This window comes from Phyllobates terribilis, unplaced genomic scaffold (assembly GCF_046119375.1).
Source record: "Phyllobates terribilis strain yellow unplaced genomic scaffold, ASM4611937v1 Scaffold_12__6_contigs__length_324123572, whole genome shotgun sequence".
In the NCBI taxonomy this organism is placed as follows: Eukaryota; Metazoa; Chordata; class Amphibia; order Anura; family Dendrobatidae; genus Phyllobates; species Phyllobates terribilis.
The window spans coordinates 1,825,862-1,897,950 of NW_027362772.1; the positions used below are offsets into that span (position 1 = coordinate 1,825,862).

At 48.2% G+C, this 72,089-nt stretch overlaps 1 protein-coding gene across 4 annotated transcripts; it reads left to right on the forward strand.

The window, feature by feature from the left end:
- Positions 1 to 12,657: 12,657 nt before the first annotated feature.
- Positions 12,658 to 58,616, forward strand: LOC141171861 (basic phospholipase A2 PLA-B-like). Of its 4 annotated transcripts, XR_012252386.1 has the most exons (6): positions 12,658 to 12,798; positions 12,967 to 13,111; positions 15,782 to 15,882; positions 35,329 to 35,461; positions 36,143 to 36,269; positions 57,960 to 58,616. XR_012252386.1 is itself a non-coding variant. In XM_073655489.1 (4 exons), the coding sequence occupies exons 1-4, from the start codon at positions 12,765 to 12,767 to the stop codon at positions 58,172 to 58,174; spliced, it is 495 nt and encodes a 164-aa protein (XP_073511590.1). In that variant the 5' UTR covers positions 12,658 to 12,764; the 3' UTR covers positions 58,175 to 58,616. The 4 variants fall into 4 exon arrangements, 1 of the variants encoding a protein (XP_073511590.1); XR_012252387.1 differs by lacking the exon at positions 36,143 to 36,269; XR_012252388.1 differs by lacking the exons at positions 36,143 to 36,269; positions 57,960 to 58,616 and adding an exon at positions 36,319 to 36,877.
- Positions 58,617 to 72,089: the final 13,473 nt, after the last annotated feature.

Consider the following 72,089-nt stretch of genomic DNA (forward strand, 5'->3'; position numbering starts at 1 on the left):
TTGTTTGTCAGTTAAACTCATTGATGGTGATGTGTGTCAGGGCACTTTATATCACTGTAAGCAATTGCAGACACCTGTGCTAATTAGTTTGGCAGGTGTGTCCAATGAAAGGCAAGACTACTTAAGAAGGCTGTCCCACATTATTAAGCAGCCTACATTTTCTGCCAAAATGGGAAAGAAAAAGGATGTGTCGGCTGCTGAGAAGCACCAAATTGTGGAGTGTTTAGGTCAAGGCATGACTACAATCAACATTGTGCGATGATCAGGATGAAGTGTCTTGGCAATCAAGAAGTATGTAGCTGATTCACAGTACACACGTGTGCGTGCTGATAAGGGCAAATTGAGGACTCTTTCCTACAGGCAATTACATCAGGTTAAAAGAGCAGCGGCAAAAAAGCCTCGTCATAGCAGCAGACAAGTTTTTGAAGCTGCTTGTGCCTCCAACGTCCCCCGAACAACAAGATGCAGGGTCCTTCAGAGGTTTGCAGCTGTGCATACGCCATCCTGTCGACCTCCTCTATCCACTTCACACAAGCAGAAACGGCTCCAGTGGGCCAAACATTACATGAAGACTGATTTCAAAACTGTTTTGTTCACGGATGAGTGCCATGCAACGCTCGATGGTCCAGATGGATGAAGTGGAGGATGGCTGGTTGATGGACACCCCACGCAAACACGGCTACAGCGCCAACAAGGAGGAGGTAGAGTAATGTTTTGGGCTGGAATCATGGGGAGAGAGATTGTCGGCCCCTTTAGGATCCCTGAAGGGGTAAAGATGAACTCCATAATGTATGTGGAGTTTCTCAAACAGCACTTCCTGCCATGGTTCAAGAAGAAGAACCGTGTATTCCACAGTAAGATCATTTTTATGCATGATAATGCACCATCTCATGCTGCACATAACACATCTGCATCTCTGGCTGATATGGGCATAAAAGGGGACAAACTTATGGTGTGACCCCCATGCTCCCCTGATCTCTACCCTATTCAGAACCTCTGGAGCATCATCAAAAGGAGTGTCTATGATGGCGGGAGGCAGTTCACATCTAAGCAACAGCTCTGGGAGGGTATTCTGTCCTCATGCAAAACAATTGAAGCAGAAACCATCCAAAACCAGACAAATTCAATGGACGAGAGAGTTCAGAAGCTCCTTTCGAACGAGGGGTCCTATGTGCAAATGTAACATCACCTAGAATAAAGTTTTGAGTTGAAAACTGTTTGATTTCAGTTTCTAATAACCTGCTAATGCTTATAATTTCAAAAATGACCATTTTTTTGGTCTTTATTAAAATGAAAAGGTTGATCGAAGAGTGTGGGGGATCTAAGAGTGTGGCAACCCAGTAGTCAGGATTACTTCGAATTCTGACAATCTGAGGGTCATGTTGCAGGTAGTGCAGCAATAAGTCACTTATGTGTCTTGCGCATCTCGGAGCCCCAAAACTATTTTCCGGGCTAGATGCAGCTAAAAATTATTATTAATTTTAAATCTGGTGGAGCTTAGTATAGATGGCCTAATAGAATCAGTACTGCACACTGCTACAAGGCCCAAATAATTTTCCAGCCAAGATACAGATAAACATGATTAGTAATTTGAAAGCTTAAAACGGTTGGTGAGGTGATTTTAACCAATCATCAAGCTTTTACTCTCCCCAGGATGACACAGGGGTAGAAAAGTCATTTCGGATCCATGATTTGTTCATCTTTATAAACGTGAGTCTGTCTACATTATCAGTGGAGAGCCGCGTGCGCTTATCTGTCAGCACACCACCAGGAGCGCTGAACACACGATCAGACAGAACGCTGGCTGCGGGGCATGACAAGATCTCCAAGGCGTAAGTGGCTAGCTCCGGCCATTTATCCAGATTGGAAGCCCAAAAAGAGCAAGGGTCCAGTGACACAGTCATGGCTTCAATGTTTACTTGGAGATACTCCTGTACCATCGTCTCTAGGCGTTGACTATGTGTCAGACTTCTTGTCTCCTGTGGCCTTGCAAAGGATGGGCTAAAAAAGTGGTGAAATGATTCCGCAAAATTGATGTTACCAGAAGATACTGTGTTTCTGTTACGGTTTGAGTGCTGAACACTCGACGGTCCCACGGTTGGCAAGTTGGAACTGTGAGATTCACTACTTGCACCACTGTTGTTTTGTGGAAAAGCACATGTAAGATTCTGCAACAGTCTCTGCTGATACTCCTGCATGCGTGCATCCCTTTCTATGGCAGGAATAATTTCTGCAAATTTACTTTTGTACCGGGGATCTAACAGTGTGGCAACCCAGTAGTCAGGATTATTTCGAATTCTCACAATTCGAGGGTCATGTTGCAGGTAGTGCAGCAAGAAGGCACTCATGTGTGTTGCGCATCCAGGAGCACCAAGTCCCTGTTGTGTTGGTGGCGAGGTAGCAATCATGCTTCCTTCCTCTGTCCTCTCCCCCCAACCTCGCACAACAGAAATGTGATCAAGGTCTCCCTCATCTGATGAGTCTTCCATCAGTTCATCCTCCACTTATACCTGGGCTCCTGCACCTTCCTCACTAGTTTGGCTGCTACCATGCGCCCTGGTAAAACCATCTCCCCCACCCTCACATGCCTGCCACCTTGGTGCTGCCGACCGTCTGGACCTTGCAGATGTTAGCCCTTCCGCATACAACTGCTCCTCCTCTACTTGCTCCACCTCCTCTTGTGCCACCACCTGACTCCGAATTCTGTTTAACATGTGCTCCAGCATGTAAATCACCGGAATAGTCATGCTGATAATGGCATCGTCAGCACTAAACATCTTCGTCGCCATTTCAAAACTGTGCAGAAGGGTGCATAGGTCCCTGATCTGAGACCACTCCTCCAGCGTGATTTGCCCCACCTCTGGATTTCGTTGGCCCAGGCTATACGTCAGAACGTATTGCACCAGGGCTTGTCGGTGCTGCCACAGTCGCTGCAACATGTGCAGAGTTGAATTCCACCGGGTAGGCACATCGCATTTTAGCCGGTGAAGTGGCAGGCCCAACGACTTCTGTAGAGATGTAAGTCGCTGAGCTGCGGGATGCGAACGGCGGAAGTGAGCACACAGCGACCGTGCCCTCTGCAGAAGGCCATCTAGTCAGGGATAGTGGGCTAAAAATTGCTGGATAACCAGGTTCAACACTTGAGCCATACAAGGCACGTGTGTGACATTGCCCCGGCGAAGTGCCGCACCCAGGTTTGCAGCATTGTCGCACACGGCCTTCCCTGGTTTCAGGTCCAGTGGAGACAACCATTCATGAAATTGGTTCTCCAGAGCTGACCACAACTCCTCAGCTGTGTGACTCACATTTCCCAGACATTTCAATGTAAAAACCGCCTGATGACGTTGAGACCTACTGCCAGCATAGTAAGGAGGTGTGCAGGATCTCTTCTGCGCAGTTAGAAAGCTTGTGGCATGACCAGACAGGCTTTGGGTGCAGGTGGAGGACCGAGAGGAGGTTGAGGAGGCAGAAGCAGTGGAGGAACTTTGACATAAAGAGGATTGACGCACAACTCGTGGGGACGGCAAGACTTGGACAGCAGCCCCTTGTCCTGCTGTCACCATAGTTACCCAGTGCCCAGTCAGCGACATGTAACGCCCCTGTCCATACCTACTCGTCCAAGTGTCTGTGGTGAAATGCACCCTGTCACACACAGAGTTTCTCAAAGAAGCGGTGATGTTGTGTGCGACATGCTGGTGGAGCGCAGGCACACCTTTCTTTGAGAAGTAGTGCCGACTGGGCATCTGGTACTGGGGCACTGCGACGGACATAAGGTCTCGAAAATCCTCTGTGTCCACCAGGCGGAAAGGCAGCACTTCTGTAGCCAAGAGCTTGCAGATGGTGAAATTCAACCTCTTAGCTTTCTCATGGCTAGGAGGAAATGGTCTTTTACTTGTCCACATCTGAGGGACCGAGGGCTGGCTATTGTGCTTAGACGGGGTTGATAAGGGTGTCCCCGGCAAACTGCCGGTCTGTGAGGAAGATGCAGGCGGACATGTTAGGTTGCCTTGATCCAAAGGTGGTGCTATCGATGTCGGACAGCGCTCAACACCAGCTGGTGTTACCACCTCCAAAGAAAATGATGACCTGCCAATCACGCTGGCTGTTGCGGGTAAAGAGGTGGCAGGTCTGCCCCCCAAAACAGGTGTGACTGCTGTCCCCCCAGTCACAGAGGATGAAGAGGCCGCGGATGCACAAGATATGGCAGACGGTGGTTGGCCCGGCCGGCTAGGACGCATTGTAGCACAGTGAGCTTCCCACTGCACTTATGCTTCATGTCCATGTGCCGGTTCATGCATGAAGTACTCAAACTATGTATTTTTTGGCCTCTACTTAGCTTTTGCTGACAAATGTTACAGATAACACGAGTTAGGTCATCTTTATCGATCTGAAAAAATGCCCAGGCTATGCAAGGCTTAGCACCCATGCGACCTGAAGAGCCACCACGACTTGTGGTCAGAGGCAGAGTTGTCTTTGAGGATGCAGTTGTTGACGTGCTTCCAGTACTACGTCTCTGTCCAGGAAGGCGCAACCTGACCTCGTCGTCACTAGCATCCTCCTCCACCTCCTCTGCTGACATCATCTCTTGGCTGACTGTGGGTTGACAGTAAGTGGGATCTCCAACCTCATCATCATCACCCTGTGCGTTATCACACCCGTCGTCCTCAGAGCCAACCTGTTCCTGCCCTGACAAAAAACTAAAGTTGTCGCTCCAATCAGGTATTTGAGTCTTATCATCGTCTTCCTCATTGTCTCCACCAACAGGAGTTACAGTTTGGGAATGAGGGTCTACATTATGCTCAGAACCTTCTGCGTCTGGTCCTGGATCCGACTCATAAAGATTCTGGGCATCAGTGCAGATCATTTCCTCGTCAGGATTCACAGAAGCGCTGGAGTCGACCTCTGATTCCCAGGCTATAGTATGAGTAAACAGCTCTGCAGACTCAACCATCTGTTCTACCTCATACTCAGACGGGCAGCTGGAGATTTGGGAGCTGTGAGGAAGCAAGTGCGATTGGGGTGACACCTTTGAGGACTGGAGTATTTGTGATGTTGAAGTTGATGTGGAGGAGAGCCCACTTAAAGGAGCACTTGATATCCGTTGAAGCACCTGCTGTTTTTGTGCCTCATCTGGAATTTATAGCGATTGGCGTGGCCGTAAGAAAGGGATCTTATCACATTGTCCGCTAAAAGAAGTAGACATTTTAGTTTGGCTGGAAGATGGTCTTTCTTCTGCAGATGTTACTGTTGCTTTAACACCTACCCCACGGACACAACCTTTTTTCCCCTTCCCAACACGCCTATTCCCCTTTCCACCAGCAGGAGGCCTTTTTCCACTCATTTTGGTGGTTAACTAATTCACAACTCTGGAGTTGTTTGCAAAAAAAAACAATGGATGGGAACCGAGCAGAGCTGAGTGGCCAAACTGTGGTATTAGGCTAAAACTATTGGCTGGGTTAGATGCAGAAAAAAATTATATTCAATTTGCAACCTGATGGAGGTCAGTATAGATGGACTAATAGAGAAAGTCCCACACACTGCTAGAAGGCCAAATATTTTTTCAGAGCTAGATGCAGAAAAAAATTATATTCAGTTTGCAACCTGATGGAGGTCAGTATAGATGGACTAATAGAACAAGTCCCACACACAGCTAGAAGGCCAAATATTTTTTCAGAGGTAGATGCAGAAAAAAATTATTTTTAATTTGCAACCTGATGGAGGTCAGTATAGATGGACTAATAGACCAAGTCCCACACACTGCTAGAAGGCCAAATATTTTTTCAGAGCTAGATGCAGATATAAATTATTTTTAATTTGCAACCTGATGGAGGTCAGTATAGATGGACTAATAGAACAAGTCCCACACACTGCTAGAAGGCCAAATATTTTTTCAGAGCTAGATGCAGATATAAATTATTTTTAATTTGCAGCCTGATGGAGGTCAGTATAGATGGACTAATAGAGAAAGTCCCACACACAGCTAGAAGGCCAAATATTTTTTCAGAGGTAGATGCAGAAAAAAATTATTTTTAATTTGCAACCTGATGGAGGTCAGTATAGATGGACTAATAGAACAAGTCCCACACACAGCTAGAAGCCCAAATATTTTTTCAGAGGTAGATGCAGAAAAAAAATATATTCAGTTTGCAACCTGATGGAGGTCAGTATAGATGGACTAATAGAACAAGTCCCACACACTGCTAGAAGGCCAAATATTTTTTCAGAGGTAGATGCAGACAAAAAAATATTTTTAATTTGCAACCTGATGGAGGTCAGTATAGATGGACTAATAGAGAAAGTCCCACACACTGCTAGAAGGCCAAATATTTTTTCAGAGCTAGATGCAGACAAAAAAATATTTTTAATTTGCAACCTGATGGAGGTCAGTATAGATGGACTAATAGAACAAGTCCCACACACTGCTAGAAGCCCAAATATTTTTTCAGAGCTAGATGCAGAAAAAAATTATATTCAATTTGCAACCTGATGGAGGTCAGTATAGATGGACTAATAGAACAAGTCCCACACACTGCTAGAAGCCGAAATATTTTTTCAGAGGTAGATGCAGATAAAAATTATTTTTAATTTGCAGCCTGATGGAGGTCAGTATAGATGGACTAATAGAGAAAGTCCCACACACTGCTAGAAGGCCAAATATTTTTTCAGAGCTAGATGCAGATATAAATTATTTTTAATTTGCAACCTGATGGAGGTCAGTATAGATGGACTAATAGAGAAAGTCCCACACACTGCTAAAAGGACAAATATTTTTTCAGAGCTAGATGCAGAAAAAAATTATATTCAGTTTGCAACCTGATGGAGGTCAGTATAGATGGACTAATAGAACAAGTCCCACACACTGCTAGAAGCCCAAATATTTTTTCAAAGCTAGATGCAGAAAAAAATTATATTCAATTTGCAACCTGATGGAGGTCAGTATAGATGGACTAATAGAATGATGCTATGCCCAAAAGATTTTACTTCACTAGGTGCAGTAAAAAAATTGGTATTCTATACACAGGTGGTATATCTTGCAACACAGATAGGCTACTCCACTGACTAACACACTCTGCAATAGGCCAAAAAGGATTAGCTTTGCTAGATTCAGCCAAATGCTGTGAAAAAAACTTGCACAGCACTGGCACAGACCTGCCTGGCAAAAACTGATAGGAACTGATGTAACCTAGCCCTGAAAAGGACTGCAATTACAATTAGTCTTTACTCCCACAATCTATCTATTTAAGAGCACAGACCTGCCTGATAAAAGTCGTAGGAAATGATGTAACCTAGTCCTTAAAAGGACTGCAATCACAACTATTCCCTACTCCCAAGCTATCTGTATATTTGTGCGAAAATTGGCTTGAAATTAACAAGGTATAGCGCACACAGCAACAGCGGAGCCGTCTAACACGCAGCTGCAGCAGTGAGAAAATGGTGGCGACGGGGAAAATGGCTTGGTCTTATAGGGCAAGAACGTGTGACATACACTGCCAATGACACATGCCCTTGCTTGTGTGAAAAAAAGCACTTCGCTCCGTGTGTGCGCTGCTGATAGGCTGACAGATTGCACCTCCCCACTGTAAATGCGGGAAAGAGAAAAAAAAATGGAGATCTTCATTATTCCTGCAGAGATCCATCCCCTGCCCCTCCCCCCACCCCGCTGTACACTCAAACTGCGTATTAACATTAATTTTCATCATTACTGAGAAAAAATCCAGTTATGATTTTGGTGCACGAACAGTTATCGAACATAACCTCGAACAGCCGAATTTTTCTCAAATCGTTCGTGTTCGCCGAACGGCTCGAACACCGCCCAAAACAGCTCGAATTTGAGATTGGCGAACAGTTCGAGTCGAACAACGCTCATCTCTAGTGACAGGTAGGAGTTCTTCTATTATTTTGGATTTGACAGTGATCATATCAGGGTGTATAAATATATATTCCATGCATAGAATCTGAGGTGTATATAGCATACACTCACTGTGAGTTCCCAATGACCGGCCTAGTAGTGGAAGCAGCCGCGTAATTGTCTTGATGATCGGAGGCAGCGGAGTTGCGTCTCCCTGACAAACTGGTGGCAGCGGTGGGATCTGCACGACTCCACTGGCTTTTACTCCTGACAAATTGGTGTCAAATCTGTGTGACCCCCCCGGGGTCCCTGCAATTACTTTTGACAACTAGTGGTATTGGGGGGATCTGGGTGACACCCCAACCCCCACAGTCCCTCAGTGTCCCTGCAATTATCTTTGACAATAGTTTCTTAATATTTAACCCCTTTACTACTTTTGACACAAAAAAGTCGTGTCCCTGCCTTTGATGCGGGCTCGCACGCCGAGCCAGCATTTTTCACCAAACATGATGGCTGGTTTAATCTTACTTTCGTGGGCGGAGAGGAGCTCCGCCAATGATTGTTAACCAGTTAAATGCGTCAGTCAATCTCTGACAGAAGCATTTAACACGTGTCGACAGGGACGTTCGTCATTTCACGTTCATATCTGAGTGCCTGCGACGTGATCGCGAAGCGTTGATGGGTTGTCATGAAAGCCGGGGGACTGCTGATGACCCCTATGCCTGCCATTACGATCCACTTGTAAACATCAGCCCCTGGCCGGCGTTCATAGGAGAAAATGATTTTAGCTATACGTGTTGCACAACCGATTGGGTGACCGCAGGTTCAAGTCCCCTAAGGGGGGACTATTAAATACAATAAAAAGTGAAAAAAAGTTCAAATCATCCCCCTTTTGTCCCATTAAAAATAAAAAATAAAAAAAACATGTTTGATATTGCTGCGCTCATAAAAGTCTGACTTATCAAAATATAAAATGAATGAATACAATCTGCAAACATTGTAACAGAAAGAAATCAAAAAGCCAGAATTACATTTTTTTGCGCCTGCAAAATAGCAACAAATTGCAATAAGAGAAGATCAAAACATTGTATCTATCCCAAAATGGTAGAAGTAAAAGCGTCAGCTCGGGGTGGAAAAAATAAGTCCTCACCCAGTCTCATATCCCTCAGGTCTTGGAAAATGGCAACAAAATCAAAATTTGTTTTTTCTTAAAAATTTCAAAATTTTTTTTCACCACTTAAATGAAAAAAAAAAAGAACCTGCAGATGATTACATTGCGTCTGTGTAATTGTCAGTGAAGATGGGAAATAATATAGAGAAGTGAAGATGGGAAATAATATAGAGAAGAGAAGATGGGAAATAATATAGAGAAGAGAAGATGAGAATTAATATAGAGAAGTGAAGATGGGAAATAATATAGAGAAGAGAAGATGGGAAATAATATAGAGAAGAGAAGATGGGAAATAATATAGAGAAGAGAAGATGGGAAATATTATAGAGAAGTGAAGATGGGAAATAATATAGAGAAGCGAAGATGGGAAATAATATAGAGAAGTGAAGATGGGAAATAATATAGAGAAGTGAAGATGGGAAATAATATAGAGAAGAGAAGATGAGAAATAATATAGAGAAGTGAAGATGGGAAATAATATAGAGAAGAGAAGATGGGAAATTATATAGAGAAGTGAAGATGGGAAATAATATAGAGAAGAGAAGATGGGAAATAATATAGAGAAGAGAAGATGGGAAATAATATAGAGAAGTGAAGATGGGAAATAATATAGAGAAGAGAAGATGAGAAATAATATAGAGAAGTGAAGATGGGAAATAATATAGAGAAGAGAAGATGGGAAATAATATAGAGAAGTGAAGATGAGAAATAATATAGAGAAGAGAAGATGAGAAATAATATAGAGAGGAGAAGATGGGAAATAATATAGCAAAGTGAAGATGGGAAATAATATATAGAAGTGAAGATGGGAAATAATATAGAGAAGAGAAGATGAGAAATAATATAGAGAAGAGAAGATGGGAAATTATATAGAGAAGTAAAGATGGGAAATTATATAGAGAAGTAAAGATGGGAAATAATATAGAGAAGAGAAGATGGGAAATATTATAGAGAAGTGAAGATGGGAAATAATATAGAGAAGCGAAGATGGGAAATAATATAGAGAAGTGAAGATGGGAAATAATATAGAGAAGTGAAGATGGGAAATAATATAGAGAAGAGAAGATGAGAAATAATATAGAGAAGTGAAGATGGGAAATAATATAGAGAAGAGAAGATGGGAAATTATATAGAGAAGTGAAGATGGGAAATAATATAGAGAAGAGAAGATGGGAAATAATATAGAGAAGAGAAGATGGGAAATAATATAGAAAAGTGAAGATGGGAAATAATATAGAGAAGTGAAGATGGGAAATTATATAGAGAAGTGAAGATGGGAAATAACAAAGAGAAGAGAAGATGGGAAATAATATAGAGAAGAGAAGATGGGAAATAATATAGAGAAGTGAAGATGGGAAATAATATAGAGAAGTGAAGATGGGAAATAACAATGAGAAGAGAAGATGGGAAATAATATAGAGAAGTGAAGATGAGAAATAATATAGAGAAGTGACGATGGGAAATGATATAGAGAAGTGAAGATGGGAAATAATATAGAGAAGTGAAGATGGGAAATAATATAGAGAAGTGAAGATGGGAAATAATATAGAGAAGTGAAGATGGGAAATAATATAGAGAAGTGAAGATGGGAAATAATATAGAGAAGAGAAGATGGGAAATAATATATAGAAGTGAAGATGGGAATTAATACAGAGAAATGAAGATGGGAAATAATATAGAGAAGAGAAGATGGGAAATAATATAGAGATTAGAAGATGGGAAATAATATAGAGAAGTGAAGATGGGAAATAATATAGGGAAGTGAAGATGGGAAATAATATAGAGAAGAGAAGATGGGAAATAATATAGAGATTAGAAGATGGGAAATAATATAGAGAAGTGAAGATGGGAAATAATATAGAGAAGAGAAGATGAGAAATAATATAGAGAAGTGAAGATGGGAAATAATATAGAGAAGTGAAGATGGGAAATAATATAGAGAAGAGAAGATGGGAAATAATATAGAGAAGTGAAGATGGGAAATAATATAGAGAAGTGAAGATGGGAAATAATATATAGAAGTGAAGATGGGAAATAATATAGAGAAGTGAAGATGGGAAATAATATAGAGAAGTGAAGATGGGAAATAATATAGAGAAGTGAAGATGGGAAATAATATAGAGAAGAGAAGATGGGAAATAATATATAGAAGTGAAGATGGGAAATAATACAGAGAAGTGAAGATGGGAAATAATATAGAGAAGAGAAGATGGGAAATAATATAGAGATTAGAAGATGGGAAATAATATAGTGAAGTGAAGATGAGAAATAATATAGAGAAGAGAAGATTAGAAATAATATAGAGAAGTGAAGATGAGAAATAATATAGAGAATAGAAGATGGAGAATAATATAGAGAAGTGAAGATGAGAAATAATATAGAGAAGAGAAGATGAGAAATAATATAGAGAAGAGAAGATGGGAAATAATATAGAGAAGTGAAGATGGGAAATAATAGAGAGAAGAGAAGATGGGAAATAATATAGAGAAGTGAAGATGCGAAATAATATAGAGAAGAGAAGATTAGAAATAATATAGAGAAGTGAAGATGAGAAATAATATAGAGAATAGAAGATGGAGAATAATATAGAGAAGTGAAGATGAGAAATAATATAGAGAAGAGAACATGAGAAATAATATAGAGAAGAGAAGATGGGAAATAATATAGAGAAGAGAAGATGGGAAATAATATAGAGAAGTGAAGATGAGAAATAATAGAGAGAAGTGAAGATGGGAAATAATATAGAGAAGAGAAGAAGGGAAATAATATAGAGAAGTGAAGATGGGAAATAATATAGAGAAGTGAAGATGGGAAATAATATAGAGAAGAGAAGATGGGAAATAATATAGAGAAGAGAAGATGGGGAATAATATAGAGAAGAGAAGAAGGGAAATAATATAGAGAAGTGAAGATGGGAAATAATATAGAGAAGAGAAGATGGGAAATAATATAGAGAAGAGAAGATGGGGAATAATATAGAGAAGAGAAGAAGGGAAATAATATAGAGAAGTGAAGATGGGAAATAATATAGAGAAGAGAAGATGGGAAATAATATAGAGAAGATAAGATGGGAAATGAAAACAAAACAAAAAACAAAACAATTGTGGAATTGCTTTTTTTTTAGAAATTTCAACTTGGAATTTTTTTCTCGCTTTCTGATGCATCACATGATAAAATAAATGATGTCATTCAAAAATATAACTCATCCTGTAAAAAAACAGGTCCTCGTACAACCATGGGCACAGACAAAAATAAAAAAAGTTATGGCTCTAGGAAGAAGGGGAGGAAAAGACAAAAAGGAAAAAAAAAACAACAACTGAAAATTGCCGGGAATTTAAGTCCTTATATATTAGAATGTAATCTAGTAATTCTTACTTTGGTGAAAATGCCTACTCTCCCCAAAACGTACAGTTCTGCCAATATTTTGTGTTGTTACATTTTCACACCGTGGTCATTATCACACACATTCCCCCATCTATTGATTCTGTGGGAACAATTTTGTTTCCCCAAAATCACACATATTCAACAGGTAAGGGTTAATGTTTTCGTACACGATCACCGGATCATATAATGCTGTTATTAGGTAATAAGCCCCCAGGCAGCCAATAGCAGCTAGCGCTCTGCAGCCCCACCTAGTGGTAGGAATATGTAGTGCAGATATCAGGAGGATATAAAGCATGGTGGTATCTGCTGCTCTTACAGATCGTCTTCTCCTGGATATTCCCTCTCTGTCTCCTCGGCACAATGATAACCTGTCTGCTGCTCCTCCTTAGTCTCGGTAAGTCCTGATATTATCTGGAGCCCCTCAGGTAATGGGAATATAGTAGGGACAGATCTCCAGGCAGCTCCTGATCCAGAAGAGGAATATTCCCTGTAACATCCGTCATTCCTGGTGACTGCTCCGATCAGTGTCACACAACAAGTGATGGCGGCTTTTATCTTCTAGGGTCGGTGGACGGCATCATAATCCATCTCAAAGATTTCAGAGATATGGTGAAGGAAACAACGAGCAAAGAGATATCAGATGCTCTTCCTTATAGATGCTATTGTGCGACAACAACAAGTGATCAATTATTGGATCGTATTCAAAGGTAAGTGAAAATCTATATAAGACGTGACCTGCAGTCCTATGTAACACCACAGATAAAACAAAGAGAGTTATCGCTGTGTTATCTGTGGTGTTACATAGGACTGAAGGTGACATCTACTACATTATATGTACTCAGAGAGTTATCACTGTGTTATCTGTGGTGTTACATAGGACTGCAGGTGACATCTACTACATTTTCTGTACTCAGAGAGTGATCACTGTGTTATCTGTGGTGTTACATAGGACTGCAGGTGACATCTACTACATTATCTGTACTCAGAGAAGTATCACTGTGTTATCTGTGGTGTTACATAGGACTGCAGGTGACATCTACTGCATTATCTGTACTCAGAGAGTTATCACTGTGTTATCTGTGGTTTTACATAGGACTGCAGGTGACATCTACTACATTATCTGTACTCAGAGAAGTATCACTGTGTTATCTGTGGTGTTACATAGGACTGCAGGTGACATCTACTGTATTATCTGTACTCAGAGAGTTATCACTGTGTTATCTGTGGTTTTACATAGGACTGCAGGTGACATCTACTACAGTATCTGTACTCAGAGTGTTATCACTGTTATCTGTGGTGTTACATAGGACTGCAGGTGACATCTACTACATTATCTGTACTCAGAGAGTTATCACTGTGTTATCTGTGGTGTTACATAGGACTGCAGGTGACATCTCCTACATTATCTGTACTCAGAGAGTTATCACTGTGTTATCTTTGGTGTTACATAGGACTGCAGGTGACATCTCCTACATTATCTGTACTCAGAGAGTTATCACTGTGTTATCTGTGGTTTTACATAGGACTGCAGGTGACATCTACTACAGTATCTGTACTCAGAGTGTTATCACTGTTATCTGTGGTGTTACATAGGACTGCAGGTGACATCTACTACATTATCTTTACTCAGAGAGTTATCACTGTGTTATCTGTGGTGTTACATAGGACTGCAGGTGACATCTCCTACATTATCTGTACTCAGAGAGTTATCACTGTGTTATCTGTGGTGTTACATAGGACTGCAGGTGACATCTACTACATTATCTGTACTCAGAGAGTTATCACTGTGTTATCTGTGGTGTTACATGGGACTGCAGGTGACATCTACTACATTACCTGTACTCAGAGAGCTATCTCTGTGTTATCTGTGGTGTTACATAGGACTGCAGGTGACATCTACTACATTATCTGTACTCAGAGAGTTATCACTGTGTTATCTGTGGTGTTACATGGGACTGCAGGTGACATCTACTACATTACCTGTACTCAGAGAGTTATCACTATGTTATCTCTGGTGTTACATAGGACTGCAGGTGACATCTCCTACATTATCTGTACTCAGAGAGTTATCACTGTTATCTGTGGTGTTACACAGGACTGCAGGTGACATCTCCTACATTATCTGTACTCAGAGAGATATCACTGTGTTATCTGTGGTGTTACATAGGACTGCAGGTGACCTCTACTACATTATCTGTACTCAGAGAGATATCACTGTGTTATCTGTGGTGTTACATAGGACTGCAGGTGAGATCTACTACATTATCTGTACTCAGAGAGTTATCACTGTGTTATCTGTGGTGTTACATAGGACTGCAGGTGACCTCTACTACATTATCTGTACTCAGAGAGTTATCACTGCGTTATCTGTGGTGTTACATAGGACTGCAGGTGACATCTACTACATTATCTGTACTCAGAGAGATATCACTGTGTTATCTGTGGTGTTACATAGGACTGTAGGTGACATCTTCTACATTATCTGTACTCAGAGAGATATCACTGTGTTATCTGTGGTGTTACATAGGACTGCAGGTGACATCTACTACATTATCTGTACTCAGAGAGATATCACTGTGTTATCTGTGGTGTTACACAGGACTGCAGGTGATATCTACCACATTATCTGTACTCAGAGAGTTATCACTGTGTTATCTGTGGTGTTACATAGGACTGCAGGTGACATCTACTACATTATCTGTACTCAGAGTGTTATCACTGTGTTATCTGTGGTGTTACATAGGACTGCAGGTGACATCTACTACATTATCTGTACTCAGAGAGTTATCACTGTGTTATCTGTGGTGTTACATAGGACTGCAGGTGACATCTCCTACATTATCTGTACTCAGAGAGATATCACTGTGTTATCTGTGGTGTTACATAGGACTGCAGGTGACATCTACTACATTATCTGTACTCAGAGATATCACTGTGTTATCTGTGGTGTTACATAGGACTGCAGATGACCTCTACTAGATTACTCAGAGTTATCAAACACTATAATAGCCCCCACACTTTGCAAGTGCCCCTAGAGTAGTTCCTATAAAGTATGAGGGCCCTCACACACCATTTCAGGGACCCCCACAATTACCCCCACAGTGTATGAGGGTCCCCCATTGTTTATGATATCCCCACAAGCTTCTATTATATAGAAAACATCAGATATTCACCTAATACAGGATCTAGATGAGTCCCCTGACAAGGTCCGGACAGGCCAACGCGCAGTCATCGTGCTGACGCACACACAAGGGTTAATAGTAAGGGTCTTCTCCTACAGACCAACAGGATTTTTTCCTTTTTCGCCTGCAGGGCCCAGGTGGGATTGAACACATTATAGTTTCGCCCCTGGTGACATTACTCTCTTGCTCCCTCAGGTGCTGCGGTATACAACAATGCTGCTATGATGATATCCGTATCTGTCACACTGGATATCAGAAATACTCTTACACTTACAGTCACGGGACCATCACTTGTGGTAAGTGCTCCGTTCTCTTTGGGGTCAGGATACAAGGTGACATTGTGAGATACGAGTGTAACAAACCCTCAGCCGTGAGTACAATTTTTTTAGATAGAGATAAAAATGTTCTAGTTCATTCACTTCATTCAGAGACATTAAACTTGTATAGAAGTTTTAGGTATAACGGCCCTGGTTCACCAAAACTGATGATTTCTTTACCTCTCATGATCCCGGGTGCGCTGGAGTAAGGCGCTCCGTAGAAGCATAGAGGTCATAGTGAATCTGGTGCATCGTTCAGCTGCCGGGCACCAGGGGCAGAACTGTGCTGTAGTCACGGATCAGAGTTTATTTCTATATTACTTTATGGCATTTTCCTGCTATATATTATAATGAATGTGTCCACGCTCGGTCCCCAGCCCAGGGGGCGGCCGGGTGTCCATACTCGGTCCCCAGCTGCCCCGCGGCCGGGTGTCCACACACGGTCCCCAGCCGCCTGGGGGCGGTCGGGTGTCTATAAACGGTCCCCAGCCGCCTCTATTTCTCCTGTCACCTTCCCCCACACTTTTCTTAGCCTGGCCTGCTTTAGGGCAGCATTGGACAAGCCCACCAGAGAACCAGACTCCTCCGGTGGGCCCTGGCTTCTCCATCAGGGGAGTTGAGAGTGTCAAGGTGAGGAGCATGATGATGATGATAGAAGTTAGCATCTGCTTTGTTTTCTTTTAATGCAAGCGTAAGTGTGCAGCCTGCCACCCACCTACCCCCAGGCTACATTGCCATACTGCTAGATTGCACTTGAAATGGGGCCTTTTAGTTTGGAGGAAGCCGAAGCTAGCCACTACCTCATTGCAGCTTCGGCAGCGAGGTATCGATACTCGGTCCCCAGCTGCCCCTATTTCTCCCGGTGTGCCTTATACATAAGATTAAGTGCGCATATCAAAACATTACCTGTGCCCTCCCCAGTGCATTTAGTGGGAAGGACAGCCTATTCTGCTGTAGTATGTGCATTCCAACCCACTGTTCATGGCACATGCGAAGATGCCTCCCACCCTGCACCTGTCGTTGCAGACTTGCAACTATCCACGTTCAAGTCCTTGTCCCAGGGCAGTGTTCAATTGTACCTCTCCCATTCCTTGCAATGCAAGCACAAGTATGCAGCCAACCACCCACCCACCCCCAGGCTGCAATACCATAATGCTTGCTTGCAATTTAATTTGGGCCTTTTAGGCATGTGGAGGCGGAATCTGGACACCACGTCATGGCTGCGTCGGCGGCCTGGTATCCACACTCAGTCCCCAGCCGCCAGGGTGCGGCCGGGTGTCCATACTCGGTCCCCAGCTGCCCGCGGCCGGGTGTCCACACACGGTCCCCAGCCGCCTGGGGGCGGCCGGGTGTCCATAAACGGTCCCCAGCCGCCCCTATTTCTCCTGTCACCTTCCCCCACACTTTTCTTAGCGTGGCCTGCTTTAGACCAGCATTGGACGAGCCCACCAGAGAACCAGACTCCTCCGGTGGGCCCTGGCTTCTCCATCAGGGGAGTTGAGAGTGCCAAGGTGAGGAGCATGATGATGATGATAGAAGTTAGCATCTACTTTGTTTTTTTGGAATGCAAGCGCATGTATGTAGTAGCAGCTAGGCTTGAGGTGGTCAGCGTTTTGGCGCATATCCTACCTCCTCCGAGGATTGCTGGATGTTTTCCTGCTACTATCCCAGTTCTATGACTCCCATTAAAACAAAGCTTCAGTTGATAAATGATGGATGAGGTGGTGGCAAAGGAGAAAGAGCAGGAGGAACAGGGACCATTCACATCAATATCAGGCCAGTCAACCACACATGTCTTGTAGGATATGTTTCTGTAACAAAAGGAGCGGTTCGGCTACACAGTTATAGGGCATACAGTGAGTGCAATGCCTACCAAAAATTTCAAGGCACTCCAATGCCCCTTGTAAGTGACATGGAGGTCAGAGGGCCTTAACTAAACCGTTTTTTCCATTTATAGCAACTGGGTCTCCTGTACACTGTTGGCCTAAGCAGTGAATGGAAGGCTTTCCAAAAATTATGAGGAACTGCAATGCCCCTTGAAACAGACGTGGATTACAGCGTACTAAAAATCTTCTACCCATTATTGGGGAGTGGGTCTGCCTTAGTTTTCGCCTTTGCATTGAAAAGCAAAAGCTGACTAAAATTAGGAGGAAATGCAATGCCCGTTGGAAGAGTTGTGGAGGTTAGAGGTTATTAAAAACAACATTTCAATGCCCCTTGGAAGAGCTGTGGAGTTCAGAGTGGTTTAAGAAGACGCTTTTAAAGCCCCTTTGAAGAGACATAGAGGTCACAGTAGCTTAACAAGACGGTTTTAATGCCACTCGGAAGAGATGTGGAGGTCGCAGTGGCTTAGCAAGATGGTTTTAATGCCACTTGGAAGAGACGTGGAGGTCAAAGTAGCTTAACAAAATGGTTTTAATGCCACTTGGAAGAGACGTGGAGGTCACCGTAGCTTAACAACATGGTTTTAATGCCCCTTACAAGAGTCATACAGTGCAGCATCTTAAAAACATTATTCCCATTATTGGGGAGAGGGTCTCCAATAGTCTTTGCTTATGCCTTCCAGGCAAAAGCTGCCAAAAATTAGGACGGAGGAACTTGCAATACACTTACAAGAGCCATGCAGTACAGCATATTACAAACATTATTCCCATTATTCGGAAGTGGTCTCCCATAGTCTTTGCTTATGCCTTCCAAGCAAAAGCAGCCAAAAATTAGGACGGAGGAACTTGCAATGCCCCTTACAAGAGCCATGGAGTACAGCATATTACAAACATTATTCCCATTATTGGGGAGTGGGTCTCCCATAGTCTTTGCTTATGCCTTCCAAGCAAAAGCTGCCAAAAATTAGGAGGAAATGCAATGCCCGATCGAAGAGTCGTGGAAGTTAGAGTTAATTAAAAACAACACTTCAATGCCCCTTGGAAGAGCTGTGGAGTTCAGAGTGGTTTAACAAGATGATTTTAATGCCCCTTGGAAGAGACATGGAGGTCGCAGTAGCTTAACAAGATGGTTTTAATGCCCCTTGGAAAAGCGGTGGAGGTCACAGTAGCTTAACAAGATGGTTTTAATGCCTCTCGGAAGAGATGTGGAGGTCGTAGTAGCTTAACAAGACGGTTTTAATGCCCCTAGCAAGAGACGTAGAGGTCGCAGTAGTTTAACAAGACTGTTTTAATGCCCCTTGGAAGAGACGTAGAGGTCACAGTAGCTTAACAAGATGGTTTTAATGCCCCTTGGAAGAGACGTGGAGGTCACTGTAGCTTAGCAAGACGGTTTTAATGCCCCTTACAAGAGCCATACAGTACAGCATCTTAAAAACATTATTCCCATTATTGGGGAGTGGGTCTCCCATAATCTTTGCTTATGCCTTCCAAGCAAAAGCTTCCAAAAATTAGTACGGAGGAACTTGCAATACCCTTACAAGAGCCATGCAGTACAGCATATTACAAACATTATTCCCATTATTGGGGAGTGGGTCTCTTATAGTCTTTGCTTATACCTTCCAAGCAAAAGCTGCCAAAAATTAGGAGGAAATGCAATGCCCGTTCGAAGAGTCGTGGAAGTTAGAGTTAATTAAAAACAACACTTCAATGCCCCTTGGAAGAGCTGTGGAGTTCAGAGTGGTTTAACAAGATGATTTTAATGCCCCTTGGAAGAGACATGGAGGTCGCAGTAGCTTAACAAGATGGTTTTAATGCCCCTTGGAAAAGCGGTGGAGGTCACAGTAGCTTAACAAGATGGTTTTAATGCCTCTCGGAAGAGATGTGGAGGTCGTAGTAGCTTAACAAGACGGTTTTAATGCCCCTAGCAAGAGACGTAGAGGTCGCAGTAGTTTAACAAGACTGTTTTAATGCCCCTTGGAAGAGACGTGGAGGTCACAGTAGCTTAACAAGATGGTTTTAATGCCCCTTGGAAGAGACGTGGAGGTCACAGTAGCTTAGCAAGACGGTTTTAATGCCCCTTACAAGAGCCATACAGTACAGCATCTTAAAAACATTATTCCCATTATTGGGAGTGGGTCTCCCATAATCTTTGCTTATGCCTTCCAAGCAAAAGCTTCCAAAAATTAGGACGGAGGAACTTGCAATACCCTTACAAGAGCCATGCAGTACAGCATATTACAAACATTATTCCCATTATTGGGGAGTGGGTCTCCTATAGTCTTTGCTTATACCTTCCAAGCAAAAGCTGCCAAAAATTAGGAGGAAATGCAATGCCCGTTCGAAGAGTCGTGGAGGTTAGAGTTAATTCAAAACAACATTTCACTGCCCCTTGGAAGAGCTGTGGAGTTCAGAGTGATTTAACAAGACGCTTATAATGCCCCTTGGAAGAGACGTGGAGGTCGCAGTAGCTTAACAAGATGGTTTTAATGCCCCTTGGAAAAGTGGTGGAGGTCACAGTAGCTTAACAAGACGGTTTTAATGCCCCTCAGAAGAGACGTGGAGGTCGCAGTAGCTTAACAAGGTGGTTTTATTGCCCCTTGGTAGAGACGTGGAGGTCATAGTAGCTTAACAAGCCGCTTTTAATGCACCTTGGAAATGTGGTGGAGGTTTCAGAAGTTAACAAGACGGTTTTAATGCCCCTCGGAAGAGACATGGAGGTCACAGTAGCTTAACAAGATGGTTTTAATGCCCCTTGGAAGAGACGTGGAGGTCACAGTAGCTTAACAAGACGGTTTTAATGCCCCTTGGAAAAGTGGTGGAGATCGCAGTAGGTTAACAAGATGGTTTTAATGCCCATTGGAAGAGACGTGGAGGTCACAGTAGCTTAACAAGACGGTTTTAATGCTCCTTGGAAAAGTGGTGGAGGTCGCAGTAGCTTAACAAGACGGTTTTAATGCTCCTTGGAAAAGTGGTGAAAGTCTCAATAGCTTAACAAGACGGTTTTAATGCCCCTCGGAAGAGACGTGGAGGTCACAGTAGCTTAACAAGATGGTTTTAATGCCCCTTGGAAAAGTGGTGGAGGTCACAGTAGCTTAACAAGACGGTTTTAATGCCCCTTGGAAGAGACGTGGAGGTCACAGTAGCTTAACAAGCTGGTTTTATTGCCCCTTGGAAAAGTGATGGAGGTTGCAGTAGCTTAACAAGATGGTTTTAATGCTCCTTGGAAAAGTGGTGGAGGTCACAGTAGCTTAACAAGACGGTTTTAATGCCCCTTGGAAGAGACATGGAGGTCGCAGTAGCTTAACAAGATGGTTTTCATGCCCCTCGGAAGAGACGTGGAAGTCGGAGTAGCTTAACAAGACGGTTTTAATGCCCCTTGGAAAAGTGGTGGAGGTCACAGTAGCTTAACAAGACGGTTTTAATGCCCCTTGGAAGAGACGTGGAGGTCACAGTAGCTTAACAAGACGGTTTTAATGCTCCTTGGAAAAGTGGTGGAGGTCACAGTAGCTTAACAAGATGGTTTTAATGCCCCTGGTAAGAGACGTGGAGGTCGCAGTAGCTTAATAAGATGGTTTTAATGCCCCTCGGAAGAGACGTGGAAGTCACAGTAGCTTAACAAGCCGGTTTTAATGCCCCTTGGAAAAGTGGTAGAGGTCACAGTAGCTTAACAATGTCACGAAAACACACTTGGTCAGACCTTGCAGCCCTCTGGCACCCCTTATCCTGCTGGTCAAACACGGTATTGACCGAGGATAAGCACGGGCGCAGCTGCTCTAATTTATGTCAACTATTGTGGCACGTGATGTGACAGGTGGTATATATACCACCAGTTCCTTCCAGGAACGTATATATACCTCCATCCAGCCACCCTCAAACCACAATATCACATAAATACTGGTATACTGCCACCACCAATCGCTTAACAGGTGGATCGGGTACCCGTTAGGTAACGTGAATTAGCGGGTGAGGAAGGTGTTTGCTTGACATAAGACAATAAGAACAAAGCTGGTAAATAATAATGATTTACTCCCGAAAGTGGGCAGTGTTTACAAAAGATATACAAGATATTATAAAAGAGATAATTTACATGTATGCATAAAACAGTTATTAAAAGAAAAGGGATAAGTAATAGCAAAACCAGTGCCACGAGGTGATGGTCTCAGATTATGTGGGGGGACGGCTCCCCGGAAATTAAATGTGATTCTTTCTCGCAGCGAGAAGTGCATGCGTCTGACGTCCCGGGTAAGAATGAATTAAAATGGCCGTTCTGGTTTTTAGTAAGGGGCCAAAACATTAGGAGACACCCATGTTGTTTACCTCACACGGGGGCTCGGTTTTGTGAACCCACCCAGCTGCATAAGACATAAAAATCCTTCAGATTTCATATCTTGATATGGGAGGGTCCCACATCCAAGATGGAGACATCATGTTTGCCGTCACCAATATTCATGAAGATGGATATCAAATATGATATCTCTATGACGCTCAGAAGCTCAGAACCCATTTCCCGGGTTTCCGGCGGTTTCTCAGTTATGCAAGATATACTATTATAATCGGAAAAAGGTGAGCATTCCAAAAATGTGGTCCCTGTGTTTGTGAAGGTCATGGTCATTATTAAAATCGACATTAAAAGTTTGTAGAGTTAGACAATAGGATTTTGGAGGGAGTTCCAGTTTATACCTGAATGCTTGCTCTGGCTGAGGTTTTACGGCGGTAATAAAAATTCCTTGTTAGGGGGAAAGCAAGAGTGAGTTCTATGTAGCCTCTTCCAAATGAGCAGGGGGTGGAGATTTAAGACATCTCTCATTTTTAAAAATAGGACAAAAATACATTTTGCCTGACACCTCCCCCTTTTAGACTGCGCTATGGAGGTAGGACCTTCTGGTACTCCTCCAGGCATATTTCTGGAGGCTCCCCTCGCCGGGACAACCCATCGGCATTGCCATGCTCACTGCCTTTGCGGTGTTGAACGATAAAGTCATACTGCTGGAGGGTGAGGCTCAAGCGTAACAACCTTCCGTTGGCACCGGACATGGTGTGCAGCAAACTCAGGGGGTTGTGGTCAGTCACGACAGTGAAAGGGCGCCCGTACAAGTAAGACTGTAAGTGGTGCAGGGCCCATACAATGGCCAGGCACTCCTTCTCTATGGTGGAATTGGCCACTTCCCTCGGCAGCAGTTTCCGGCTTAGGTGCAACACGGGGTGTTCTTGGTTCCCCGAGTCGACTTGGCTGAGTACAGCACCGAGGTCAAACTCACTGTCGTCGGTCTGTATAAAGAGTGACCATGTGCCATCGACCGCCTTTAGCACAGGAGAGCTGCTCAGGGCAGTCTTCAAAGCCCGAAAGGCCACCACGCATTCCTTTGTCCATTTGACTGAATGGGGTAGGCTCCTCCTGGTGAGGTCTGTCAAGGGCTTCTCAAGGCTACTATAGTCTTGTACAAAGCATCTATAGTACCCTGCGGTGCCCAAGAAGGACTGCAGCTACTTCTTTGTCCTGGGGGTGGGCCAGGACACGATAGCGTCCACCTTCCCAGGCTCTGGCTTCATAGTACCCCCACCTACCCGGTGCCCCAGGTAGTGGACCTCGTTCATGCCCATCTGGCACTTTCCTCGCTTGATGGTCAAGCCCATTTGGTGAATGCGCCTGAGCACCTGCTGCAGATGCTCGAGGTGATCTTCCCAGGTGGGACTGAAGACAGCAATGTCATCCAGGTACGCCACTGCGTACCTCTCCAGTCCCTGGAGCAGGTGGTTGACCATTCGCTGGAAAGTGGCAGGGGCATTTTTCATGCCAAAAGGAATGACCGTGGATTCATACAATCTGAAGGGGGTGATAAAGGAGGACTTCTCCTGGGCCCCGGGGCTCAAGGGAATCTGCCAATATCCCTGACTCAGATCCATAATGGAGAGATACCTCACGCTGGCTAACCGCTCCAGAAGCTCCTCAATGCGTGGCATTGGTTGTGCATCAGAGCCTGTGATAGCGTTGAGCCCCCTGTAGTCCACACAGAGCCGGGTGGTCTGGTCCTTCTTTGGCACCAGGACTACAGGTGAGGCCCACGTGCTCTTGGACCGCTTAATCACCCCCAACTTCAGCATCTCCTCGACCTCCTGGCGCATGACATGCTGCACCTCGTCGGAGATTCGATAGGCGGTCCTCCGGAGTGGGGCATGATTCCCGGTGTCCAGTTCATGGACCGCCACTTCAGTCCTGCCAGGCAAGTTGGTGAACACTGCTTGGAAGGGTTTCAGCACTGCTCGCATCTGAGACTTCGGATAGCAAGGCGCTTATCTCTACATCCTCTAGGGACCCGCTGGCCTTCGCTTGGACCAGCATGTCCAAGAGGGGGTCGTCCTCTCCATCCTCTGCAGGCTGCAGACCAGTAGGACGCAGGCTCCACGTTCTTGATGAGCTTTCATCATATTAACGTGAAAAGCCTTCTGTCTACCCCGCGCGTGGTCAAGGGTGATCACGTAGGTGACCGGGTTGAGCTGTTGGTGAATGACGCCTGAAGCTTGTCCTTTTGTACGAGGACCAGCACCCACACCTTCTGACCCACCTGGTAGGTCCGCTCTCAGGCATTCTGGTCATACCAATACTTCTGGTCAGCCTGGGCTTGCGCCATGTTGTCATGCACCAACTGCGTCAAGGTCTGCATCTTGTCACGGAAGTGCAAAACATACTCCACGATGGACACTCCTGGGGAGCTCGGCTCTTCTTCCCAGAATTCCCTTATCAACCCAAGGGGTCCTCGGACATGTCTGCCATACAGGAGCTCAAAGGGGGAGAACCCCGTCGAGACCTGTGGAACCTCTCTGTAAGCAAATAACAGGTGTGAGAGGTAACACTCCCAGTCGCGTCCCTGGGTCTCAACCAGCATTTTTAACATCTGTTTGAGGGTACCGTTGAATCGCTCACACAAACCATTGGTTTGGGGATGATACGCGCTCGATACCAGATGCTGCACCTGCATTTTCTTACATAGGGCATCCATTAAGCGAGACATGAACTGGGTCCCCTGGTCGGTAAGCATCTCCCTGGGAAAGCCTACTCGCGAAAAGATGGCCAAGAGGGCGTCCGCCACCTTATCTGCCCTAATTGAGGACAGGGCTACTGCCTCCGGATACCGGGTAGCATAGTCTACCATGGTAAGGATGAAACATTTTCCAGAGCTGCTGGGTTTGGCCAGTGGTCCCACAATGTCCACAGCAATCCTCTGGAAAGGCTCCTCTATCACTGGCAAAGAGATCAGGGGGGCTTTGGGAGCCAGCCCTGACTTTCCCACTCTTTGACATGTGGTACAGGAGCGACAGTAGTTCACCACATCCGTCCTCATTTTGGACCAATAAAAGTGGTGAGACAGCCGGGCCTTGGTTTTGCTGACCCCCAAGTGTCCTGCGAGTGGAATTTCATGGGCGATCCGCAACAACTCATCCCTGAATTGGTAGGGGACGAGCTGTCTTTCCCTCAGCCACTCCTGTTGGGGTGTATAGGGAACTGTCTCCCGGTACAACCTCCGTTGGTCCCAGAATACCCTCTTCTTATCAGACTCGGAGGTGGGCTTCTCAGCGAGGCTCCTTAACGTCCCTAGGCTAGCATCTGAGTGCAGAGATGCCTGAAACTCCTGGCTGGAGGAAGCCAGAAGTGAGGTTAAGGCCACGTCCTCACTGGGACCCTCTGGGACCGGCTCTGGGTCCATACCTGATTCTGTTATTCCTCTGTCCGAGGAGTGTCAAGAAGGCAGGGCGTTACTTGCGTTCTGGGCACTCTGACTGCAGGTAACAGCGGCTATATAGGCCGTCTCCCCGGGGCATCACACCGTCCCATCAGCCTGTGCGGCTATGAGTACTACTTCCCCATCCTCCCCCATTACCTCAGGCACAGTCCTACGTATGGGGCAGCCACCATCAGCCAGGTCACCATCTGTTGTGACACTGGTCGCTGGCACAGCACCACCTGCTTCATGGTCCTGTGCCTCTCCCCATTACCCTTAGCACTGACACTTGTTCCTGCTAGGGAATCCTCAGCAATATCACCCCGCAGCGTGACATGGCTGAGTTCTCCTGTACCTTCCAGTACATCATCATCATCATCATCATCATTATCAGCAGGTAAAGCATTGACATTTACAGTATCAGCATTAACCTTACCAACCATATCAGATCGAGGAGGGGGGTCAGGGACATAATAAGCAAACATCCTCCCCAAATCAGTTCCCAACAAAACATGTGCAGGTAGATTTTCAGATACTCCCACTTCCTTCACCCCACTCCCCGTACCCCAATCAATAAAAACCCGGGCCATGGGCAAGGGGCATCGGACGCCCCCAATCCCGGTGACAGTCAGGGTCTTTCCCGGAATAAGCGCTTCAGCGGACACCAGTTCGGGTCGGATGAAGGTTCGTTCGGCCCCAGTGTCCTTGAGGCCTACAGTGACAGTGTCCCCCACCATGACAGACTGCAAGTTTTCACAGGCCCTCCCAACCGGCCCACCCACCAAAAGAACTGATGCATTACACCCTGGGGCCTTGGATGGGGGGTTCTTCCTCTGCTTCTCTGGGCAAGTGGCACTGAGATGACCAGTCTGGTTGCAGAAATAACACCTGCGGGCATCAGATGCAGGCCGGGCATTGGTAACGGGAAAAAGGCCTGCGGAAGGTCGGCTGGCAGGGGTAGGAATGGTGGTTGATGGCTGACCCCCTTTCCAGCTGGTGACGACCAGCCGGTTGGCCTCGTTGGTGTCTGCGATCTGCGCTGCTTTATTGGCATCTGGTGGCTCCTGATCCATCACGAACTGCCGTACCTCAGTCAGACACAGATGCAGGAACTGGTCTTTCACCATCAGATCCTTTAGCTGCTCAAAGGTGGTCACTGACAGTCCTTGGATCCACTGCTCAAAGTTGGTTCGGAGCCCATGCACCACATCGCTGTAAATGTCGTGCGGTCCACTTTGGAGGTTCCGGAACATTTTACGGTACACCTCAGGAGACAGTTGGAACCTCTGGATTAGGGTCTGCTTAATGGCATCATAGTTCCCATCAAGGCTCTGAGGAAGAGCCACAAACACATCCAGAGCTTTGTCTTGCAGCCCTGCAGTTAAGTATCGGGCCCACTGGCCCTCAGGCAGCTGGTACTGTCTTCAAGTCTTTTCAAAACCCCTCAGAAAGGTGTCGAGGTCGCCGTCCTTTTCCATCACAGGAAAAATGCTCTGGACGGGGCTTAAACAGGGTCGCATTGTTGGTCTCACCGTTCCGTGAGGTGGATGCTGGGATCCTGAATTGGGCCATCTGCAGTTCATGGGCCCTCTGGGCTTGGGCCTCTCGCTTTGCTCGCTCGGCTCACTCGGCTCTCTCGGCCCTCTCGGCCTCCTGGTGCTGCTGAATGACTTTCAGCAGTCCTTCATGATCCTCTGCTGGAAGTTGCTGTAGAGCTATCTGCAGATAGGGGTCCACGCTGCCCTGGTCGCTGACGCTGCGTGCGTCTACAGGTGGGACCCCTGCAGCAGTACTGTGCCATGTCTCGACTGACCCCTGGCCCTGCTGAGGTCTGGAGACGGGCTTGCTCTGCCTCCAGTTGCGCCAGTGCAGCATCCATTTGTTCTTTGCTTTTGCCCAGGGGGTCAATGCCTCTGGTTATACATATTTCTGTAAGAGTGTCCTTTTTCTGCTGGCTGTACCAGATGACCATGATCACCAAAATAAAAATAGAAAAGAAAAAACGAAGAAGGGTAGGGGTAACTGCTACACATACAGTATTGTCTCAGATCTAATAAACACTGAGTTCGATCTTCAAAACTTTTGTGCAGGGTCCAGGTAAGAACCGTGCAAGTTTTTAGTGAGAGGAATGATTGCTCAAACCAGATCACTAATGTCCTATGATCCCACCGCTTGCCACCAATTGTCACGAAAACACACTTGGTAAGACCTTGCAGCCCTCTACCGTCTACAGCTCATGATATCAGCTCCTGTTCTTCCTCCTCCTCCTCTCCCTCATTGTCCCCCAATGCACGTTGGGAAGAGATGAGGCTGGGCTGTGTGTAATCGACCGCTATGGCTTCTTGATTCATCTCATCATACTCTGGCTGCAATGCCTACTCTTTAATTCTCTGCAGAGAGCGTTGCAAAAGACAGACAAGTGGAATGCTGACGCTAATGATGGCGTCATCATCATTCACCATCTTGGTGGACTCCTCAAAGTTTTTCAAGATGGTGCATATGTCAGACATCCAGGTCCACTCCTGAGGTCTTATGTGTGGAGTCTGACCTGAATATCGACTGCCTTGATGCAGCTGGTACTCCACAACTGCTCTCTTCTGCTCACAAATCCTTTGCAACATGTGGAGGGTAGAGTTCCAACGTGTGGGGACATCACACACCAGTCGGTGTGCCGGAAGCTGCAAACGCTACTGCAACACAGCAAGGGCGGCGGAAGCTGTAGCTGACTTGCGAAAATGAGCTGACAGGCGGCGTACTTTCACGAGCAGATCTGGCAACTCGGGGTACGATTTAAGAAACCGCTGAACCACGAGGTTAAGCACATGAGCCAGGCATGGTACGTGTGTGATCTTGCCTCGCCTCAGAGCCGCCACCAGGTTATGGCCATTGTCACACACGACCATGCCTGGATGTAGGTTCAGTGGTCTCAGCCACAGATCTGCCTGCTCTTTCACAGCTGTCCACAACTCACAAGCAGTGTGAGGTTTATCACCTAAGCTTATGAGTCTCAGCACAGCCTGTTGCCGCTTGGCGGAGGCAGTACTGCAGTGCTTCCAGCTTGTGACTGATGTGGTGTTATCTGAGATGGAGGCTGAACATGAGGAAGAGGAGGAGGATGATGCGCAGGAGCTGTGCACTGTGGGAGCAACTCTAAATGACATAGGGCCAGCAATCCTCGGTGTGGGGAGGATGTGTTCTGTCCCAAGGTCCGACTGGATCCCGGCTTCCACTATGTTTAGCCACTGTGCCGTCAGGGAGATGTACCGTCCCTGGCCACAAGCACTTGTCCACGTGTCCATTGTCAGGTGGACTCTCCCAGTAACTGCATTGTTGAGGCCACAGCAGATGTTTTGGGACTCGTGCTTGTGTAGTGCGGGGATGGCACACCGGGCAAAATAGTGTCGGCTGGGGACCGAGTACCGAGGGATGGCCACCGCCATAAGGTTGCGGAAGGATTCCGTCTCCACCCGCCTAAAAGGCAGCATTTCCAACGCAAGCAGTAGTGAAATGTGCAAATTTAGGACTGTGTCCTGTGGGGCGTTGGCTGCGAATTTCCGCTTTCATTCAAAGGTCTGGTATATGGACAATGGAATGCTGCGGTGGGAAGTGGACGTGAACGTTGATGCTGTTTCTTGAGAAACTGCCATAACAAGTGTAGACTGAGAGGAGGAGGCATCTTTGCATGCAGTATGGACAGGAGATTGCCTTGCACACACAACAGGGGGTTCTATTGCACGCACAACAGCGGAAGAAGCAGTGGTGACACCAGCTGACACTGGTTGTGGACCCTGGGGTTCACCCCACAAAGTCGGGTGCTTTGCTGCCATGTGCCTGATCATGCTGGTGGTGGTCAGGCTGGTAGTTTTGTCACCCCTGCTGATGCTGGCATGGCAGGTTGTACAAATGTCCTTTTTGGGGTTAACAGCAGAGTCTTTAAAAAAATTCCAGACTCTGGAAGACCTACAGGTTGTACTGGAAACGTCCCTCATGTTGGTGTTACGGGGAACTGTTGCCTGCCTTCTGTGTGCGGCCTCCACACTGCTTCTTCCTGCCTGTTGGGGTACTCTGCCTCCCTCACCCTGTGTGCTGCTGACCTCACTCTGCATGTCCTCCTGCCACGTTGGGTAAGTTACTAGATCATCCACCACCTCCTCCTTTTCCACTTGCACACCACTATCCTCCTCCTCATTTCCTGGCAATTGTGTCTAGTCTTCGTCCACCTCTTGTGACAAAATGCCAGCGTCAACTTACTGTGGCCGTGGCTGTTCACATATTTGGGCATCGCTAGATGGGATCTCCTCTTCCACCACTTCAAGCGGAGCAGGCGAGGGGCACAAATATTGAAATGGACCAGTGAACAGCTCTTCAGAGTGTCCAAGTGTGGGATCAGTTGCTGTCTGACGACACTCTGCATGGTGGGAGGAAGGAGCATCAGGGTGAGGAGGAGTATGTGTTCGAGACTCACGGCTACTAAGATTTTGACCATGTGGAAGACAGACCGGAGGTGGTGGTGCCCAGGTAACTGGAAGAATTATCTGCTATCCAATTAATAACCTGTTCACACTGATCAGGTCGCAATACTGGTGTTGTTCTGTGCTTCCCTAGTAATTCGGTCAAGAACTGGCAGTGAGAAGATGTGGCTGTTGGTTGTGGCACATTTTCACCTTGGCCACGGCCCCGTCCTCTGCACGCACCATTACCAGAACGTCCAGTTCCACGTCCCTTGCCACGCGCCTTGCCCATTGTAAATGAAGTAAAATAGCTTACACTCGCACTATCAATGGAAAAAGGGTAATAAAAAGTAGTACAACCGTGGAAAAGGAAAACCACAGTTCTATTTCTCTGGCCTACACCAGAATCTTTTAAACAATCTGAACAATCAGGGAGAAACTATTACTGTTTTTCTTTACGGAAAATTTACCAAAAGCTGGATAATACAGATTTTTTACCGTGGAACGCCAAAACCACAGTTATAATTTACAGGTGTTTACCAGGCTCTTTTAAACAGATATATTTGTGTCTGAACAATCAGGAGACACTATAACTGTTTTTCTTTATGGCAAAACATGGCAAAAGCAGGATAATACAGAGGTTTGACCCGTGGAACTGCAAAACCACACTTCTATTTCTCGGGCCTACACCTGACTCTTTTAAACAGATATATTTGTGTCTGAACAATCAGAAGACACTATTACTGTTTTTCTTTACGGAAAAAATACCAAAAGCTGGATAATAGAGATTTTTTTACCGTGGAACGGCAAAACCACAGTTATAATTTACTGGTGTATACTTGACTTTTTTAAATAGATATATTTGCAGCTGAGCAGTGAGCAACACACTCAAACTGTTTTTTTTTTAGGTAAAAATGGCCCAAAAGTGGATAATACAGAGGTTTGAACCGTGGAACTTCAAAACCACACTTCTATTTCTCTGGCCTACACCAAACTCTTTTAAAAAGATATATTTGTGTCTGAACTGTCACAGACACACTTTTTTTTTTTTTGTATTTGGGAGGGGGACACCAAAAGGTTAATACAGTTATATGAAAAAGTTTGGGCACCCCTATTAATCTTAAGCTTAATGTTTTCTTAAAATTGGTGTTTTTGCAACATCTATTTCAGTTTGATATATGTAATAACTGTTGGACACAGTAATGTTTCTGCCTTGAAAAGAGGTTTATTGTACTAACAGAAAATGTGCAATCTGCATTCAAACAAAATTTGACAGGTGCATAAGTATGGGCACCCTTATCATTTTCTTGTTTTATATACTCCTACCTACTTTTTACTGACTTACTAAAGCACTTTTTTTGATTTTGTAACCTCATTGAGCTTTGAACTTCATAGCCAGGTGTATGCAATCATGAGAAATGCTACTTAAAGTGGCCACTTGCAAGTTGTTCTCCTATTTGAATCTCCTCTGAAGAGTGGCATCATGGGCTCCTCAAAACAACTGTCAAATGATCTGAAAACAAAGATTAATCAACATAATTGTTCAGGGGAAGGATACAAAAAGCTGTCTCAGAGATTTAACCTGTCAGTTTCCACTGTGAGAAACATAGTAAGGAAATGGAAGAACACAGGGACAGTTCTTGTTAAGGTCAGAAGTGGCAGGCCAAGAAAAACATCAGAAAGGCAGAGAAGAAGAATGGTGAGATCAGTCAAGGACAATCCTCAGACCACCTCCAGAGAGCTGCAGCATCAACTTGCTGCAGATGGTGTCACTGTGCATCGGTCAACTATACAACGCACTTTGCACAAGGAGAAGCTGTATGGGAGAGTGATGCGAAAGAAGCCGTTTCTGCAAACGCGCCACAAACAGAGTCGGCTGAGGTATGCAAAAGCACATTTGTAGAAGCCAATTTCTTTTTGGAAGAAGGTCCTGTGGACTGATGAAACCAAGATTGAGTTGTTTGGTCATACAAAAAGGCGTTATGCATGGCGGCAAAAAAACACAGCATTCCAAGAAAAACACTTGCTACCCACAGTAAAATTTGGTGGAGGTTCCATCATGCTTTGGGGCTGTGTGGCCAATGCCGGCACCAGGAATCTTGTTAAAGTTGAGGGACGCATGGATTCCACTCAGTATCAGCAGATTCTTGACAATAATGTTCAAGAATCAGTGATAAAGTTGAAGTTACGCAGGGGATGGATCTTTCAGCAAGACAATGATCCAAAACACCGCTCCAAATCTACTCAGGCATTCATGCAGAGGAACAATTACAATGTTCTGGAATGGCCATCCCAGTCCCCAGACCTGAATATCATTGAACATCTGTGGGATCATTTGAAGAGGGCTGTCCATGCTCGGTGACCATCAAACTTAACTGAACTGGAATTGTTTTGTAAAGAGGAATGGTCAAAAATACCTTTATCCAGGATCCAGGAAATCATTAAAAGCTACAGGAAGCGACGAGAGGCTGTTATTTTTGCAAAAGGAGGATCTACTAAATATTAATGTCACTTTTCTGGTGAGGTGCCCATACTTATGCACCTGTCAAATTTTGTTTGAATGCAGATTGCACATTTTCTGTTAGTACAATAAACCTCATTTCAAGGCAGAAACAATACTGTGTCCAACAGTTATTACATATATCAAACTGAAATAGCTGTTGCAAAAACACCAATTTTTATAAAACTTTAAGCTTAAGATTAATAGGGGTGCGCAAACTTTTTCATATAACTGTAAGATGGGTATTTGTACAGTGTGAAGGAGGAAAAAAAAAAAAAAGAGGATTTAGATGAAAAAAATGGATTTTTCCTGGCCCCCGAGACCTGGAGCTCAGTCCAGCAATTTCAGCAACAGGAGCACACAGGACTGTAATGTAGCGTTTGCTGGTATAACCACTGCGTCTCCTATACAGCCTGCCTGCCTGCCTGATAACTGGGATGGATATTAGTCCTCAGAAGGACTGTTTTTTTGATTTGGCAGGCTTTAGAGAACCTACACTAGCTATTTTGCATAAATCTCTCCCTAGCTCAGCAACACTCTCCCTACACTGTCTGATCCGGAGCGACTGTGTCCAAAATGGCGGCGCCCGGTTTTAAATACTTGAGATGACCCTGTGCGGCCAGCCAATCACTGTAATGCCCACAACCAACATGGCTGCGGCATTACAGTGACTGGCTGGCAATCCCTGAATGTTCATTGGCTCTGTAAAGAGCGCCAAACATGCAGGGCGGAGACTCGAGTTCCCGCCCGAGTAACCCGGAAATGCTCGGTGCTCGCCGAACATCCCGAGTAGTGTGATGCTCGGGCGAGTACCGAGCAGTGTCGAGCATGTTCACTCAACACTACTGCTAATTAGAGATGAGCGTTGTTCGACTCGAACTGTTCGCCAATCTCAAATTCGAGCTGTTTTGGGCGGTGTTCGAGCCATTCGGCGAACACGAACGATTTGAAAAAAATTCGGCTGTTCGAGGTTATGTTCGATAACTGTTCGTGCACCAAAATCATAACTGGATTTTTTCTCAGTAATGATGAAAATTAATGTTAATACGCAGTTTGAGTGTACAGCGGGGCGGGGGGAGGGGCAGGGGATGGATCTCTGCAGGAATAATGAAGATCTCCATTTTTTTTTCTCTTTCCCGCATTTACAGTGGGGAGGTGCAATCTGTCAGCCTATCAGCAGCGCACACACGGAGCGAAGTGCTTTTTTTCACACAAGCAAGGGCATGTGTCATTGGCAGTGTATGTCACATGTCCTTGCCCTATAAGACCCAGCCATTTTCCCCGTCGCCACCATTTTCTCACTGCTGCAGCTGCGTGTTAGACGGCACCGCTGTTGCTGTGTGCGCTATACCTTGTTAATTTCAAGCCAATTTTCGCACAAATCTACAGATAGCATGGGAGTAGGGAATAGTTGTGATTGCAGTCCTTTTAAGGACTAGGTTACAGCATTTCCTACGACTTTTATCAGGCAGGTCTGTGCTCTTAAATAGATAGGTTGTGGGAGTAAAGACTAATTGTAATTGGAGTCCTTTTCAGGACTAGGTTACATCAGTTCCTATCACTTTTTGCCAGGCAGGTCTGTGCCAGTGCTGTGCAAGTTTTTTTCACAGCATTTGGCTAAATCTAGCAAAGCTAATCCTTTTTGGCCTATTGCAGAGTGTGTTAGTCAGTGGAGTAGCCTATCTGTGTTGCAAGATATACCACCTGTGTATAGAATACCAATTTTTTTACTGCACCTAGTGAAGTAAAACCTTTTGGGCATAGCATCATTCTATTAGTCCATCTATACTGACCTCCATAAGGTTGCAAATTGAATATAATTTTTTGTCTGCATCTAGCTCTGAAAACATATTTGGCCTTCTAGCAGTGTGTGGGACTTGGTCTATTAGTCCATCTATACTGACCTCCATCAGGTTGCAAATTAAAAATAATTTTTATCTGCATCTAGCTCTGAAAAAATATTTGGCCTTCTAGCAGTGTGTGGGACTTGGTCTATTAGTCCATCTATACTGACCTCCATCAGGTTGCAAATTCAAAATAATTTTTATCTGCATCTAGCTCTAAAAAAATATTTGGCCTTCTAGCTGTGTGTGGGACTTTCTCTATTAGTCCATCTATACTGACCTCCATCAGGTTGCAAATTGAATATAATATTTTTCTGCATCTAGCTCTGAAAAAATATTTGGGCTTCTAGCTGTGTGTGGGACTTTCTCTATTAGTCCATCTATACTGACCTCCATCAGGTTGCAAATTGAATATAATATTTTTCTGCATCTAGCTCTGAAAAAATATTTGGCCTTCTAGCAGTGTGTGGGACTTTCTCTATTAGTCCATCTATACTGACCTCCATCAAGTTGCAAATTCAAAATAATTTTTTGTCTGCATCTAGCTCTGAAAAAATATTTGGCCTTCTAGCAGTGTGTGGGACTTGTTCTATTAGTCCATCTATACTGACCTCCATCAGGTTGCAAACTGAATATAATTTTTTTCTGCATCTACCTCTGAAAAAATATTTGGGCTTCTAGCTGTGTGTGGGACTCATTGTATTAGGCCATCTATACCAAGCTCCACCAGCTTTCAAAATAATAATAATTTTTAGCTGCATCTAGCCCTGAAAATAACTTTTCTTCCCAATAGTGGTAGCAATAGAAATATGGGGTGAGCTCCTGGCTTACAAAAATATACGCTTCATAACTAATAACACCAGCCTAGCACACTGCATTAATAAGATGGCATCATCGTCTCTCCCAGTGCTAGGCCTACTACCCAGGCTAGCATTCCTGTGCCTAAAACACAATGTATGGGTCCGCGCTAGCCACTATGCTGAGGGGTCTAAAGCTGCTGCTAACGCTTTATAACAATTCAATTGGCAGATTTTCACAGAGCTCTTCCACAACGCCCACCCATCGGGACAACAGTTGCCCACCTTCTCTATGGGATCTAGTGGCGAATAGTTGATGACATTAATCAGAGCGTCAGTTGCCCCGTCGACGTGGCAAGCATACGGTAAGGCATGGGAAGAGTGGACACGACTAGTAGCAGGCAGACGGGTTGACCAATGTGAACAAGCCAGATCACAAGTCACCATAGAATTTCTCCACCAGCTAATGATGAGGGGCATATCAGGGGCGTCAGCGCAGCGGTGTCTGACCGGAGTAGCATTTCACTTCCAACTACTGAATTGGGGAGATGTGACAAAGATTCATCATCAGACAATCCATAAAAGGGTGGAAAAGGGGTCAGCCAAGTCAGGAGTGTAGACGTCCCGTCCCGTGTCACTAAAACTGATTTCTCACATCATATCCCTAACACCATTAACATGACACTCACAATTTGAAGCAACACTACTGTCTACTGCATTTGTGATCGCCTTCTTCGGGGCGCTATGCATAAGCGAATTAGTCGCTCAATCCAAAATTAGCACCAGTGGAGGCTTATTACACCAGGACGTAGTCATAGCCAATAATGCAATACGTCTACGCATACACAAATCGAAAACGGTTCCAGCGGGCAGGGGCACTTGGGTACTTCTACAACCCACAAACGGTACACTGCGTCGGGTAACAATACTAAAAACATATCTAACCGTCAGATCACAAAGTAATTTCTTCCTATCACACATTGATGGAACGCCATTATCAAGATACCAGTTCCAAGCTATATTTAATAAATGCATAACATTGGCAGGGAACCACCCCAAAGATTACGGGACACACTCGTTCCGCATAGGCGCGGCCACGGAAGCAGCAAGAGCAGGACTGTCAGAAACGGAAGTTCAGAGGATAGGGAGATGGCGATCCACGTGTTTGGCAAGGTACATAAGACCGGACTTGTTATCCTAACGTGGTTTGTTTCTTTTACAGGTGACGCTAAGCCAACAGTGTGGGTGATAGGCCACTCGTATATATATTGGGCAGAAAAAAGGGCGAAAGTCCACCCAGGCGGGAGGAAATTAGAGTTTCATAACACATATTTCAACTGGAGAGGTATTAGAGGCCTGCTATGGCCACAGGTACTAATGGAGGTAATCAAGGTAGGGAGAGAGGCAAGATGTCCGGTCATCTTAGTTATACAGGCCGGGGGAAACAACCTAGGTCATCAAAAGAGCGCATAACTAATGGCAATAATGAAACAAAACACTGAGCGCTTCAGAGAATTTTTCACAAAACTAGCTATAGTATGGTCAGAGATTGTGCCGATAGCGGTATGGCAAGGTGCGCGAGACATCACGGCCATCGAACGGACAAGGCGGGTAATAAATATTCGGATGGCAAAATTTAGAAGAGACAGAGGCGGTGTAGTGGTACGACACCGACAACTGGAAGGAGATAAAGCAGGCCTCATACGGCCCGACGGTGTTCACTTAATGGATATTGGACTGGACATATTCCTGTCAGGACTTCAGGACGGAGTGGAATAAATGTTAAGAGTGATGGGTGGGGGTCAGAGTCCTGCATACGAGTACGCAGGATCCTCCGTGGCCTGGAAATAGAAAGGACATGTTGGAGAGTTACACTTGTTGGCCAAGTTGCCGGAGTGGAGACCCAGGGCATGCTGCAACAAGCTGAATTATTTTAGAAATAAAATGCTTTTCTAATGGAATGAGTATAAAGAGTTAATAAAGCTGTGACCGATCCTCACCCATCCAGTTGTAAGAGTTACATTATTGTATTGTCAAGGAAAGGGGGGCGGTAGGGGGGCTGAGCGTCTGGGTTTGGTTGGGGGTCCTCACAGTCTGCCTAGGCTAGATGCATTTAAAAATTCTTATTAGATACACAGGCGGTGCAGCTTGCTTCACAGCTGGGCTACTACGCCCAAAGTATTGCCTAGGCTAGATGCAGTTAAAAATTCTACGCTGACTAGCAGACACTGAAGATTTGGAGCAGACCTCTGAGTAAACAGCTCTTCAGACTCAACCATCTGTGTTACCCCAAGCCATAGTGTATGTAGTTTCTTACAGTTAAAAGGGGGGGGAGCGACCCAACCCACCTGGAATTGACGATGCCAACGTCACGTAAGACACAGCAAGGGGACTCCAAAAAGAGTCTCCATTTTTTCCCAAAATTGTGGCACAGACACCACTTAAACCTAGAACGCATACCTGGGGCCTCGCAGTCCCGCCCTGTTAATTCTTTTCTATTTTCTGCAAGATTATTTTAGTTAGAATTTTGAAACTCTAGGTATTCTTCATGTATATAGTTGTTTGTCATTTGAGTTTGAGTTATTCCATGTTATTTGCACACGAGCCTAAAAGGCCCCAGGTATATGAAAGTGTAGATTTTTATGGTCATGCGTTCTAGGGTTAAGTGGCATCAATTGCCCCACAGTTGCTTAAAACGGTTGGTGAGGTGATATTACGAAATCCTCAAGCTTTTAGTCTCCCAAGGATAACACAGGGTTAGAAAAGTCCTTGCGAATCCATGATTTGTTCATCTTTATGAACGTAAGTCTGTCTACATTCTCAGTGGACAGCCGCGTGCGCTTATCTGTCAGCACACCATCAGCAGCGCTGAACAAACGTTCAGAGAGAACACTGGCTGCAGGGCATGACAAGATCTCCAAGGCGTGAGTGGCGAGCTCCAGACATTTTTCCAGATTGGAATACCAAAATGAGCAAGGGTCCAGTGACACAGTCATGGCTTCGATGTTCACTTGGAGATACTCCTGCACCATCCTCTCTAGGCATTGACTATGTGTCAGACTTCTTGTCTCCTGTGGCCTTGCAAAGGATGGTCTAAAAAAGTGGTGAAACGATTCCACAAAATTGCTGTTACCAGCAGATACTGTGTTACTGTTACGGTTTGAGTGATGAAGACTCGACAGTCCCATGGTTGGCAAGTTAGAACTGTGAGATTCACTTCGTGCACCACTGGTGTTTTGTGGAAAAGCACATGTAAGATTCTGCAACAGCGTCTGCAGATACTCCTGCATGCGTCAATCCCTTTTTATGGCAGGAATTATTTCGGCAAATTTACTTTTGTACCGGGGATCTAAGAGTGTGGAAACCCAGTAGTCGGGATTACTTCGAATTCTGCAATCTGAGGGTCATGTTGCAGGTAGTGCAGCAAGAAGGCACTCATGTGTCTTGCGCATCCAGGAGGACCAAGTCCTTGTTGTGTTGGTAGAGAGGTAAGAATCATGCTTCCTTCCTCTGCCCTCTCCCCCCAACCTCGCACAACAGAAATGTGATCAAGGTCTCCCTCATCTGATGAGTCTTCCATGCCCATCGCCAGTTCATCCTCCACTTCTTCCTCGGCTCCTGCACCTTCCTCAACAGTTTGGCTGCTACCATGCGCCCTGGTTAATCCCTCTCCCCCACCCTCCCATGCCTGCCGCCTTGGTGCTGCCAACCGTCTGGACCTTGGAGATGTTATCCCTTTCGCATACGACTCCTCCTCTACTTCCTCCACCTCCTCTTGTCCCACCACCTGACTCTGAATTCTGTGTAATGTGTGCTCCAGCATGTAAATCACCGGAATAGTCATGCTGATAATGGCATCGTCGTCAGCACTAAACATCTTCGTCGCCATCAAAACTGTGCAGAAGGGTGTGTGGCGCCCCTGAGGGTTCAGTCACCACAGAGTTACTGCATCTCACCCAGAGGTGTGGTATCTCACCCTCAGGTAAGGAAGGCGTATGGCTTGGGACCCTAGCACCTGCATCCAACACATACCCGCAGTGGGGGTAGGGCGAGATTGCTCCTAAGGGAGAGCACAGTCCCAGGTCCCTAGCTGGTGGGAGGGTCCTATGTAGTGGGTGCTTAGGGGAGCAGCTTAGGGGAGCACATGCCCGGGAGAGTATAAATAGGAAGCCATCTTAGAAAAAGCAAGCCAGTCAGAGGAGGAAAAGTGACAGGAGCAGAGGCTTGGCATGAGCTCTGCTTCGGAGGCGGGCCTGGCCTGGGAGGCCCAGGACTGAAGGAGAGAAGAGAGGAGTGGGAGCAGGAAGGCTCCAGGAACCGAAGGGACCCTAGGGCTACGGGCCGTGCAGAAGGCCAACTGTACTCCCGCTGCTACCAGGAGGTAGAGGGGTCAGGCCAGATAAGGGGAACCGGTCCCTCAACTAGAGGAGAAACAGCAAGGCTCAACTAGAAACCGGAGGCTGCAGAATTTCATGTACTGCAGGCAAAAGTCCACACCAGTCTCACTAAGAAGGTAGCCACATAGGACCCAGGGGACGGAACACAAGTCGCCTGCCAAGGCCCGAGGATATCGGATAGAAGTGTCACTGGGTGTGAGGTGCAGGGAGAAGGCCAGAGAAAGGACACACAGAAGGGGGTCCTGCTAAGTACTCCAGAGCTATCTGGGGGTGGACTAAGCCCCTCACTGAGTACGCACAGCACGACGGGTGAGATTGCTCTGGTACCTGTAATCTGGACTGCAACAACTGTGAGTAAAGATCTTGGGACTGCATCACACGGACTCTGTGTTCATTACTGACTCCCTGCACTACAACCACCATCATCCACCCACACTGCCCTTCCTGTGGTGAGTAATAATACCATTGCTGCAAAACCACCAGCTTCAGAGGACTGTTCCGCAGCAGCGGCCCCTTTGGCCGCACTCCACAGGTGGCGTAGTCGGACATTATAAAATCCATATATACAAATTACCGTTGGATTGACCGCCCTGGGTCACGGACCGGGACTACAACCCCCAGCGTCTACCGGCCCGGCTCCGGGTACCCCACGGCCCAGGGGGCGCGTCAACTTCGTAGGTCCCTGATCTGAGACTACTCCTGCTGTGTGATTTGCCCCACCTCTGGATCTCGTTGGCCCAGGCTATACGTCAGAACGTATTGCAACAGTGCTTGTCGGTGCTGCCACAGTCGCTGCAACATGTGCAGAGTTGAATTCCACCGGGTAGGCACATCGCATTTCAGCCGGTGAACTGGCAGGCCCAACGACTTCTATAGAGATGTAAGTCGTTGAGCTGCGGGATGCGAATGGTGGAAGTGAGCACACAGCGACCGTGCCCTCTGCAGAAGGCCATCTAGTCCGGGATAGTGGGCTAAAAATTTATGGACAACCAGGTTCAACACGTGAGCCATACAAGGCACGTATGTGACATTGCCACGGCGAAGGGCCGCACCCAGGTTTGCATCATTGTCGCACACAGCCTTCCCTGGTTTCAGGTCCAGTGGAGACAACCATTCATGAAACTGGGTCTCCAGAGCTGACCACAAGTCCTCAGCTGTGTGACTCACATTTCCCAGACATTTCAAAGTAAACACTGATGCGTTGAGCCCTGCTGCCAGCATAGTAAGGAGGTGTGCAGGATTCCTTCTGCGCAGTTAGAAAGCAGGTGGCATTACCAGACAGGCTTTGGGTGCAGGTGGAGGACCGAGAGGAGGTTGAGGAGGCAGAAGCAGTGGAGGAACTTCGAGATAAAGAGGATTGACGCAAAACTCGTGGGGACGGTAAGACTTGGACAGCAGCCCCTTGTCCTGCTGTCACCATAGTTACCCAGTGCCCAGTCAGCGACATGTAACGCCCCTGTCCATGCCTACTCGTCCAAGTGTCTGTGGTGAAATGCACCCTGTCACACACAGAGTTTCTCAAAGAAGCGGTGATGTTGTGTGCAACATGCTGGTGGAGCGCAGGCACACCTTTCTTTGAGAAGTAGTGCCGACTGGGCATCTGGTACTGGGGCACTGCGATGGACATAAGGTCTCGAAAATCCACTGTGTCCTCCAGGCGGAAAGGCAGCATTTCTGTAGCCAACAGCTTGCAGATGGTGAAATTCAACCTCTTAGCTTTGTCATGGCTAGGAGGAAATGGTCTTTTACTTGTCCACATCTGAGGGACCGAGGGCTGGCTGTTGTGCTTTGACGGGGTTGAGTAGGGTGTCCCCGGCAAACTGCCGGTCTGTGAGGAAGATGCAGGCAGACATGTTAGGTTGCCTTGATCCAAAGGTGGTGCTCTCGATGTCAGAGAGCGCTCAACACCAGCAGGTGTTTCCACTTCCCAATGAACTGACGACCTGCCAATCACACTGGCTGTTGCAGGTAAAGAGGTGGCAGGTTTGCGTCCAAAAACATGTGTGACTGCTGTCCCCCCAGTCACAGAGGATGAAGAGGCCGCGGATGCACAAGATGGGGCAGACGGTGGTTGGCCCAGCCTGCTAGGCCGCATTGTAGCACAGTGAGCTTCCCACTGCAACTTATGCTTCATATCCATGTGACGGTACATGCATGAAGTACTCATGGATTTTTTGGCCTCTACTTAGCTTTTGGTGACAAATATTACAGATAACACGAGTTAGGTCATCCTTATCGATCTGAATACATGCCCAGGCTATGCAAGTCTTAGAGCCCATGCGACCTGAATAGCCATCACGACTTGTGGTCAGAGGCAGAGTTGTGGTTGAGGATGCAGTTGTTGATGTGCTTCCAGTACTCCGTCTCTGTCCAGGAAGGCACTGTAACATACCTGGCGGCATCCTTGCATAGTGGTCCATCTCCCACTGTGCAAGAGCGTGCACTTGTTCTCCAGTCCAGAATGTCTCTCTGGCTTCCCTCCATGCTGTCTGTGTGTGTCTGTTTCTGCTGCTTAAGGGCGGCGCCCGATCACTTCCTGCTTTTTGTACTTGCTGCAGGCACACCCCTTGTGCGTCCTCAGCCTATTGCTGTCTGTCACCTGGTACTTAAACCAGCTGCTCCAATTAACCCATGCCTGAGCATTTTCATTTAGTGTGCTCTTGCAGTCTGAATGTGCCAGGTCCCTTCTGTGTTCTCTTGTCTGCCTATCCTGGAGGCTGTATTTCCAGGCCTGTCTGAACACGCTCCTAGCCTGTTCCTCCCGCCTTCTAGGGGCCGATTACCTAGACCTGCTCCTGTATCTTGTCTGTCCTGTCTGAACACGCTCCTAGCCTGTTCCTCCGCCTTCTAGGGGCTGCTACCTAGACCCGCTCCTGTTTCTTGCTAATGTGTCTGTTCTTGTCTGTATTCTCTTCTAGCCTGTTTCCCGTGTTTCTCTATGTCCGTACCTTTCCTTTTTCTGCAGAGTCTGAACTCGTACCTAACTCCTGCTCGTTGTCACTGTACTCCCGTTTGTGAGTTTGTGGTCCACTCGCTACTTCACTGCAAGTACCCTGTGGGTATCTGGTTCTGCCTTTCCCTTCCTGTCTGTTCCGTGTGAACAGAGCCCTGTCCCCCCTGCTCTGCCTTTGCTCACCGCTCCGGCGGTTCTAGCCTGCTCTGCCTTTGCTCACCGCTCCGGCGATTCTACCCTGCTCTGCCTTTGCTCACTGCTCCGGCGGTTCTAGCCTGCTCTGCCTTTGCTCACCGCTCCGGCGGTTCTAGCCTGCTCTGCCTTTGCTCACCGCTCCGGCGGTTCTAGCCTGCTCTGCCTTTGCTCACCGCTCCGGCGGTTCTAGCCTGCTCTGCCTTTGCTCACCGCTCCGGCGTTTCTAGCCTGCTCTGCCTTTGCTCACCGCTCCGGCGGTTCTAGCCTGCTCTGCCTTTGCTCACCGCTCCGGCGTTTCTAGCCTGCTCTGCCTTTGCTCACCGCTCCGGCGGTTCTATCCTGCTCTGCCTTTGCTCACCGCTCCGGCGGTTCTAGTCTGCTCTGCCTTTGCTCACCGCTCCGGAGGTTCTAGTCTGCTCTGCCTTTGCTCACCGCTCCGGCGCTTCTAGCCTGCTCTGCCTTTGCTCACCGCTCCGGTGGTTCTAGCCTGCTCTGCCGACTCCTTTGCTCACTGCCCCGGCAGTCTTGCTCTGCTCTGACTCCTTGCTCACTGCTCCGGCAGTCTCGCTCAGCTCTGACCCTTTGCTCACCGCTCCAGGCGGCCTTGTCCTGCTCTACTCTTGCTCACCGCTCCAGGCTGCCTTGTCCTGCTCTACTCTTGCTCACCTCTCCAGGCAGCCTTGTCCTGCTCTACTCTTGCTCACTGCTCCTGGCGGCATTGTCCTGCTGTACTCTTTCTCACTGCTCCAGGCGGCCTCGTCCTGCTCTACTCTTGCTCACCGCTCCAGGCGGTCTCGTCCTGCCCTGCTCTCGCTCACCTCTCTGGGCGGCCTCACTCTGCTGTGTTTGTCCGCCACATCTGTGGTTCTGTTCCTGAGTCCCAGTGTGTACTGGGTCCTGTCCCGCCTGTGTTCCTACCTGCTAGTGCCTCCCTGTCTGCACTCTAGCCGTGCTTGCCTGTACCCCCCTGCCTGCATACCCGTCTGCCTGCATACCAGTCGTGCCTGCCTATTCCCACCAGTCTGTGTGCCAGCCTAACCAATCTGTTCCTGTATTCCCCTGTGTGGGTCAACAGCCGTGTCCGGGGTCTGTCCTGGAGTAGCACCTGGTCCCTCTGCTCGGTTCCTCCTTGGTGCACTGGCATCGTATGCCGTCGTGCGACCCTGGTTGGATCGGGTGAATACCTAGTCACGCCCCTCCAGGCATTCACTCTCCGGCACGGTCCAGTGGAATCACACGCACACGCCGCTCAGCCCGGGCGTGTGCATTACAGCATGCTCAGGCCATGGTTCCCGTTGAGCCCCATGGCCTTCGCTCTCTGAGACGTTTTCCAGCGAATACATGCATTAAAAATAAATAAATAAATAATTTTTTTCCTTAGCTGAGTTCCAGGCGAATTACGCGCCCGTCCAGATGGATCTTTCTGCACTCGTTCCTGCGGATCCTCCATGTTACTATGGGGATCCAAGACAGAGTCGTGCATTTGTGGAGCAATGCATGCTACACTTCAAGTTCTACCCTCTATGTTTTCCCACAGATCGGGCTAAGGTGGGATTCATGATGTCTTACCTAGCGGGTGATGCCTTGAATTGGATCACCCCCCTATGGGACGCACAGGATCCTATCGTCCTGGACATAATGGCCTTCCTGGTGGCCTTTCTAATGGTCTTCGATGATCCTAACCCGGAGGCTCCTGCTGAAGCTTCACTTCCCAGTATCCCGGAGCAGCCCCGATGGGTAATGTGTGTGGGTAGCACAATAGTCCTCCAGCCCAATGAGACTACTGCCCACCCAGAATCCTCACAGGGTGACTACACTCTCCGGAATACTTCTCCCAACCTCAAGAGGCAGTCCAGACGTGCTAGACGTAGAGGCAAGCCGTCACGCCAGGGACTGTCCTCCCTGAGACCTCCTGAACCCAACCTTGAAGTCCCTACTGAAGCTTCATCTCCCTGTATCCCGGAGAAGCCCCAACGGGTAATGTGCGTGGGTAGTGCACCAGTTCTCCTGCCCGAAGAGACTGCTGCCCACCCAGAATTCACACCGGAGGACCCCCTGTTGCCTCCTGAATCCCCCGGGATACCACTTGAGGACAATTGGAGAGAGACTTCCCTATACCCTGCACCTGATACCTCGCCCGCTTCGCCCAGTGAGTCCGACCTAGTGTTCTCCGAAGCAGAGGTTACCCACGAGTCTCTACACTCCTCCGATCAGGCGGAGGATCTCCAGTTGTCTCCTGAACCCTTCGGGGTGCTACCTGGTAGCGAATGGACAGAGACTTTCCAATACTCGGTACCTGATACCTCGGCTGCTTCATCCAGTGAGTCCGACCTAGTGTACTCTGAAGCAGAGGTTACCCATGAGTCTCTTCACCCCTCCGACCTGGCGGAGGACCTCCAGTTGTCTCCTGAGCCCTTCGGGGTGCTACCTGGTAGCGAAAGGACAGAGACTCTCCTATACTCTGTACCTGATACCTTGCTCGCTTCGTCCAGTGAGTCCAACCTAGTGTACTCCGAAGCAGAGGTTTCTCCCGAGTCTCTACACCCCTCCGACCAGGCGGAGGACCTCCAGTTGTCTCCAGAACCCTTCGGGGTGCCACCTGGTGGTGAATGGACAGAGACTTTCCTATATCCTGGAGCTGATACCTTGCTTGCTTCGCCTAGTGAGTCTAACCTAGTGTACTCCGAAGCAGAGGTTATTCATGAGTCTCTACACCCCTCCGACCACGTGGAGGACCTCCAGTTGCTTCTAGAAGCAGAGGTTTCTCCCGAGCCTCTACACCCCTCCGACCAGGCGGAGGACCTCCAGTTGTCTCCAGAACCCTTTGGGGTGCCACCTGGTGGTGAATGGACAGAGACTTTCCTATACTCGGCACCCGATACCTCGCCTGTTTCGTCCAGTGAGTCCGACCTAGTGTACTCTGAAGCAGATGTTTTCCCCGAGCCTCTGCACTCTTCTGACCCGGCAGAGGACCTCCAGTTGTTTCCTGACTCCTCCGGGGTACCACCAGATAACAAAGAGACAGTGTGACTCGCCCCCTGGGCCTGCGACGTGGGTTCCTTTCTGCTCCAAGCCTTGTACGGCTTTACTGGTCCCTTCGGTTGTGGCAGGCCCTCCAGGCTTCTTAGGCCAAGGAATGTACAGGCCCTTGCGGACTGGTTCTCTGCTGGGGGATGTGGAATCCTTCCAGCCTCAGACACCAAAGTCTGGTAAAGTCAGTCTCTTATCTGCCAAGACAGGCTCTCTTCGCCTCTTGTCTCTGGCTTGTGGCTCTCCTACTGCCACACTTCCTCTTAGGTGCAATCAACTTTCTGTCCCTGCTCCACTCTGGGACACGTCTCAGTGCTGAGACAGGCCATCCAGTTCTCTCTAACCCTGCCCTCAGTACCAGCTCAGCTTTTATAGGGGCAGCCTGCTCCCCCTACTGGCCTGAGACATTGCATGCTAATGTTCCCCTGACTAGAGAACCTCCCCCTTGCTCTCAGACACAGCTTTAATTACACTTGTGGCATCCAGGCCAGGGTGACACATTCCCCCCTAGTGAAATTTAGTACTCTGGGACTAAACAATAAACAAAGACAATATGCACAACCATAATGCATTAATAGACAGACGACGCACAAATTGAGTTCTTAAGGTCACAGTGTGGCCTGTGACCGGGTGTCCATATCACCAACACAACGGGGAGCCTTAACCAGGTGGGGGTCTGTCCTACCCCAAGTCCTTCACAGTCTTAGTTCATTCCTGGGTTAGGCTCTGAACGCAGTCCATGCAAAGTCCCGGTTATAAAAGTCCATAACCTTTGAGTCCTTACGGTAGCTGCAAGAAACTGAAACACACTATTAATAAACATGCAGGTAACTTGGCAAACATTTCAACATTTGGCAACAAGGTTATTTACAATTTTAGTGTACTCTATATTCTCCAGCGAGCGGGTATCTGTCCCTTTGTGCTCCTGGTTGACCTACGTAGCCCACTGTCTGGTGGCGGACGAACCTGGCTTTCCCCACTAGCGTTAGGGGTACAGCTACCAGCTGGGTGTACAGGTAGGGCAGGCAGCTGTCTGCGGGTCCTTTGGTTTACCGCAGGCATGGCAGGCTCACTGTCAGCAGAGGGTTGACTCTCCTGGGCTGCTGGTACAGGCTCTTCTGCCTCTGGAACCGCTTGCTCCTCTTTACCTTCCGGCTCTGGTGTTGGTTGTTGCTGTGCCGGTTGCAGGAAATGCAGGACGGGTACCACTATGGCATCATTTATGCGAGTCCAGGACTGAGGAAACTCTCCGAGAACGGTGCTGATCATTTCTTCCTTGTCCTCTGCGGGTTCAAGGTCACTCTGATCCTCTTCTGCACTACGGAGTTGCTCGGGGCATCTTTTGAGGTGGTCCCTGGAGACGACACTAGTGGTTTCTCCTCCGTCCTTGGTAATTACGCACACCTTTGAGTTGTCGTGGTCAGACTGCAGTACGGTGTAGGGTTCCCTTTCCCACTGGTCGTCCAACTTATGTAGCCTTCTTTTTCGCTTTAGGACCTGCTCACCAGGTTCTAGGGGACCAGCAGGGGCGTGTTGGTTGAAGAGTTTTTCTTGCCTCTCTCTCACCTGGGCCAGGCTCTTCTCCACACTCTCCTGTACCTTCTTGTACTGCAGTTGCCTTTCCGTATCCCAGTCTGCATCCGGGGAGGTATCCTCAGGTATTAGGACTCCCATCTCCAGGTCTACGGGCAGCTTTCCTGGTCTGGCTCGCATCAGGTAAGCTGGGGTGCAGTTTGTAGCATTCACCGGGATATTGTTGTATAGGTTTATCAGGTCCGGCAGTTTTTCTGGCCACAGGCTGCGTTCCTCCAGGGGCAACGTCTTCAGGAGATCAATGACTATATTGTTCATCTTCTCACATATCCCGTTGGTTTGGGGGTGGTAAGGCGTTGTACGAATCTTCTTATAGCCATAGAGGTTGCAGAACTCCTGGAAGATTTCAGCCTCGAACGCTGGACCCTGGTCTGTCAGGACCTGTTCTGGACGGCAGAAGTATTGCTGGAAGGCTCTGGCCGCTGTTTGGGCTGTCAAGTCTTTTACCTGGACCACCACGAGAAAACGGGAATAGTGGTCCACGATTGTCAGGGCATAGATGTATCCTGACCGGCTGGGAGCCAATTTGACATGGTCCAGAGCTACCAGCTCAAGAGGCTGCGTGGTGACGATGGGCCTCAAGGGTGTCTTCTGGCTGGCACGGTCCTTCCTCCTTAGGTGACAGGGGCCACAGTCTCTGCACCATTTTTCTACAGCTCCTCTCACGCCGACCCAAAAGAACCTTCCTCTTAGCAGGAACTCCAGTTTCTTCCAACCGAAGTGTCCCGCTCTGTCATGGTAAGCCCCCAGGACCATAGCTGCATCCCGCCTTGGGACCACGACTTGCCAGGTCAGCTCGTGCGTCCGGTGGTTGACAATCCTTCTGCACAACTTACCTTCGTAGAGGAACAGCTTGCTCTTCTCCTTCCATAGCTGCTTAGCTTCCTCTGGGGCATCCGGATCCATGCGGGCGTCTTCCTGGGTCAGCAGATCTTTCACCAGGCGGATGGCAGGGTCACTATCTTGGGTCTCGGCCCAGCTGTGGTGAGGTAGACGATTGATCATCACGGTTGTTAGATCCTCCTCCTTCACGCGGTGGGAGTATTGAGCGGCTCCATACCGGTGAAACGCGGGGAGTTCTACCTCCTCCAGCTCTTCTGGGTCTTCGTCACCTTCAGGTAAGTGAGGCATTCTTGATAGGGCGTCAGCGTTGGCATTGGTTTTGCCGGCTCGGTACTTGATCACGAAGTCATAGTTGGAGAGACGGGCCATCCACCGCTGTTCTAGGGCACCCAGTCTTGCATTGTCCAGGTGTGTCAATGGGTTGTTGTCCGTGTACACGGTGAACTTTGCGGAGGCCAGGTAATGCTTGAAGCGTTCCGTCACGGCCCACACCACCGCCAAGAATTCTAGCTTGAAGGAGCTGTAATTCTCCGGGTTCCTCTCGGTGGGCCTCAGCTTCCGACTGGCGTATGCGATCACCCGTTCTCTGCCCTGTTGGTTTTGGGACAGTACGGCTCCCAGTCCCACATTACTGGCGTCTGTGTGGAGAATGAAAGGCTGGCCGTAATCAGGGTAGGCCAGGATCTCTTCCCCCGTGAAGGCCATCTTCAACTGGCGGAAGGACTCCTCTTCCGGTTTATCCCACTTGAAGGGTGGCTTTTGACTTCTGGACTTCGACTGTCCTATCAGGAGGTCCTGCATAGGAGCTGCCATCTTAGTGAACCCGGGGATGAACATTCGGTAGTAGCCTACCAACCCGAGAAACTGTCTCACCTCTTTGATGTTCGAGGGGCTTGGCCAGCTCTTGATTGCTGTGACCTTGTCAGGGTCGGAGGCCACTCCTTCTGCGCTTACCACGTGCCCTAGGTACTGGACCTTTGGCTTCAGCAGGTGACACTTCGATGGTTTCACCTTCAGGCCATAGCCTGCCAGGGCTTCGAACACCTCGGCCAGGTGCTTGAGATGGTCCTCGTAGGTCTTCAAATAGACGATCACGTCGTCCAGGTAAAGGAGGACCGTCTCGAAGTTTCGGTGCCCTAGACAGCATTCCATCAGACGCTGGAAGGTCTCTGGTGCGTTGCAGAGCCCGAAAGGCATACAGTTGAATTCGCTCAGTCCCATCGGGGTGGTGAAGGCGGTCTTCTCCTTGTCAGCCTCTGCCACAGGAACCAGCCAGTACCCGCTAGTAAGGTCCAAAGTAGAAAAGAAGTTAGCAGATTTTAGTGCGGCTAAAGACTCCTCTATTCTAGGCAGCGGATATGCGTCTTTGTGGGTGATACGGTTGATTTGTCTATAGTCCACGCACATTCTCATGGTGCCGTCTTTCTTTTTGACCAGAACCAAGGGGGCTGCCCAGGGGCTACAGCTGTCTCTAATGACCCCAGCTTCTTTCATCTCTCTTAGCATGCAATTTGCGTTCTGATAATGCGCAGGGGGTACAGGTCAGTGTCTTTCTTTTATCGGTGGGTGGCTCCCTGTGGGAATGTGGTGTTCTATCCCTTTTACTCTGCCGAAGTCTAGCGGGTGCTTACTAAAGACTCTCTCGTACTCCTGTACCACCCGGTAGACTCCTTGTTTTTGGTGCTGGGGAGTGGAGTCAGCACCCACGTGGAGTTTCTGGCACCAGTCCTCCTTTTGTTTCTGGGAGCCATTACCCTCCGCCTGAGGAGATGGAGGCAAGGGTTCCACGGCCCTTATAGCTTTGTGTTCGACAACAAACAGTTTGGCGAGTGTAGCGTACCTGGGTAAGTGTACTTACCTCTCCCCAATGTTGAGGATGCGGACGGGCACCCTCCCATGACGGACATCAACCACCCCCCGGGCTGTCAAAATGGTGGGCCTGCTGTCTGATTACACGGGTTCTACCATGGCTTGGTAGTCTCTACCTCTCAACCCGATTGCAGTCCGACACCAGATCATCATTTCACTTTTGGGAGGCATGGAAATGGGGAATGGGTCACTCAGTCTTACGCTACCGATCTCACCACCAGACAGTTCTACCTGCTGCCGTCTCATCAGGTCTTTTATCTCCTTGTTGAGGACTCTCTGTTGGCTGGAACTAGCATTCACTGCCACCTGTTGTAGAATTACAATTACCTCTGAAAGACAATTTTCAATTACGTTAGTACCCACAGTTATTTTAGGGTGACTTTCACGTCGGTCAATGTCCACAATAATTACTCCCTGTGCCGGTAGTTCAACTTTACCAATTTTAATGGTCATCTCCTTGAACCCCATCTGCGGCACGAGTAAGCCATTACTGGCGATGATGCTCAAGTTACTGTCTGGATACCGTGTGATATCAGCATCAGTCCAATACTGCTTAAAAAGTACATGAGGGATAGTGGTTACTTGTGACCCAGTATCCAGCAAGGCGCTCATGGGGATACCGTCCAGCACCACGGGTAAAACGGGGCGCCCCCCAACGTACTTATCACGCCAATTATAAGGGCCTGGTGATCTTATGCCTGGGGGTTGGCCCTCTGCCCCATGTTAGACCCGTTTAAATTACAGTACCTTGAAATGTGTCCGGGCTGGTTGCATCGACGGCAAATGGGCTGGCCATCCTCTGCGTAGCGGTCTGTGGGCCTCCCTCGGAACGACGGGATCCTCCTCTGTCGACGCCACGGGACATCCTCCGGACTTGAAGCCGACTCGATGGGTCTTGACGGGTCCACTTGCAACGCCTGGACGGTCCTGGTCAACGCCGCGACGCTCCTGGTCAGCTCCTGGACTTGGTGGTGCAGATCTTTCGACGGTGCTCGGTTCAGGGCCTGTCCATCAGCCCCCACGGGGTCCATAGAGGAGGGCGCCGCCTCCTGGTGGTAGGTGAGAGCAGGGCACCGGGGGTTTATAGCGCCACTGGTTGCAGGTTCACGGAGCACCCTTATGGCCCTGTCCTTAAATTGGGCAAAGGTCAGATCAGGGTTCTGAAAGAACATGTGGTGCAGTTGGGCCCTGTGGGCGCTAGACAGCAGACCTTCTATGAATTGCTCTGTCAGTAACTTATCCGTTTCCTGCACACTGCCAGGGTCAGTTTGTTGGATGGCCCTTAGGGCTTCCTGCAGATTTAGGGCATAGTCTCTGATGCTGTCCTGTGCCCGCTGCTTACATCCATAGAACCTTATTTTAATCTCAGCGGAGGTACGTGTGTCAAAGGTACCCCGCAGCCGGGCCAGAATACCCTTCACAGTCCTTTTCTCCTCAGTGGGCCATGATTTTACCTCCCTTTGGGCTGCGCCAGTTAACTGCCCTGTCAATATGCTGACCTTCGTTTCCTCTGTCAGGGGGTAAACCTGGAACAAACTGTACAGCCTTTCCTTAAAGTCAGTTAGGGCATGGGGCTCCCCTGAGTACTTGGGCAGCCAGGCCGCTCCAGGGATGTAGGGCAGGGAAAAGGGCATCACCGCTGCTGCAGCTGCGTTGGTGGTAGTGGGCGCCTCTGTGTCCGACATCTTCCTCCCCCCTAGTTAAGCGTGGCCTACCTTCCGACGATCCTCTTCTGTAGGCCGCGGCTCCACTGCTGCTGCTCTGGTCGAGGACCTTGCGTCGCGTCCTGATGACGTCAGCGTCGCTCTCTCTCCCTTCCAGGACCTTGCGCAGCGTCGGTGCGTGGGGCGGAGCTTCGGATCTCGCGCGGTTTTGACGTCCACGCCCCTCTTCTTCCTGCTCGGCGTCCTGAAGATGGCGTCCGATGGCGGGAAGCAGCTGCGGATGGCGGGAAAACGGCAGAAGACAGCGGGAAACGGTCCAAGATGGAGTCTGATGGCGGGAATCGGCTCCGGATGGCGGGAAACAACTCCGGACGGCGGGAAACTTCGCCACAGGTAAGTTACAAAAGTCTTTTTCAGGCACGCAGTACCCGGTGGTTGCGGGCACGAAATCCTGCCGACTACGCCAAAGCTGATTCGCCCCCTGGGCCGTGGGGCACTCGGATTCGGGCAGTGGGGGGAACGATGGGAGTAGTAGTGGCAACCCGGTTCCGTGGCTCAGGGTGGTCAGGCCAGTGGTAGTCCGTTATGTGCTGATGTTTATGTCCGACTACGCCACCCGGATTGCGGTTATTAGGAACCGCCGCTGCATGCAGACCGCTGGGGATGATGAGGTGTGCAGCTAGAGTAGTGTGACTCCCCACGGGAAGAGTGCGGCCCCAGGGCAGTATAGTGGATGGTGGGAGTGATGGTAGTGAGAGTCCCAGTGCTGATAGTGCTGGAGGAGCAAGGAGCACACAGACAACAGGTTGCAGTCCAGGGTCTTTACTAAAACAGCTAAACTGATCCATAAACAGTCCCAGCTAGGAGGGGACCTGGATGTCTGAGAGCAACGGGGAAATTGGCCCTGGTCAGGGTGAGGGTGTAGGCCTACCGTGCTTTCTGCGCTCCTTCTGGCTATCTCCTCGTTATAGGGTAACAGCCAACGTTTCCGAGCTTTCCGTGTATTCTCGCCTGTATGGCCTGCGACGTGGGTTCCTTTCTGCTCCCAGCCTTGTACGGCTTTACTGGTCCCTTCGGTTGTGGCAGGGCCTCCAGGCTTCTTAGGCCAAGGAATGTACAGTCCCTTGCGGACTGGTTCTCTGCTGGGGGATGTGGAATCCTTCCAGCCTCAGACACCAAAGTCTGGTAAAGTCAGTCTCTTATCTGCCAAGACAGGCTCTCTTCGCCTCTTGTCTCTGGCTTGTGGCTCTCCTACTGCCACACTTCCTCTTAGGTGCAATCAACTTTCTGTCCCTGCTCCACTCTGGGACACGTCTCAGTGCTGAGACAGGCCATCCAGTTCTCTCTAACCCTGCCCTCAGTACCAGCTTTTATAGGGGCAGCCTGCTCCCCCTACTGGCCTGAGACAGGAGGCATTGCATGCTAATGTTCCCCTGACTAGAGAACCTTCCCCTTGCTCTCAGACACAGCTTTAATTACACTTGTGGCATCCAGGCCAGGGTGACACAAGTGACTTTTCCTCACCCTGTACCTGATAACCCGTCTATTTCTTCCTGTGAGCTTGACAAGATGTACCTCGAAGCAGAAATTACCCCCAAGTCTCTGCTCCCCTCCAACCCGGTGGAGGACTTGCAGTTGTCTCCTGTACCCTCTGGGGTGCCACCTGAAAATATATGGAGAGAGACTTCCTTGTGTGCTGTTCCTGGTACTCCACCCATTTCGTCTGTTGCTAAGGGTGGCTGGATGGGAGGTAGCATCCTAGCTACCCAGAGGAGACCAGTTTTTCCGGTGGACAGTGGAAGTGATCTCCTTGAAGTTAAGGATTAGCCCTCGAATTCCCTGCGGAACATTCTGGCAGGCCTGAAGAAGAGGGGGCGTAAGGGGGGGGGTACTGTAACATACCTGGCGGCGTCCTTGCATAGTGGTCCATCTCCCACTGTGCAAGAGCGCGCACTTGATCTCCAGTCCAGAATGTCTCTCTGGCTTCCCTCCATGCTGTCTGTTTGTGTCTGTTTCTGCTGCTTAAGGGCAATGCCCGATCATTTCATGCTTTTTGTACTTGCTGCAGGAACACCCCTTGTGCGTCCTCAGCCTATTGCTGTCTGTCACCTGGTGCTTAAACCAGCTGCTCCAATTAACCCATGCCTGAGCATTGTGTTTTCATTTAGTGTGCCCTTGCACTCTGAATGTGCCAGGTCCCTTCTGTGTTCTCTTGTCTGCCTATCCTGGAGGCTGTATTTCCAGGCCTGTCTGAACACGCTCCTAGCCTGTTCCTCCCGCCTTCTAGGGGCTGATTACCTAGACCCGCTCCTGTATCTTGTCTGTCCTGTCTGAACACGCTCCTAGCCTGTTCCTCCGCCTTCTAGGGGCTGCTACCTAGACCCGCTCCTGTTTCTTGCTACTGTGTCTGTTCTTGTCTGTATTCTCTTCTAGCCTGTTTCCCGTGTTTCTCTATGTCCGTACCTTTCCTTTTTCTGCAGAGTCTGAACTCGTACCTAACTCCTGCTCGTTGTCACTGTACTCCCGTTTGTGAGTTTGTGGTCCACTCGCTACTTCACTGCAAGTACCCTGTGGGTATCTGGGTCTGCCTTTCCCTTCCTGTCTGTTCCGTGTGAACAGAGCCCTGTCCCCCCTGCTCTGCCTTTGCTCACCGCTCCGGCGGTTCTAGCCTGCTCTGCCTTTGCTCACTGCTCCGGCGGTTCTAGCCTGCTCTGCCTTTGCTCACCGCTCCGGCGGTTCTAGCCTGCTCTGCCTTTGCTCACCGCTCCGGCGGTTCTAGCCTGCTCTGCCTTTGCTCACCGCTCCAGCGGTTCTAGCCTGCTCTGCCTTTGCTCACCGCTCCGGCGGTTCTAGCCTGCTCTGCCTTTGCTCACCGCTCCGGCGGTTCTAGCCTGCTCTGCCGACTCCTTTGCTCACTGCCCCGGTAGTCTTGCTCTGCTCTGACTCCTTGCTCACTGCTCCGGCAGTCTCGCTCAGCTCTGACCCTTTGCTCACCGCTCCAGGCGGCCTTGTCCTGCTCTACTCTTACTCACCGCTCCAGGTGGCCTTGTCCTGCTCTACTCTTACTCACCGCTCCAGGCGGCCTTGTCCTGCTCTACTCTTGCTCACCGCTCCTGGCGGCATTGTCCTGCTCTACTCTTTCTCACTGCTCCAGGCGGCCTCGTCCTGCTCTACTCTTGCTCACTGCTCCAGGCGGTCTCGCCCTGCCCTGCTCTCGCTCACCTCTCTGGGCGGCCTTACTCTGCTGTTTGTCTGCCACATCTGTGGTTCTGTTCCTGAGTTCCAGTGTGTACTGGGTCCTGTCCCGCCTGTGTTCCTACCTGCTAGTGCCTCCCTGTCTGCACTCTAGCCATGCTTGCCTGTACCCCCCTGCCTGCATACCCGCCTGCCTGCATACCAGTCGTGCCTGCCTATTCCCACCAGTCTGTGTGCCAGCCTAACCAGTCTGTTCCTGTATTCCCCTGTGTGGGTCAACAGCCGTGTCCGGGATCTGTCCTGGAGAAGCACCTGGTCCCTCTGCTCGGTTCCTCCTTGGTGCACTGGCGTCGTATGCCGTCGTGCGACCCTGGTCGGATCGGGTGAATACCTAGTCACGTCCCTCCAGGCATTCACTCTCCGGCAAAGTCCAGTGGAATCACACGCACACGCCGCTCAGCCCGGGCGTGTGCATTACAGGCGCAACCTAACCTCGTCGTCAATAGCATCTGTGACGCCCCGCTGCGCTTGGTATCACAGATCCTAGAAGAGTGTATTGATGGAATCCTCCACAAGAGGCCCCCATAAACATTCACACATCTCCACCTTCCACCTCAGACCAGCAGAGGGAGCCCATTAGGGATATAAATAGGGAAGGTGGAGCTAGGCAGTTCAGTTCCTCTGAAGAGTTCCTGCAGTAGAGAAGCCTAAGAGAGGTCAGTCTGCAGTGGAGCTCAGTCTAGTCTAGAGAACTCAGTTAATAGTTCAGCAGTGGAGCACGAAGCTCCTGCTAGCTAGATTCAGGGAGTCCAGATACAGCTTAAGGTGTGCCGGCACCATAAGATCGGTGAAGCGCGGCAAGCTGCCGTTAGTGTGTATAGCCTAGTGAGGGCCCGAGTAGGCCGAAGGTGAGTGGCGAGTTAGTACATAAGGGGCAGAGGAGCTTAACCAGCTCACCCCGAAGCATTTACCGGACACCGGATCCGAGCTTACTGGGATCTCTATGACCCAGTAAGGCATAACCGCAATCCCTGGAGAACTACAAGTCCCAGGATCGCTAAGGTGCTGATACGTAACAGAGCCAGGAGACGCTTAGGCCCCACATACTGGGAGCGTGAACTCCAAGAGAAGGCCCTACCACAAGGTCAGCCAGCGCAGGACAGAGACAAAGTTAGGCCTAGCTCCAGGCAGGTCAGAAACTTACTACGCAGAGGCAAGAAACAGGATGCCCTACACCCGCTCATTGGGGAGGATCCTGATATGCACCCTTCACCCTACAGTGCTCCGGGATGTGCCTGAATTTCCTCCAGTAAAAGGTACTGAAGTGCTTGCTCTGACCCAGCTGGGTCTCGCCTGTCCTGCATTCCCCCTGCATACGCTGCCCTGAGACCTAGCTCCACCTGTGGGGAGCTATACCATCGAGCTGCCTTATCACGGGCCTCAGTGGACTGCTGCAGCGCTGGTGCTTCTCACCAGATACCACAGGTGGTGTCATGAACTCTTACAAAATTAACAATTATCCACCCTTTTAAAGAGTGACCTCAGGGTACGGGCCAGGGAGCCAACCACCGCGACATCCCCAAGGCTAAGCAAAGGCCCGGGTGACCTCATAGACTGGCTGACTGTGGGTTGACAGTAAGTGGGATCTCCAACCTTGTCATCATCACCCTGTGTGTTATCACACCCGTCGTCCTCAGAGCCAACCTCTTCCTGCCCTGACCGAAAAGTCAAGTTGTCGCTCCAATCAGGTATTTGAGTCTCATCATAGTCTTCATCATTGTCTCCACCAACAGGAGTTACAGTTTGGGAACGAGGGTCTACATTATGCTCAGAACCTTCTTCATCTGGTTATGGATCCGACTCATAAAGATTCTGGGCATCAGTGCAGATCATTTCCTCGTCTGGATTCACAGAAGCGCTGGAGTCGACCTCTGATTCCCAGGCTATAGTATGAGTAAACAGCTCTGCAGACTCAACCATCTGTTCTACCTCATACTCAGACGGGCAGCTGGAGACTTGGGAGCTGTGAGGAAGCAAGTGCGATTGGGGTGACACCTCTGAGGACTGGAGTATTTGTGATGTTGAAATTGAGGTGGAGGAGAGCCCACTTGAAGGAGCTCTTGATATCTGTTGAAGCACCTGCTGTTTTTGTGCCTCATCTGGAATTTGTAGCGATGGGCGTGTCTGTAACAAAGGGACCATATCACATTGTCCACGAAAATAAGTCGACATGTTAGTTTGGCTGGAAGATGGTCTTTCTTCTGCAGATGTTACTCCCCCCCCACCGCGGGGGGGCTCGACCCACCAGCGGACAGGCACCAGTATTGGGAGAGGGGGGCTGGCCGTCAGGGTCCACCGCGGCTCTGGCACAAACCCGGCGAAACGGAGGTGGCACGGGCAGGAACGGACTGGCCGTGTCGGCTTCTCACTTTTTGGATTTTAGAAGGGCATGACATGCCTATATCTGTGTCTCCCCCTCCTTTTACTCCTCCACCTCTTTTCTTTTCGCATGACTATATGTACTTGTCACTTTTCCATGTGTTAGTTGTGTCTTCTGAGCAGTTTGGCAGCTTTTGGACACCTTTGAAAGTGTTTTCTATGTGTTTTTGTTTGCCTGCCATTGGTTTTAACGGTGTTCGAAGGTGTTCGATGAACCAAACCGAACTCGAACACTAAGGGGGTGGTTCAACACTATTGCTAATGTGATACATCAAGCCAGCAAGCTTTTTTCTTTTCATTTGCTAAAGTGATAGGGCAAGCTGTAGTAACCCACTTTGTAAATTTTTGTGGGTGAAATTACCATTGCGGGAAAAATCACAGCATGGCCATTGTTTGGGTGTTTCCGGTGCAAATTCATCGCCATTGACTTGCATTGAATCACATCAAAACCGCCGGTAAAATAAATATGCTTGCGGATTTGCTGCCTTTCAGTTAAAGCCAATAGGTGCAAATTCACGCCGGAAAAGTGGTGCGGGTGGTACCCGGGTTGGGAGAGGAGGACTACTGCTCCCTTCATCCAACTGCTCCACACTAGTCAGCACCATTCACAAGTAAATCAGATTACAGATCCTTTGTCTCAGACACGGATCCTTCATAATGATAAATGTTTCTGTTACTCCCGCAGATCGGAATAGGTACACAGGAGGATGTGCCACAAAAATCTGTGAGTGCGACCTGAAAACCGTGATATGTCTAATGGACACCAAGAATTCAGAAGAGAACACAAAATATGAGGAAAAGTGTTACAAGAAACTTCAACCCTGCAGTGATGATGAGGATAAATCATTCCTCACGAAGTTGTTAGAAATATATCCATTTTTAACGTCTCAGATCTCATAAGATCTTTACACTATATTCCTCCAATTAATTGTTATTAGAAACCGAGGACAAGACAAAGAAGGCTGCTGTGATATCATCGACATGGGGAGATATACAACATCTATGTTCTGCTGGTGCAGTCACTGTGTACATACATTACATTACTGATCCTGAGTTACCTCCTGTATTATACTCCAGAGCTGCACTCACTATTCTCCTGGTGCAGTCACTGTGTTCATACATTACATTACTGATCCTGAGTTACATCCTGTATTATACTCCAGAGCTGCACTCACTATTCTGCTGGTGGAGTCACTATGTACATACATTACATTACTGATCCTGAGTTACCTCCTGAATTATACTCCAGAGCTGCACTCACTATTCTCCTGGTGCAGTCACTGTGTTCATACATTACATTACTGATCCTGTACTGAGAAAATAAATCTACAATTAATATAAATACTTGGGTCGTTTTCCTCTGAAGTTTGTGCTGTATTAAACCTCTTCATAGTCACTATTCTGCTGGTGCAGTCACTGTGTACATAAATTACATTACTGATCCTGCATTACATCCTGTATTATACTCCAGAGCTGCACTCACTATTCTGCTGGTGCAGTCACTGTGTACATACATTACATAACTGATCCTGCATTACATCCTGTATTATACTCCAGAGCTGCACTCACTATTCTGCTGGTGCAGGCACTGTGCATATACATTACATTACTGATCCTGAGTTACATCCTGTATTATACTCCAGAGCTGCACTCACTATTCTGCTGGTGCAGTCACTGTATACATACATTACATTACTGATCCTGAGTTACATCCTGTATTATACTCCAGAGCTGCACTCACTATTCTGCAGGTGCCGTCACTGGGTACATACATTACATTACTGATCCTGAGTTACATCCTGTATTATACTCCAGAGCTGCACTCACTATTCTGCAGGTGCCGTCACTGGGTACATACATTACATTACTGATCATGAGTTACATCCTGTAGATCTTTTATTATAAAAATGAAAAACATAACAATAATAATAACAGAAACATAACAAAATTAATAACCAGAAAATAAACAATGTAATGAACTGGTCCAGCCGCTCCCTCTCTCCTCACACACATATTATACATATATACACAATAATAATTACCTACACCATGACATCTGGTCCGGTTACCAAAAAAAAAAAAAAAATAAAAAAAATAAAAAAAAAAAAATAACAATATAATAAACAATAACCGACAAATTATATACAAACTAATATATACATTTTTTTTTTTTTTTTTTAAATAAATAAAATAAATACTAACTATACAAATATATGCAAGACAAAACAAAACCCCCCACACTCGAGCCCACCAGTCCCTCCCCGGCACTGACCTGAGAGCTGGTCCTGCGTCTCATGCCTCAGTCCATGTCCAACGTCCATAGGCCAGATCAGGCAGTGCCAGTTTTTCACCCAAATAACCAGTGTCCCACAAGATGAACCCACCTCCCCCCTTTTCCCTCCACCCAACCTAACACCTCCACCCAAACCCATATATACAATATATACAGAAACAAACAATACAATAACCACAACTGACAAAGCCCAAGTTCGGCGCCTGCAGCCCTACATCACTGTCTACTGATCAATAAAACAAAAATCTATGGTGTCAGCAGCAGCCCACCACCAGGAGAGGAGAAGACCAGACTAGGGCACACTAAAAGAAAAGCCCCTCCAGAGGAGAGCGGCCCTCCGTGTACCCAGTCTCTCATACTCCAGAGAACGCACCTTCACCAGGTCACCGAGTATGGTCCTAAACACATCGTCCACTGGGAGGATTTTCCGCTGCGTCGATACTAAGCACCGTGCGTTCCACGTGTGATACCTAACCACTGCGCTAACTAGAAATAAGGTGCAGCGGTCCCGACCACCCAGGTCCCCGAATGCTCCATAGGCCCATTCCGCATAAGAGAGACCGGCCAGCCGGGGCCAGCCAATGGAGGCGCCCACCCTCTTGTACACCTCTGTGTTAAAGGGACAACGAAGCAGGAAGTGGTCCATGCTTTCAAGCATGGTACCACAATGCTCCCGAGGACAGTTCCTGTCCTCAGAGCTCCTACACTTCAGATTGTCCCTCACACACAGTTTCCCATGGAAGCAGCGCCAAGCCAAGTCCCAAACCTTCGAGGGGATCCTGATAGAATTCAAAAGATGCAGACCCACCCCAAGATCCCGACTTGGGCAATCCCTGAGCGCCAGAGGCCTCTGAAAATGGGTCAACAGAACCCTTTTGTCAAGGAGCTTCCTTGGCAGAGTCCTGACCTCCCACATTCCCAGACCCCACCGGCGAATTACCTTCAGAACCACGGTAGCGTAAGCCGGGAGATGTCCATGCGGTGTGCGGAGATCCTTCACTTGCCCTCCTGTCTCCCATTCCTGGAAGAAAGGCTGAAACCATCCCTTACAGGAGAATACCCACGGAGGAGCCCTCTCTTTCCAGAGGTTTGCAATATTGATCTTAATGAAGGTATTCACAAGGAATACCACAGGGTTGACCATACCCAACCCTCCTAGTCTCCTCGTACGGTAAGTAACCTCCCTCTTGACCAGGTTCAGTCTATTCCCCCATAACAGTTGAAAGAACAAACTGTAGACCCGAGTCCAGAGAGGCTCTGGCAAGATGCACACACTGCCCAGATAGATCAGCAAAGGGAGCAGGTAAGTTTTGATCAGGTTTACCCTTTCCCTTAGGGTCAAAGACCAACCCTTCCATTGGTTCACCTTCTGAGTGGCGATCTCTAGCCTGCTGTCCCAATTTTGTTTGGGGTAATCCCCCTGGCCAAATTCGATGCCAAGAACTTTTGCAGAGACTTTGGGTTCTGGAAGGGTGTCCGGGAGATCAAAACCAGGATCTCCTCCTCCCAGCCAGAGACTCTCACACTTATCCCGGTTGATCTTAGACCCGGATGCCTCCGAGTAGCGATTTACCTCTGACATCAGCCATTCTGCCTCCCCATCAGAGGAAACAAAAACGGTGACGTCATCGGCATACGCCACCACTCTCAGAGTGGCTTCCGGTGCTGCCCGGTCCATCCCGATCCCAGCTAACGGTCCACGCTCCACCCTCCTAAGAAGTGGGTCAATTGAAAACGCGTACAGTAGCGGGCTCAAGGGACAACCCTGGCGAACACCACACCCAACCTCAAAAGAGCTGCCAATCCAACCGTTCACAAGCGGGAAACTCTCTGCCCCAGCGTACAAGGTCTTAAGCCAATCAACGAACCCCCCCGGCAGGCCATACCTCAGAAGGACAGACCAGAGGTACTCATGATTAACCCGATCAAACGCTTTTGCCTGGTCCAATGACAGCATGTACCCCTTCCAGTGGCCAGCCCTACCCTGCTCCACCGCCTCTCGGACACAGAGTACAGCACTAATTGTATTGCGGCCCGGAACAGAGCAATGCTGGGCCCCCGAAAGGAGCTGGGGTGCAAATTTCACCAGCCGATTAAACAGCACCTTTGCCAAAACCTTCCTGTCTGCATTGAGAAGCGCTATGGGACGCCAATTCTCAATGCAAGATGGGTCCTTACCCTTTGACAAGATGATCAGGGCAGACCTCCTCATTGACTTTGGCAGAGTGCCCGAGGAAAGACACTCATTGAATACCTCAGTCAAGAGGGGAACCAAGGCGTCCTTAAAGGTCTTATAGAATTCAGATGTTAAGCCATCCGGACCGGGAGATTTCTTCAGGGCAAGCCCTTCAATCGCCAACTTAACTTCCTCTTCCCTGATCATCTCTGTCAAAACGCCAAGAGAGGGGTCTACCCCTGGTTCGGGGACGGCTTCAGCCAGAAAAGCCGACATCTCATCCCAATCCAGATCCCTCTTCCCCAAGAGGTGCGAGTAGAAGGATCTGACGACCTCCAGGATCCCCGATCTGGATCTTTTCAGGGACCCCGCAGTGTCAACCAGTCCTGTAACAACTTTACTATTCACTGACATCTTGCAGTTTCTGTAAGGGTCGGGCGAGCGGTACTTCCCGTAATCCCTCTCAAAAACCAAAGATGCGTGTCTATCATACTGACACCTCATTAGCAAAGATTTCACTCTGGAGATCTCCTCGCGGCTACCTCCAGTTGAGACAAGATGCTCGAGTTTCCTCCTCAGGCCCTGATACAGGCGATACCTGTCCAGGCTCCTGAGGCTCGAGAGCTGGCGGAAGAATCTCGCCACCCTTTTCTTGAACATCTCCCACCACTCTGACTTACTACTACAAAGATCCAGTAAGGGTACCTGGCTCTGAAGAAAATCCTCAAAGGACTGTCTTATCTCCGCTTCTTCCAAGAGAGACGAATTGAGCCTCCAAAAGCCTCTTCCCATCCGGGGGGTCTCTGTAACATTCAGGGAAAACAAAATCATACAGTGATCGGAGAACTCCACCTCAACAACAGATACTGCTGAAGAGACGGCTTCCTCCTTTAAATAAAACCTGTCTATCCTGGACCTACAGTTACCTCTATGATAGGTGAACCCCTCGTGGCCTGGGGTGTGCCGGATGTGGACATCCACCAGGCGAGCCTCACTAGCTATACTATTAAGGGCGACGCTATCATAAGTCAGCTTGTCTCTGGAACCTCCTCTATCCCGGGGCCTCGTGACAGTGTTGAAGTCCCCTCCAAAGACGACCTGCCGACTCGTAAAAAGGTAGGGCTTGATCCTCGTAAAGAGACACTTCCGGTCCCACTTAGATTGGGGACCATAAATGTTAATGAGCCGAAGCTCCTGTCCCTTCATGAGGACATCTAATATCAGGCACCTCCCCATTTCTAACTCAATAACCCGTCGGCATTCTACTGGTGCGGTAAAAAGGACCGCCACTCCGCTATACGGCTCGGCCGCAAGAGACCAATAGGAGGGCCCGAGTCTCCACTCCCTATTAGCTATAAACACCTCTGCCATATTTGGCAGCCTGGTCTCTTGCAAAAAGAAAATGTCAGCTTCAACCCGGCTGAGAAAATCAAAGGCCGCAAATCTAGCCATATTTGACTTAATGCTGGCGACATTAATGGACGCCAGCGTCAACGGAGTGGGTACCGCCATCATTGGTGATTGAGTTAGATGGCTTTCTTCTTCCCACTCCCCTTACCCTCTGCCTCAGAGGAGGAATCCTTCCCCCTCTTTAATGACACAGAGGTGTCCATTCCCACATTTTTCCTTCTTTTCTCGTCCTCGTCTCCGGACTCTGGGCCAGTCCCTCCCCCCAAGGACCTTGCATCCCCAGGAGAAGGAGACTCGGCGCCCCCTGTAAGCTCCGCTGAAGCCGGAACCTCACCCTCGGCCTCCTCCTCAGAGGAAGAGATGTTATCAAGGGCTTGGAACCGGTTAGAAAGACCAACCAGAGGGGAGTCAGTTTTACCTTCCTTAGGTACCTTGGTCAGAGCGGGAGAAGATGTTTTATCTCCCTTCTTTTTCTTCTTTTTGGTGCCGAGCTTAAGCTTGTTCTCTAGCCACCGCTTATTATCCTCATCCATACTTTCATAATGGGAGGATTCTGAGGCAGAGGCGGTTTCCTCCCTGTGGATCCTCCTGACCTCCTCATCCAACTCATCATCCCTCGGGGCCTCAGCAGCAAGACTGGCATCCAGGACAGGGGCTGCCCCGGTAGTCTGGGGCTCGCCCCGCTCCCTCTTCTGTCTGCGCTTGTCTAGACGCCTCAGCTGGGCAGGCGTCTTTTTATTGCTTTTCTTCCCTGGCCCCTCGGCTCCCCCACCCCTGCTAGTCCCCTCCCCAGCAGAATCGGCCTCACGGCTTACTCCCACCGGGGTCTCGACTGCATTAGCGAAGGAGCGAGGACAACGGCTGAATGGGTGACCTAACTCACCACACAGGTGGCACCTAATCTCCACACAAGAGGCGGCAAGATGGCCGACACCCCCACACAACGCGCATTTCTGCACGGTGCAGTTTGCACTGAAGTGTGTGGGGTCGCCGCACCTGTGACAGAGCTTCGGTTGCCCCTGGTAGAAGACCAGGATACGATCCCTACCCAGGAAGGCAGACGATGGAATGTGGGCAACCGTACCACCTGAACGCTTAAGTTTTACCACAAACGTCCAGGCCCCTGACCAGATACCAAACTCGTCGCGGTTTTTCTTTGGCATTTCCACCACCTCTCCATACCGACCAAGCCACGTCATGATGTCATAGCAAGAAAGCGACTCGTTACGAGTCATCACGGTCACTTTCTTGATCTGGTTTTGGCGAGACACTGCTTGAACGGCAAAGTCTCGCCAGCCGGGCTCATTTTTTGCCAGCTCATAATTCGCCCAGAAGAGCTCAAGCCCCTCCGGCCGAACAAAGCTGATATCAAACTCAGGCGTGGAATAGGGATGTATCAAGGCGTAGATGTCAATCGCCTTGAAGCCCATCCTCAGCAGGAGCTCCACAACTTTAGACCTTGGAGGACATGCATCACTGCCCCTCCACCGAAGACGGACCACATTCCTACGCACACTGCCTGGCCCGGCTGTTGGGAGGGACCACACTGTATCCCCCCCTTTTTGCTCTCGGAAGGCCCCGAGGCCATGCCTCTCTATCCAGAAGGATAGATCAACCTCTCGACCCTCTACCATTAGTGATCTCTCCCCCTTCTTTAGAGCCTCCAGAAGGCGCCGTTGCAACATGCCGTCCCCAAAGCCCGGAGACAAGGAGGATGCCCTATTTGCCCCGGAGGTGACACTGGCATAACTCTGGACAGGTGTTGCCACCCCCGGGGGGGCAACCGGACCAGTGACCACATCAGCCCGAACAGCAACACCATTACCCACCTCCATCTCACCCTCCACCAAACCAGCAACCACACCACTAGACAATGAATTAGCCTCATTCACCCCCACCACCACATTCATTCCTGCTGGACCAGTAACAATGGCGGATGACATTTTGACCTCTGCATCAGGCACAAGGGGCTCAGTCACCTCCATAGAACTGGAGGCGACCTCACCCCCAGTCTTATGTGTGCCCTCCACATCATTGGTCGGTAATTTCCGCTGTTTGGCATTCGGAATAATGTGCCGCTGATCTTTAGATGCTGTTAGGCGCCGCTGATCTTTAGCATCAGGATCTTCCGGACCAGCGACGCCAACACAAAATAGCACTTTCGTGGGAGGACCGGAACTCTCAGCCCCGACAGCCCCCTCACACTGCCGTCGCTTCTCAACTAAGTGATCAGCGGCAACAGCATTCAGAGGTGCCGAGGCTACCGGAGCTGCCCCCGACACCGGGCTGCTCCCCCCTCCCACTGAGGAGCGCACCACAGCATCGTGGCCTGATGGAACGCCCGCCGCCGGGCCGCCCTCAATGTCCAGCCTCTCGGCTGATGCACCTACTGCTGCGTCCCCGCTACTACAAGCAGAGACGGAGCTCTGCGCCTCACTACCGCGCTCTGTAATCTCCCCGCGCCTTTGCACCGGATCCACAGCAGAACCCGGGCTGGGCTGGGCAACGGGGCTTATACAGCGAGCTGAGCCTGCCGCCGACTCAGGGGGTACAGGGAGGGGGGCATATACGTATCTTACCGCTTCCTGCAGCCTTGGCTTGGTCTTCTTTGCCTTTTTGTGGCCCCCAGGTGCCTCTTCTGGTAGATCGTCACCAAGATGGAAGTTTTGGAGGCACACTGGGGACTCCAGGAGCTTAATCTCCGCCATTAGCGCCCCTCCCTGGCCGCTGCTGTCACTGTCCTCCCCAGAGCCGGCAGAACTGCGACCGGATGTCACTGTCGCCTGTCCTGCAGGGAGCTCGCTGCACGTGGCCTGCGGGTGACTTTGCAGGCTGCCAGGTGGGGCTTGCTGCTGGTCATCATCACTCTCATCATCCACCTGGCTCTCAGGCTGCAGCCCTATCTGCCTTTGCTCTCTGGTATCAGCCATTTCTCTAAAGCGGTCTTCATTTATTAGTTTTTCTTTGAAATGACCACTCTGCTCCCTGATGTCAGCTTTCCTCAGTTCCAGCAGGTGAATCTCGCTGGTCAGTCGCTTTACCTCGGCCTGATGTTTAGCCTTGCTCTGTTTGGAGGCCCCCGCAGCTTTGGCGCTTGTGCAGCGCAGCTCCTCCCGGAGCCTCCTGATGAGCTTACTGGCATCTTCATACTCACGGAGGCGGATCATGACCCGGGAGGCATAGGTGGACACAGACTCCCGGGGTCCCTGCAGCGCCCAACCCCCCTCAGGGAGGTCGGCCTCACCTCCGTGAGCACTCCGCTTTCCTCCGGAAGGAGCACCATCTTGCACGCCGCTGTCAGGCTTTACCTCCATGCTGGAAGCCTTGCGGCTTCTGGGAGTCTCCACAATCCCGGGAGGAGTAGGAGCCACATTGCTGCGACTCCTGGTGCAGCGTCTCACCCCCGAGTCCTCTGATGTGCAGGCCGGTTGCTGGTTTCTTCTGCCCCCCGCCGGCCTGGTTCGGGAAGCAGAAGCCTGGGGCTTGGCTCCTTCACTCATCCCAGAAACGAGCTCTCCCTCCGGGAAAGAGAGAGAGCAGGTCCCCAGGTGGAGAGGTGTTGGTTCTCAGAGATCAGGAGCTCACAGCAGGATCTGCAGCCACCACACCCACAATCAGCACACTGACTAGCAGCTGATCAGAGCTGCACCCAGTATGCTGCTGGTGGAGTCACTGTGTGCATACATTACATTACTGATCCCGAGTTACATCCTGTATTATACTCCAGAGCTGCACTCACTATTCTGCTGGTGCAGTCACTGTGTACATACATTACATTACTGATCCCGAGTTACATCCTGTATTATACTCCAGAGCTGCACTCACTATTCTGCTGGTGCAGTCACTGTGTACATACATTAAATTACTGATCCCGAGCTACATCCTGTATTATACTCCACAGCTGCACTCAATATTATGCTGGTGCATTCACTGAGTACATACATTACATTACTGATCCTGAGTTATATCCTTTATTATACTCCAGAGCTGCACTCACTATTCTGCTTGTGTTGTCACTGTGTACATATATTACATTAATGATCCTGAGTTGCATGCTGTATTATACTCCAGAGTTGCAATCACTATTCTGCTGGTGCAGTCACTGTGTACATACATTACATTACTGATCCTGAGTTACATCCTGTATTATACTCCAGAGCTGCACTCACTATTCTGCTGGTGGAGTCACTGTGTCCATACATTACATTACTGATCCTGAGTTACATCCTGTATTATACTCCAGAGCTGCTCTCACTATTCTGCTGGTGCAGTCACTGTGTCCATACATTACATTACTGATCCCGAGTTACATCCTGTATTATACTCCAGAGCTGCTCTCACTATTCTGCTGGTGCAGTCACTGTGTCCATACATTACATTACTGATCCTGAGTTACATCCTGTATTATACTCCAGAGCTGCACTCACTATTCTGCTGGTGCAGTCACTGTGTACATACATTACATTACTGATCCTGAGTTACATCCTGTATTATACCCCAGAGCTGCACTCACTATTCTGCTGGTGCAGTCACTGTGTACATACATTACATTACTGATCCTGAGTTACATCCTGTATTATACTCCAGAGCTGCACTCACTATTCTGCGGGTGCAGTCACCGTGTACATACATTACATTACTGATACTGAGTTACATCCTGTATTATACTACAGAGCTGCACTCACTATTCTGCTGGTGCAGTCACTGTGTACATACATTACATTACTGATCCTGAGTAACATCCTGTATTATGCTCCAGAGCTGCACTCACTATTCTGCTGGTGCAGTCACTGTGTACATACATTACATTACTGATCCTGAGTTACCTCCTGTATTATACTCCAGAGCTGCACTCACTATTTTGGTGGTGCAGTCACTGTGTACATACATTACATTACTGATCCTGAGTTACATCCTGTATTACACTCCAGAGCTGCACTCACTATTCTGCTGGTGCAGTCACTGTGTACATGCATTACATTACTGATCCTGAGTTACATCCTGTATTATACTCCAGAGCTGCACTCACTATTTTGCTGGTGCAGTCATTGTGTACATACATTACATTACTGATCCTGAGTTACCTCCTGTATTATGCTCCAGAGCTGCACTCACTAGTCTGCTGGTGCGTCACGGCGTACATACATTACATTACTGATCCTGAGTTACCTCCTGTATTATACTCCAGAGCTGCATTCACTATTCTGCTGGTGTAGTCACTGTGTACATACATTACATTACTGATCCTGAGTTACTTCCTGTATTATGCTCCAGAGCTGCACTCACTAGTCTGCTGGTGCGTCACGGCGTACATACATTACATTACTGATCCTGAGTTACCTCCTGTATTATACTCCAGAGCTGCATTCACTATTCTGCTGGTGCGTCACTGTGTACATACATTACATTACTGATCCTGAGTTACATCCTGTATTATACTCCAGAGCTGCACTCACTATTCTGCTGGTGCAGTCACTGTGTCCATACATTACATTACTGATCCTGAGTTACATCCTGTATTATACTCCAGAGCTGCACTCACTATTCTGCTGGTGCAGTCACTGTGTACATACATTACATTACTGATCCTGAGTTACATCCTGTATTATACCCCAGAGCTGCACTCACTATTCTGCTGGTGCAGTCACTGTGTACATACATTACATTACTGATCCTGAGTTACATCCTGTATTATACTCCAGAGCTGCACTCACTATTCTGCGGGTGCAGTCACCGTGTACATACATTACATTACTGATCCTGAGTTACATCCTGTATTATACTACAGAGCTGCACTCACTATTCTGCTGGTGCAGTCACTGTGTACATACATTACATTACTGATCCTGAGTAACATCCTGTATTATGCTCCAGAGCTGCACTCACTATTCTGCTGGTGCAGTCACTGTGTACATACATTACATTACTGATCCTGAGTTACCTCCTGTATTATACTCCAGAGCTGCACTCACTATTTTGGTGGTGCAGTCACTGTGTACATACATTACATTACTGATCCTCAGTTACATCCTGTATTACACTCCAGAGCTGCACTCACTATTCTGCTGGTGCAGTCACTGTGTACATGCATTACATTACTGATCCTGAGTTACATCCTGTATTATACTTCAGAGCTGCACTCACTATTTTGCTGGTGCAGTCATTGTGTACATACATTACATTACTGATCCTGAGTTACCTCCTGTATTATGCTCCAGAGCTGCACTCACTAGTCTGCTGGTGCGTCACGGCGTACATACATTACATTACTGATCCTGAGTTACCTCCTGTATTATACTCCAGAGCTGCATTCACTATTCTGCTGGTGTAGTCACTGTGTACATACATTACATTACTGATCCTGAGTTACTTCCTGTATTATGCTCCAGAGCTGCACTCACTAGTCTGCTGGTGCGTCACGGCGTACATACATTACATTACTGATCCTGAGTTACCTCCTGTATTATACTCCAGAGCTGCATTCACTATTCTGCTGGTGCGTCACTGTGTACATACATTACATTACTGATTCTGAGTTACATCCTTTATTATACTCCAGAGCAGCACTCACTATTCTGCTGGTGGAGTCACTGTGTACATACATTACATTACTGATCCTGAGTTACATCCTGTATTATACTCCAGAGCTGCACTCACTATTCTGCTGGTGCAGTCACTGTGTACATACATTACATTACTGATCCTGAGTTACATCCTTTATTATACTTCAGAGCTGCACTCACTATTCTGCTGGTACAGTCACTGTGTACATACATTACATTACTGATCCTGAGTTACATCCTGTGTTATACACCAGAGCTGCACACACTATTCTGCTGGTGCAGTCACTGTGTACATACATTACGTTACTGTTCCTGAGTTACATCCTGTATTATACTCCAGAGCTGCACTCACTATTCTGCTTGTGCAGTCACTGTGTACATACATTACATCACTGATCCTGAGTTACATCATGTATTATACTCCAGAGCTGCACTCACTATTCTGCTGGTGCAGTCACTGTGTACATACATTACATTACTGATCCTGAGTTACATCCTATATTAATCTCCAGAGCTGCACTCACTATTCTGCTGGTGCAGTCACTGTGTACATACATTACATTACTGATCCTGAGTTACCTCCTGTATTATACTCCAGAGCTGCACTCACTATTCTGCTGGTGCAGTCACTGTGTACATACATTACATTACTGATCCTGGGTTACCTCCTGTATTATACTCCAGAGCTGCACTCACTATTTTGGTGGTGCAGTCACTGTGTACATACATTACATTACTGATCCTGAGTTACATCCTGTATTATACTCCAGAGCTGCACTCACTATTTTGCTGGTGCAGTCATTGTGTACATACATTACATTACTGATCCTGAGTTACCTCCTGTATTATGCTCCAGAGCTGCACTCACTAGTCTGCTGGTGCGTCACGGCGTACATACATTACATTACTGATCCTGAGTTACCTCCTGTATTATACTCCAGAGCTGCACTCACTATTTTGGTGGTGCAGTCACTGTGTACATACATTACATTACTGATCCTGAGTTACCTCCTGTATTATGCTCCAGAGCTGCACTCACTAGTCTGCTGGTGCGTCACGGCGTACATACATTACATTACTGATCCTGAGTTACCTCCTGTATTATACTCCAGAGCTGCATTCACTATTCTGCTGGTGTAGTCACTGTGTACATACATTACATTACTGATCCTGAGTTACTTACTGTATTATGCTCCAGAGCTGCACTCACTATTCTTCTGGTGCGTCACTGTGTACATACATTACATTACTGATTCTGAGTTACATCCTTTATTATACTCCAGAGCAGCACTCACTATTCTGCTGGTGGAGTCACTGTGTACATACATTACATTACTGATCCTGAGTTACATCCTGTATTATACTCCAGAGCTGCACTCACTATTCTGCTGGTGTAGTCACTGTGTACATACATTACATTACTGATCCTGAGTTACATCCTTTATTATACTCCAGAGCTGCACTCACTATTCTGCTTGTGCAGTCACTGTGTACATACATTACATCACTGATCCTGAGTTACATCCTGTATTATACTTCAGAGCTGCACTCACTATTCTGCTGGTGCAGTCACTGTGTACATACATTACATTACTGATCCTGAGTTACATCCTATATTAATCTCCAGAGCTGCACTCACTATTCTGCTGGTGCAGTCACTGTGTACATACATTACATTACTGATCCTGAGTTACATCCTGTATTATACTGCAGAGCTGCACTCACTATTCTGCTGGTGCAGTCACTGTGTACATACATTACATTACTGATCCTGAGTTACATCATGTATTATACTCCAGAGCTGCAGTCACTATTCTGCTGGTGGTGTCACTGCGTACATACATTACATTACTGATCCTGAGCTACATCCTGTATTATACTCCAGAGCTGCACTCACTATTCTGCTGGTGCAGTCACTGTGTACATACATTACATTACTGATCCTGAGTTACATCCTGTATTATACTGCAGAGCTGCACTCACTATTCTGCTGGTGCAGTCACTGTGTACATACATTACATTACTGATCCTGAGTTACATCCTGTATTATACTCCAGAGCTGCACTCACTATTCTGCTTGTGCAGTCACTGTGTACATACATTACATCACTGATCCTGAGTTACATCCTGTATTATACTCCAGAGCTGCACTCACTATTCTGCTGGTGCAGTCACTGTGTACATACATTACATTACTGATCCTGAGTTACATCCTATATTAATCTCCAGAGCTGCACTCACTATTCTGCTGGTGCAGTCACTGTGTACATACATTACATTACTGATCCTGAGTTACCTCCTGTATTATACTCCAGAGCTGCACTCACTATTTTGGTGGTGCAGTCACTGTGTACATACATTACATTACTGATC

Coding starts and splice junctions, on each gene's coding strand:
- LOC141171861 (XM_073655489.1), top strand. CDS start 12,765: ATGATAACCTGTCTGCTGCTCCTCCTTAGTCTCG. Junction 13,112..15,781: donor TTATTGGATCGTATTCAAAG/GTAAGTGAAAAT, acceptor TTGCTCCCTCAG/GTGCTGCGGTATACAACAAT. Junction 15,883..57,959: donor TCACGGGACCATCACTTGTG/GTAAGTGCTCCG, acceptor TTACTCCCGCAG/ATCGGAATAGGTACACAGGA.